Here is a 70,117-nt window from a genome sequence, read left to right on the forward strand (position 1 = left end):
ACTTCTGGCCTCTCTCTCCAAGGAGAGTGGGAGGCTGAAACCACAACAGTATTGAGGTCAGAAGAAGAAAGGGGTGACTTTGAGAGACCTTCATTCTCCCCTAGCCAGCAGCAGCCTCTGCAAGTTCTGCAGCTCAAGGAGCTTCATACCAAGAAACCCTCCACTTCCACTGTTTCCTCCACTGCTCTCTCAGACCCAACCCCTGTAAGAGTTCCTGCCTCATCTCAGGAGGACAGACCCTGTTGGGTATGGAGAAGACCTTTCCTGTTAGCATGTTATTGCAGAAATCACAAGGAGAGAGAAAAAGGGACAAGGTGGTCTAGGACATCACAGCAGCTAAGAAAGGATGAATTTGTCTGCTCTTGACAAACTTCAGTCCTTATCTCCATGCCATCCTAAATCAAAATGTTGTCTCAAGTGGGGAAGAAACTTGTTTTTATGCCCCTCCTCCCAACGATGTTGATGAAGAAGTCAGCTGGCCCATCTCCACTGTGGGTGATAACCACCTGCCTGCCCTGAGGACGGAAACATCACTGCCCAAGTTCTTTGACACCATCTCATGTCCAAGCAGAAATGTCTAGCAGCTCTTTACTGCTTCCAGGCTGGGCCCTAACCAACCCTGGACTTGGGAGTCCTCATGCTCAGACCCCAAAACTCTCTACAAACACATCCACAATCTGACCGCCTTCACCAAAATACCTCTCACAGGCCCCAACCTCCTCCACCAGCTGTATCATCTTAGTGCTTTTGATAAACTGAGGTGGTATCTACCCAGTCTGGCCCCTCTTCTTGAAGACTGGAACACCAGAGCTCAGAGGAGCTAAGTTCTTCATCCATATGCAAACACCCTTGCATGACAGGTCTCTCTAGACAGTACAGTCAGTGCTTTTCAGTCCTGGGTTGGATCTGCTCCCTTTCATGCTCGTGTCCCAGTTTAGACTATACGTGACGTATGCTCACCCTATTTTGTAGAATGTCTATTGTACCAAGTTAAGTGTTGAGTGAGATGGAGTCAGAGATGACACCAGGAGTGACACTGGGCCAGTCCCACAAGTCAAAGGAACCTTGGGGATTTGGTCTGAAGTCCATGTGAGCTGGGCCTCAAACCACAGGCAGAAGTCTAACAGGTTAAGTTAGAAAAAACTTGTGCCAAGAGTTGTGCCAAGAGTAGCACAAGTATAAACAAATCAATGGACAGATGTCTGGTGAAAAGTACCCCATGCCATACCCTGAAAACACCAAGACCTAACCTCTGGTGAGGTCACCACAGGTCACCACAGGACCTGACCAGAGGAGCCTAGGACTATTTCAGAAGAGTAAGGCATGGTGGCAAGAGGACTGGTAAAATGGAGTGCAAGGGGAAGATTCTTACCACCACCTCTCCAGTCTGAGGACAGGGGCTGGTCCAGAGCTTCAGAGAGTAGGTCTCTGCTCAAAGTTCTCTGTTCTCTTTCTTAACTTCCCAGACCTCTCCTTGACTACAGCCCTCTTTATCTATTTGTCTGGGACACCTGGGTGGCTCAGTCAGTTATAGGATGAATGTCAGACTCTTGGTTTCAGCTCAGGTCATGATCTCAGGGTCACAAGATTAGAGCCCCAGGTCGGGCTCCAAGCTCAATGGGAGTGTGCCTGAGATTCTCTCTCTCCCTCTTCCTCTGCCCCTCCCTCTGCTCTCTTTAAATAAATAAATCTTAAAAAATAAGCACCTATTTGTGTACTACCGTGTGTGACCTGTTACCTATATCCACCTGTGTTCCTTAACTGGATGTCTAACCCATGATTATTATACTTTCTGGTATTCCTAACAAGCCCTACCGCAGTGTTTGCAACTCTAAAAGATACTGCTAAATATTTAACAAACTACACACTCTTTTGCCAGTCAGCAAAATGGTCCCCTGGTTCCCTTTAATTCAGGGTACAGTGCTGTATGGCAGCCCAGGGCTCATGGATGGTGGACAAAGGAGAAGCCCAAGGCTTATGAGTTGTAGTAGAGGGAAGCCAAAGGGACTTCCCAAGAGAATAATATGCAAAAAGGTGAAGGAAGGATAGAGGAATAAAGCACTAAGCAGAACAAAGAAGGAGGTGAGTTCTAAGAACAGGACATCAAGAAGCACAGAACATCTGGCCTCAAATGATCTGGTGTCCCCCAACCTGAAGCAGTTTTCACACACACCAGACCATCCCAAGCACATCAGGGATGCAAGATGACCACGTGGGGACAGGCAGGGTTGCACTCTAATGCATACACCCCAACCCCTACCCCCTCCTCCAGGTTCCCAGGACCACCTGCCAAGTGTCAAGGAGGCAAACCTCATAGGACTGCCGGAAAATGAGGACCAGGATCCAGCTGACTTAGATTTCTCTCCATTCACTTATTCACTTTCTGGTGGCTGCTGCCCTCTGCTGACAGAGTGGGACCATGACAAACGACTAAAAGCCCTTCTTTACCGCACAGAAGGTAAGGGGGACTACCAAAACTACAACAGGACAAAGACGTAAACCTGAACTTCATCAGGGCCTTTATTTAAAAAAGAAAGAGGGGGAAGGGGCGAAAAGAGGAGAAAGGAGAGAAGGGAGGTAAGGAGGAAAGGAAAAGGAAAGGGAGAGAGAAAAGCCTCCTTCTCTAGCACTGGACCGAAGGAGGCCTCCTAATGTGAAGCTCATTTCATCTGGAAGCTAATATGGGATCATTGTGGCTGACACCCACCGACCTGGCAGAGGGTTAGGCATACCCAGATTTTCTCATTTTACAGTAAGTTGGAGCTTAGAGAAATTTGAGAACGACCCGTAGGAACATGGAGATATCATCACAGGCCTGTGGATACAATGCTGACTTCCTAGCAACAGTCTAACAAAGTAACCTGGCATAGATCTGAACTGGGGGAAGAGGGAAATGGAAAAGCATGTTTACTGAACATTTAGTGCCAGGCATGTATTATGTGCTGGCAAGACTGAGGCCCAACTGCTCACTTGGGGGAAGACATAATTTAGGAGAAATTATTATTACCAACCATGTTTTGACATGGTACAGGAATGGGGGAAATGAGACAGCCTCTCAGTTTGACCATCTCTTGCTCATTTTGAAACAAAATTCCTCAAGCTTCCTGATACTTCTCGCTTCCCCTCCCCAGTAACACTTCTTGAGGTGATTCTGCCCACGCCACTTTCTCACCTCTGGTCCCTGTGGACTCAAGGCCAAATGCCTCCTTTACCTTCTACAAGGCTGGGGGCAAATTGGGCATCCCCACCTGTACTAGCATCTATGAAAAGACAATCATGGTGCCACCTACCTCCTAAGGTTGTTGTGGAAACAGGTAAATTCATATCCTGGCAAGAGTCACAGTGGATAAGTACAAGACCACTTGGGATAGGGTGGGGGTTGGGGGAGACATATTTGCTGTGGCTATTTTCTTCCACATGGAAGCAGCACCATTGGCTCTTAACTCTCCTACTAGCTCTCCATTCTTATCTGGTAGGTGATTTGGTGAAGAGAAACTGAGTGTGCACAGCCAGCCCTTCTTCTCTGGGTCTCCTCCACACCAAGTGACTTGCGGGGGTGGGTAGGAAGTATGACCCTGGAGTGTCATCTCAGAAAGCCTACTTGCCCAAGGACATAGGCCATGTATTCTCATCACAACTTTTCCAGTAATAAAGGGAATATTTTGGCACCCATCTGCCTCACCACACTTTCTCAATTAGAAAGAGAGGTCAGTTGAACGGCATTCCAATAAGCAAAATAGTAGATTAAATCTAGTGATGTTGTAATGGAAAGACAGGATCAGATACCATTTACATTGTTTATTGTGATGATGTGCTTTTGTGCTGTTATGGACTGAATTGCGTCTCCCTCAGAATTCATATGCTGAAGCTGTAACCTAGTCGGAATGTGACTGTACTTGGAGATAGGGTCCTTGCAGAAGTTATTAAAGTAAAATGAGGTCATTAGGGTGAACCCTGATCCTATATGACTGGTATCGTTTTAAGAGAGAAATCTGAACAGACTCGTACACAGGGAAGATGAAGACCCTGGGAGAAGACAGACCTGCAAGTTAAGGAGAGAGACCTGAAACAGATCCTTCCCTTACAATCCTCAGAAGGAATTAATCCTACTCGTGGCTTGACCTCAGGCTTTTATCCTCTGGAACTATGAGAAAGATAATTTGTTTAAAAAAAAAAAGTCCAGGTTGGGAAAGGTAGTCTCACCTGGACAGTACCTGTCGAAGGGTACACAGCGCATGTTCAAAACACAGTGGCTCCTGATGGCCCATCTGCCATCTGAGATCACCAGGGTCACTGCTCTGCCCTTCCATCCCAACTTCTGCCCTTCACTCTTCCCCTCAAGGGTCTTCAAGACAACCATCTCCCATCAAGTTTCCAGTGGGTCTCCTGCCCTCATCCCTGGCAGTGCCTTCTCTACCCTTTGGATGATGTCCTCCTCACCTGGCCCGAAATGTAGGTGCACCTCTGGGGCTGGGGCTGAGGGCGCTTGATCCAAAGCTTTCACTCTACACATCCATGGCTCCCAAAGTTCTCATCCCGCCCCAACCTGATTCCACTAGATATTTCACAGGCTGTGGGTCCAAACACACTCAAATCCTTTGCACCCCACAACACGTCAAGTCGTGATTTGAGTGTCACCTTTCATCTACATTAAATTTTAGACAGACAACATAAAAACTTAGTATTATGTCCTAAACACTGCAGGAGACAAAAACTCTATCTGAAACTTAAGTCTCCTACAACCCTACTTTTGTCCCTCCCCTTCCTTCATGCTCAACTGCAGACACACCCAGGACTGGCACCTTTGTCTTTTCCGGACCACTAGAACAATGTCCTCTCCACCCTGCCGACCCCTCCTCCCCTGAAAGGTGGGAGGAGGAGGCATCTTCCCTGCCCTGACTCACCCATCAAGAGCCTCCCCACACACACTCTGCCCTTCTCTTCCTCCCTCCCCTGACAGGGACAGCAAACATTACTGATACATAAACTATTTTATTTAAATAAAATCAGGGGCATACCCTTTTCTCTCTCTCTCACACACACACACACACACACACACACACACATACTCCCCCAGCACATGCACACACGCATGCCCACGTCCTCCCTCCCTTTCTTCCCTTCACCCATGGCCACCTCAAACCCAGTGGTTCTCATAGTGACCACCTTAGCACAGGGAGACACCACCCTCCATATGAAAGCCCACTCCTCCCAGGTGACAGCAGCAGCACAAAGGCCTAAGTGCAAGCTGTCCTGCCCAGAGTCCAGCTCTCAGACCTCTTAGGGTGGCAAAGGAAGAAGGACCAGTTCTCCCAAGGCACCCAGATCTACCATGGCTTCCCCACCTTCCCCACCATAGGGCCTGGAACACCACCAAACACCCAGAGCTGCTCCCCATGGAGGGTGGGCACCCTCACCCCAGGACAACCCCTACCTACAACAGAGAAGGCTGTGCAGCCAAACTTGAGCATTTCCCTAAGGGATCCTGGAGTAGGTATTGTTTGGTTTGGGAGAGCAAGAGGGAGAGCAACTGAGCACCAATTTCCCTAACTCCACCCCTCAGGAGGGTGCTGAGATTCAGCTCAACATCCTCTACCCAGAAAAAGTAAACCCAACTCTGCAGCATGAATGGCAAGGGCCTCAACCATCAGGACCTCATTTTCATGTCCACCTGCCAACATGGACCCTTGTTAGAGACCCACTGGCACCTTAGCAATGTTAACAGCCCAGCCCAGCTGCAGAAAACACCATACACATGGGAGCCTATCTGGAGTGGGTGGTGTACTCTGTGTTGACAGTGGGTTTGGGTTTCACCTTCTCTGACACTGGTACCCTTCCAATCCTGCTTTGTGGCACACATAGCAAAGTGGCTTAGGTCATGAGGAGGGAGCACTGTAGGGATCAGTAGTGTCTTCCAGACGTACACAGTCCTACAGTGCATTTCAGGTTCCATATGGGCAGGCCGGGACAGAGGCCTAGGGCACAGGGCTGCCAGAAGAGCTCTGTAGCATCCCTAGACCTTGGGAGATGGGGAGGTGGAAGGAACACCTATTTCCTCGAGCTAGGGGCCAAGATGCCAGGACTTGGGCCCCACACCCACCTTCTCCGATGGGCTTCCCTGTGCCTTCTAGACCAAGTTCCCTGAGGGGAAAGCCAGACAGATGGAAGGAAAGCAGAAAGGGGGCAGCAAAGGGCATCAGACCATGAGGAGCTAGCAGGAGAGGGCAAATGTGAAAGCCAGAGAAAAGCCTTCTGAAAGGGTAAGGCAAAGAGAGCTGCCACCTGTGAAGAGGGAGCTGGGAGGGCAAGGACAGGGAGAAATCCACCAGAGGCAAGGACCAACCTGACCTCTCCAAGGGAAGAAAGGACCTGAGGAAGAGGGAGCACAGAGCCTGTCCAGCCCTACGAGGGCCAGTGGTGATGAAAGGACTAGCCACCTTGAGCATGGACTACAGGCTGATGCTGCGCTGGTGGCGGCCCCCACGGCTCCCGCTCTGGGAACCCAGCTCCTGGCCGTCCAGACTGGTGTGGTCTGAGAGGCCCCGCAGGTGCTCCACAGAGTCACATTTCTGCAGGTCCGAGGCCACCGTGCGCAGGCTCAGCAGGCTAAGCGTGTCTGTGTCAGGGGCAGCCCCAGGACCCAGGCTACTGCCCTCCTCCAGGCCCCCGCCTTCAGCCCCCTCGATGATCCCACTGTCCCCATCCTCCCCACCATCAGGCCCAGCCTCTGCCCCCACAGGGGAGGAACGCCGCTGGCCTGGGGCATGCGGGAGCTGGCCCCGGCGCCGTGCGTGAATCTGCTCGCTGATCTGCTCCAGGTTGCGCAGGGCAACTGAATAGCGAGTCTTGGCCTGGGCCACCTGCTGCTCCAGCTCTGTCACCTTGGCCTTATGCTCCTGAGGAAGGAGGAACAGAATGAGGTGATCAAGCACTCTGAGCCCCCTGAGCACTCTGCACAGTGCCTCCTTTCCCAGACCACCCAACACAAAACCACAGGGCTCTACCCCACTCAGTCCAGCCCCCTTCGGTCCTCCTCTTTGGATTCCTCTTCCCCAGCCTTCCTGCCCAGCTCCTCACCTAAACCTGACCGTCTTAAGACCTTCCCACCAGGTCCTCATTCCCACCTACTCCTCCTCTCCCCACTGTGCCCTTTCCCTTTCTGGCCAGTTCCTGATCCCCATTCTCCCTGGTTTCCCAATTCCCACTTTCTCTCACTTACCTCCTTTCGACTCCATTCTCTGCCAGCACCCATCCTCCAAGCCCAACTCCCACTCCTGTGGGTCATTCTAAGCACCTGTCCTACCACCTGTCCCACCACACTGGTCTAGCAGATGGCCTGGAGAAGCACCAACATCCCCTCTAACTGCCCTCACTCTCCATGCCTATCCCGTTCCTGACTGTTCAGACCCTACCCCTCTCCCACTCCTCCCTTACCTCCAGAATCTGGCTGAACTGGGCCTTGAGCTCGAAGTAAGGGCGGCTCTTGCCAATGGCCCGCCGGAGCGTCTTCTGCAGGGCCTGGACCCGAGCTTCAGCCTGCTGGCACAGCCGGGTCACCCGCTGATGCTCCCGCTCACCACGAAGCCGCTCCTCCTCTGCTTCATTCACCTGGCCCAGATGGGGCAGAGGACATCCGTCACTGACCGAGGACGCATGCTTTTGCCTCTTGAGACATGATCTTCCTTCAGGAGCTGGCATTTGCTGCGAGACTAAATGTTTGTATCCTCCCAAAATTCCTATGTTGAAATCCTAACCCTTAAGTGATGACATTGGATGTGGGCCCTTTGAGAGGTTGGGGGAGTAGTTTAAATGTGATTAGTGCCCTCATAAAAGAGGTCCTGGAGAGCTCCCACTCATCCCTTCCACCTCAGTGAAAGCTTTTTCACCACATTGAAAAGACCCCCAGCTGTCTAGGAATCAGGAAGCAGGCCCTTACCAGATACAAAATTGGCCTGCACCTGAGCTTGGACTTCCGAGCCCACAGAACTGGAAGACATTAACTGTTGCTTAAGCCACCCAGTCTATGTGATTCTGCTGTAACAACTCCAATGGACTAACATCTTCACAAGGTGAAGGTGGCCAACTGGAGCTGATGTTAGGGATCCTCCCATACCACCCTCTCCTTTGAATAGCTGAGAAATGATACATAAACTACACTGCAAAAGGTACACTAGCAAAGCCTAGACAGGACAGAGAGCAAGAAAGAGGTTTGGCTTGAAACAGAATCAAGGCCGAGGAAAGGCCTGAGTGGAGAACACAGAGAGGAGGCAGGAGGGCGATGGGATGAAAGGACAGCAAAGGAAGCAGCTGAACCTGGGAAGACCTGCTGACATGGCCTGGCTCACCTTGCAGGTGGCATGGTTGAGCATCTCCTGCCAGGTGGGGTCTAGCCGGTTCTTATCAGCCATGACACCCTGCTCAGCCACAAACACCATCTCCCGGGCAGCATTGTGCATGCTCACGGCCCGCTCGTACCGCAGCGCTGCCTTCTGGGTCTCTTGCTGGGCCTGGGAAGAGAGGATCATCAGGATGCGGAGCCCCAAGGACCCCCACCCACCCATGGAGACCCCGCTTAGATGAGGACAAGAGAAGGAGGAAGGCCGGTTGCAATGTCGGCTTCACTTCCCAAACTGCACTGAGCGTAAGGGCCAAAAAAGTAATATTTTACCTATAAAGAATATTTTGTAAGGCTATGACTTAAATAAAGAAATGTAGAAACAAAGATTGGAAAATGATACTGCCACTAGAGGGTGAGTGTGTGAAATCAGCATTTGCAAAGGCCACCGGACTTTTCTACCCTGCAGAGAACAAAGAATAATCCCCACCACTTTAGATACAAGGTGGTTATGACACAGACCAAGTCTTAGAGAAAACAAACCCCTGATTTCACCAACTCCAGCCCAGCAGGTAAGCTGAAGGAAGGAAGACAAGCACTCAGAGACAGGCATCACAGCTATGCTTACCACAAAACAATGGAAACCAACCTAAGGTTTCAGTTACAAGGAACTGATTAAATGAAAAATAATAATAAAAAGAGGAAATATTAGGCAGTTCTTAAAAATTACAGCATGGATATATACTTTTTGACATGGTACCATGTCATAATATAAGTAAAATAAAGGAATAAAAATAGCACATACCATGTCATCTCATTTTGGCAAAATATATAACCCTCCAAAAAAATTAAGGGGTTACCTGTACTGTATTATGTTTTTTATTTTCTATATTTTTTGGTGCTTTGAAATCTTGGGGGCCTTGTGGCCCTTCCAGGGCTAGCTAACTCCTAAAAATAGTAAACTCCCCTTTGAGCACACCTCTCAAATGCAAACCAACCAATCCAAATCCCACCACCCCCTTTATCTAACTCTCACACACCAGCCAGTATTTCCCCTGCCCTATGTTACTCCAGGGCCGGCTACCAAAACACAGAGACCACCCCCATAGCCCAGAGCCCACAATTATTCAAGCTATTAAATTCTAAATTTGCTAAAGGTTGCCTACCCTGCCTTACCCGTTCCTTCCCATTGTAAACACAATAAAGGCTCTAAGCCAAGGTTTCCTCTAGTACCTTCCATCCCCTACATGGTGTGGCATGTCCTTTCTTCTTGGAAATGTTAAGTAATAAACTCTCCTTTCAAGGCAGCTGTCTCTGTGTCTGCCACCCTACCATACTTGACTAAAACAAATCCTAGGTACAAAAAACATGAAACATGCACATGGTAGGATTTGGGGTGATTTTGGTTTTCTTCTGGTCTTACAGTTACGGTTACATTGCAGTCTTCCAATAATGAACCCACAGTATTTGTGTAGAAAGAAAGAAAAGAAAGTAAGGGGAGGGATGGGGAAGAGGAATGAAGAGAAAAAGGAAAGGAAAGGAGAGGAGAAAGAAAGAAAAAGAAGGGGAGGAAAAGGGTAAAGGAATGGCGGGGTGAGCAAAGAAAATAGAAATGAACCAAAGGGAAGAAACATAAAAAAGAAATGAGAAAGTGTTCCGTCTCACACCCCAAACAGAGACAGAAGAGTCCAGGGCCAGGCTCTGCACATGGCCCTTCTGGAACATACACCGGCTGGCCATACCTCCTTAGCAAGCCGCCGAGCCTCATAGTAAGGCCGGGCCTTCTCGATGCAGCTCCCCAAGTGGGAGCCCTGCGTGTTGAGCTTCCTTGCTGACTCCTGCAGGATCCTCCGATAGGTGGTCCTGGCCTCCTGGCAAAAGGGATAGGGACACAGGGCAGAGGGAAGGCATATGTGTGGGTCCCAGCCCCTCCAGCTTTTCATACATGCCCCTTCACTGCCGCCATATTGAACAGGGAGAGAAGACACCTCCGGGACCAGCCCAAGGGTGTGAGGAAAAGGAGCAATACTCACATCCAGCTGTAGCTCCACCTGGTTGATCTCTTCGCTGGCCTGGTTCAGATGCTCTAGCTCTTCCTGCCGGAGAGGGGCAAAAAATTAGAGCAGTAGAAAGTAGCCTCATGCGAACCACGTGGGCTGGAAGGGCAGTGCAAGGAGGGAAAGTCCACCTGACCAGAGAAGGGAAGAGATGCAGGAGGCTCTGTGGAATGGCTCCTTGAAGGAGACCTAATAACATAGTCTCCTGCAATCCTCCCCAACTCCATCTCTGCATCCGATCATTAAACCCCCATTTTAACAATGAGGAAATCAACATTCAGCAAATGGAACACGCATGCACCCACAGCAAAATGGCAGCAAGCCTGCCCTCGCTTCATCAGATCGTGCCACCTTCTCTTCACACTCCGGCCAGAGGTCTCTGCAGAGCTAAGTCAGAGAACACTACCCCTAACTACTCACCCATCACAGGTTTTCTACATATGCATCACAGCTCAGCATTGCTGAGACCCCAGCACTCAGAAAACAAAGAGGTGGCCACTCTTGGCCCAGTAAGCAAGCAACAGGGCCTCAGCAGTGTAAGCAGCTATAACAGGTGGGCATGGTGGGGGCAGCAGGGTCATCTGCCTTGGCAGGAAAGGCCAGGGCAGGATGCTCAAAGTCCTTGCTCCTAAGCTGGGCCTTGATGGATACAGAGAAAAGAAAACCACCAGTGACAGGAAGGAGCCAAGAATCAGGAGATCAGGTGCCTGGGGCAGGGAGCTTGTCAAGTAAGAAGCCAGCAAGGCTAGGGCACAGAGAAAGGATACCACAACTTTTCCCAGTGGCAGGGGAAGCCCCTCAGAGTGTGGCACCACCTGGTCTGTGGTTCAGGAAGGCAGATCTGAGCAATACGAGGGACATTTACAAGAGCCAGAGGCAGGCTGTCTGTAGTATTCCAGGTGGGCGAGAACAGGGAGGATACCAGACAAATGCAGGACACAGAATTCTGAGTCTGACAGGTAAGTAAGGTCAAAATTAGGGAGTATCACATGACTCAAGAGGCTTCTAGGCCTGCCTGGGCAGTGGGCTGTCAGAGACCCCAGGTCCTCACATAACAGAGTCTGTAGCAAGGAGGGAGAACCTCAGGGAGAAATCATGAGCCCACCAAGCCAAGGACACTCCTGAGAAAGAGCAATGCCCAGTGAGATTCCTGACACTCAGCTATGGGATCCTCTCCCAGGGGCCTTGCAGCTCCTGGACAGGGTGGTGGAACCCAGCCTGAGTCTGCTTGCTGCCCACGACCCAGACATGACCTGCACTTGGCAATGACTGATGCTGCCATCACTGGCCCCCACACACCTCATCTGGCCCTTCCAACAACCCAGTATATGATCCCCTTTTAGTCTTTTTATTTCTATGCCTTTCCTCAACCCCTAAAAGGTTTAAGTCAGCAATTAAGAATCCAGGAAACCAAATTATATGCCCAAATTACAGTGAAAGGAAGAAACATATAACAGAACCAGGAACAAGGATAGAGAAATATGCACGCCAACAACAATGCACACCCTGCCTCAAAGAAGGCCATAAATTTGGCTCTAAACTTTACAGAGCAGAACAATCCAACAAATATATGTGAGCCTCACATTGAATTTTTAGTTTTCTGGCAACCATTTTTAAAAAAATGCAAAAGCAAACAGGTTAAGTTGTTAACAATACATTCCATTTATCCCAAATACCCAAAATGTTAAAATTTTAACATGTTATCAACATAAATTATAAAATATTTTTACATTCCTTTCAATCTATGCCTTTGAAATCCTTGCACATTTGAGCCTTAGAGCACATCTCAACCTGACCAGTAGCATGTGGCTCCCACCCTGGACACTGTGGGTCCAGAAGCTGGTGCACGTTAGTCACACAACCCAGTGACCATAAGATCACATCAAAATGCTATGAACTACAAGCAGTGACATGACTCAAAGGACCCCTGAAGAGGACCAGAGGCAGAGCCAGCACCTCCCAACACACAGCTCTGAGTTTCACAGAACTTTCCTACCCAGGATACCACCTTCAGTCGATGGAAAGATTCCTCAAAAACCACAGTTCTTGTCAGGATGAGAGACAACCTCTCCCACTGTGAGCCTACTCTCCTCTAGCTTGATTAGGCCCGGAGCGGGTTTCAGGCTATCCGGGAGAGGAGGTAACAGTGCTTTCAGCAGCTCCTGCAAGAATACTCTTTCTCGGCTCATTCAAATTTGCTAGATCGGAAACAATAAAGCAGGGAATTAGGGGTAGAATTGAAAATGGACCTAGGACCTGATGAGGAATCTGGCTTTCCCACTACTGTGACCACCATCCTAGAACGAAGGACATCCATGGATGGATGCCTCAGAGAAGACAGGAGTACAATCACCTAGAAAAACCACAGTCTTGGTAGGAAAAGGACATGCAGGCCTCAGGAGGCAATAAACTGAGCCTAGAGGAGATGAGGAGGTCAGTAAAGGCCATCCTGCAACATTCCCGTGGGCAAACCAAGGTCCGATACTGGATCCCACTCAGTTCCATGGCCCAGCATGCTTCCAGATCCTAACAAGATCATCACAGGAGTGAACGGCTCTCCATAAATCATCCCACTGGGAAAAGGATGTGAAGGGCTCTGGCTACCGGCAAAGGGCAGGAGTGGGCACATCTTCCTATAAGGGAACTTGTGCCCACACAGCACTTCCAGCGACTAAAATATTTTGATGATGAGGTCCACCACTCAGCAGCAAAGCTTCTTCTAACAGGACCAGGAGACCAGGGTACAGAATAGGCTAGAGGGCAGGGTGGACAACCAGGCTGGGGCAGACCCAAGGCAAGGCTTAGTGGAAAGCCAACAAGCACTCAGGGCTCTGTTTAGGGAAGCTGGCAACACATTCCATTTGGCCTGCTCCACCAGGGACTCCTGGCACCCGGATGAAATGGAATTTAAACACGATGAAGTCTGAGTCAGCACACATCATCCATCAGGGAGGGCGCAACCAGCAGGGAGGGTGACCTTCCTGGGGCACACCAGGCACATTCCAAAGATGCCAGGCCACTGTCAAAGGCATGGTTGCTCAGCCGACAGATGCTCCCGCCCACCTTGCGCAGGCCACTGAAACATTTAAGCCCATGGTGATACAGAGCCAGGGTGATGCATGGCCCAAGGATTGAGAAATAGGGGAAATCTGACTGTCCTGTGAGAGCTAAACTGATACTTGGGAGGAGGATGAAGAGGTCACTCTGAAGAGGCTACAGAGGAAGTAAGTGTGTCCATTCACCTGAGGAGGATGAACATGCCCATCACAAACAGAACTAAGAAAGTCGCAGGGGAAGAGACGCAGACCCATCCTAGCACCACCCTCCTTCATTTCTTCCCTCTACTGGGACCCTTGCAGAAAGCCAAGTACCAGACTACAGGCCTTGGAGAACTATGCTGAGGTCAAGGCATGGAGACAAAGCCAGTGGCCTTCCCTGGGGGACAGCACACTCCAGGCAGGCCTAGAGATGGCCTCCAGCTGGCTTCCCTCCAACTTCCAAAGGCATCCCACCAGACAACAGAGACACAAACTGCCTGCCAAGAAACCCTACTCCCGACAGGAGTAAGAGCCTTGCCTTAAGAGTGACCATATCTTGGAGTTTCAGAAAATAACTGAACAGAGTCCCTAGCCTTTGGGATATCCCCTGGCTCAGCAGACGTGTAGGCTGCATGTCCACTTCTCACCCAATCAACACCAGAATTCACATTTCTGGGAATGGCTCAGGAACAGGTCTTTTTAAAACCTGCTGGTAGATTATGACAGGTCTGTTAGTGGAGACCCACAAAATACACTGAGAATCCATTTAAACTACTGAGACAGTTACTCCCGAATAACCTGGTCTTCTGTACTGTCAACACCAAGAGGGAGCTCACATGACACATGTCCTAATGTCTTCCAAACGCAGAAGGGCTGAATGCTACCAGCTTTCTCTGTGAGAGGTGCCCCTCACATCAGGCTACCTCTTCCACATGGCAAGAAGATGCAAAGGCCCTGCTAAGGGCAGAGCACTGGCCCAGCCACAAGTGTGCCACCCAAGGTGGAGGCCCCTACGACAAGACCTTCCCTCCATACCTGACCCACACCACTCCACAATGTGCCTCCTGTTTAGCAAGAGAGACTACAGTCTGCCTGTCCCTCTTGCTCCGGTAACACTGTGAGCTCCCTGGATTCAAGGCAAATCTTATGCCTTCGTGGTACTCTCTGGCCCTCATCCAGGAGGACTCTGATGGTGGAAATTGTTCTACCTCTGCAATACCAAGGGCAGCTGGAAAACTGCAATTCTATTTTTTATTTAATTTTAATTGATCTTACTGAAGTAACCACATGCGGCTAACAGCTACTTTATTGAACAGCACAACATGAGAGTGCCTCTTCGTGCTGTGGCCTTTGCCTGTGTGGGCACTGGAAAAACACACAGGAGCAAGAGAGCCTGAGCAAAGAAACCACCCATAGCAGATTCTTCCCTGGAGCAGAGCAAGGAGCACTGGAAGGAGATGCATGAGGCGCATCACCCAGCCGTCCTCCCCACAGAAAGGAGAGGGGTCTCTTTCCCAAAGTACTACCTACGAACTTTCACGGAGAGATAAGCAGAAGAGTTATGAGAGCCAAGAATCAGGACCCCGGCAGAGCAGAGCAACGAGCTGAGCCAATCAGCTCCACCAAGTCCTAGATGAAGGAGGGGAAGCTCAGAGATTACATAACTCACATGAGAATCACAAAGCAGGGGGCTGGAGGTTGCTCCAATTTCGGCCCAACACGTTTTTCCCTACAACTTACTTCCTCAGTAGATGACGAATCTGTAGAATTAGCAGGAGAAACTAAGCTGTTTTCAATGAGACACCCATGAGACAGGCTCACGCCAGTAAACAAACGGCTCACCACAGCTCCAGTGTAAGTGTGGACACAGCTTCCTGACCCCACGTCCAGAGAACCCCTAGCAAGAGGGCAGGAGGATACTAGGACCAGATTTTATTTCTTCTTGACTCACAGAAACAACCTAACAAAGGCCTATTGGCAGAGAAGCCCAGGAATGCAAGCCCTAAGATGCTCTTCTCATCTACAGGTACCTCTACATCCACATCTTGGAGATGCTGCCAGACCTTACAGCAGACTCAACCCCCAACACACGGGAACCTCCCGCCTTCACCCCACCAAGCAGCTTTCCCCGTCATTGCCCCGAAACACTACAGTCCCACCTCCGCTGACCAAGAATCTCACCAGCACTCATGCCTGTCCTCCTCCCCCACAGCTCGGAGGTCCCCTTCAAAGATCTGCCCATCCTAACAACTGCTAGGCTGTTCATACTCCAAGGTAATAAATCGGCTTCTCTGTTCACCAGTTGTAACCAGCATCCTCAGAACTGGCAATCTGTTATTAAGGACTGACCATGGCTCAGGACCACTCCCTAAACACATCAGGACTTCCCTGGAGGCCTCCCTCTGTGGAGCCACTGCAGGATGTGTCCTGTCCCACCAGGGAGGTGCGACCCTCCCTGGGGAAGCGCTGATGAGGAAAGGAGAGAAGGGAAGATACGAAACTGCCTCCCGATCCCAAAACCACCGTGTTGCACAGCGCGTCTCTGAGGTGAGAGCCCCTTCGCTTGTATGGAAAGGAGAACAAGAGTCCTATTCTCAGCTGACCCAAAGAAGGCTCTGCACCTGAGGCCGGTCTGCGGCTTCACGTGGTCTGGAGGCCTTCGGCTGCGGGCCCTCTCTGACCTGGCATCACACACAGCGCTCTCAGCACCGGCTACGCTGTCCTGCGACGACCTACTGACAAGCCTGCCTCCCTTTCCTGCCCCCATGCACAGGGCACGGGACAGAGGGTCAGTCTGACCCTTCGCTCATCGAATAGCTCCCCCAGAGAGCTGGAATCTGGGCGCCCTGTGTCTTCTCACCTGTATCCGAGGATCCAGCTCTTCCTCTTCCCTGGGAGACAGTTTGGCCTCACTGCCGTGGCTGCCGCCGCCTCTCCCAGGGGGCTCCTCCGCGACCGGGCTTCGCGAGGATTCATCCTCTACCACCTCCGCCCGAAGCTCCCCCTGCGGGGTCTCCCGCCCCCCGGGCACCGGCCTGAATTCAGCCATGCTAACGGGGAGAGGGCACAGCCCTACGCACAAGAGAGGACTGACATGCTGGGACCAGGGCCCCACCTTGGGACCTCCCAGGCTCTGGGCTGCAAGAAGAAGGGATTCTCCTCTCGGCGGGTAGAAGAGGGGAGAGAGGGACACCCCCACACCGGGTTAGAGGCCGAGATTCAAAGCGTCGGAGGCGCTCCTGCAGCGATAGCCTTGTCTGTGGAAAAGTTCTTCCCTGCCCGCCACGAGCAGTCCACCGGGGGAGACCCGGAGCAGAAGCTCCGAGGCAGGGGGCAAAGGAGGTCTGGATCCCGGGCCGAGGCCTGCGAGGAGTAGCACCATTCGGGAGGGCGGAGGCAGGCGCCTCCAGGCTGTGGCGGCAGCTGGAGAGATGAGGCTGGGCCCGAACCGAGGCTGCGGGGTGCCGGTCTCGGGGGAGCTGCGAGGGAAACAAAGGCCAAATGTACGGGCAGCGTAAGAACACACTTGGACCACCATCTCCGTCCGCACCGTCGGCCCCCCGGGAAGCGCACGCTCGTCCTCGCAGACTCCCACATCCTCAGCAGACCCCGGCGCGACTACTTTCCCCCGCCTTCAAGAGCTTGAGGTCCGACACCTCCCCCGTCCCAGCCCCTCCCCGGCTTCCCTCCGAGCTCCCGTCCTCTCTCCACACCCTCTTTCCTTCAGCCCACCCCTACTCCACCCCACCCGGGACCCGGGCTCTGCAATTCCCCCTAGTAACCCTCCCCCAGCCCCGCCCCACCTCCTCTCTTCAAACCTGAGGACAGCCTGAGCCTCCCGCTCCCAACCCCACTCGCTCCCTCAAATCCCGAAGACCCTGCCCCCAGTCCTCCTACGCAGACGGGTGCAAAGCCTCCAGCCCCCGCCACACGCGCGCCGAACCTTACCTCAGTTTACCTTCCCGTACTCCGAGCTCCTCCACTGCAAACAATCTGTCCCCTCCTTCCCCGCAACAAGCCCGTCCAACCAAATACGACTGGGCCGAGAGGAAGCGGAAATACGTCATCCGCTAACCCCGCCCCCTTCCTTTCGCCCCTCCCCACACGCGCTCTGGTTCGTGCGGCCACGTCTGGATACCCCTACGTCGTCCCCCCTCCGCCCCCGGGCCTTTGGTCTCCGTACAAAATGGCGTTCTGCGGCGCTCACCGTCGCCGCCGTACATTGCCTCTAGCCCATCCTGCACCCCGGCTGAATGAAATGGAAACATCAGCGTGTTGTGCTGAGAAACGCCGGATCTGGGATAGCAGTCGAGAGTCCCTGGTGGATGGGGAAGGGGTAGAAATAAAGCGAAGATCGGACAGTCCTTTCGAAGAGAGTGCTGCCATCTTGCTTCAGGCGCGGCGGCGCAGGCGTCCGGAAAGATACTTCCGGCCTCGCCCGTGAAGGCCGCAGCGGCGCTTAAGTGAACATGTCGGCTTCCCGCGCAAAGGCGGTGTGGCGGCCGGAGTGCCGAGACAAGCCCGCTCCGCAGTTAGGACGGAAGGTCGTGGTCCTGAAGTAACTGATCACTCCGGGAAGTCAGCAGTGCCTTAGTAACGATGGCTGAACGGACAGCTGTAATAGGTAAATGTGTCCCCTCGGGGCCGCCGGCCGGCGCCATGACGGTGATCCCGGCGCGGCGCCTCGGCAGCCCCGTGCGCGGCCCGGCCGTCTCCCACGCGAACTCCCGTTAGAACCCTAGGCTACCTGAGCTCAGTGCTTCAGAGCCCGCGAGGAGTTTGTTATCTTGCCTTGCATGTCGGCGAGGGGACCTGACCTGAACGACCCGGGGAGCGGAGCGGGTGGGGGAGGAGAAGGGGGTCACTTCTAGGTACCGGCAGGCGAGGCTTACGGGGAGGACTTGAGGGCTCCGGTCTTATTTTTGCAAAAGACCTAACTTACTGAGAGCCACCTCAGGGGTTGCTCTGATCGCCTCAGGGAAGGCGAGTGAACTGAATGTTCTTCCTCGCCTTTGGATTTCGTTCCTCCGTTCCCTCGCCGCACGAATGACCACATCCAGGAATAAATAAAGAAGAAGCGGTGGAGCCAAATGTATCCTTTTAAAAGTAATTTAAGGATCGCCTGGGTGGTTCAGGTCATGATCTTGGGGTCCCGGGATCGAGCCTGCTTCTCCCTACAGCGCTCCAGTTCTCTCCCTCCAATAAATAAAATCGTTTTGTTCTATTTTTTTAAGATTTTATTTATTTATTTGACAGAGATCACAAGTAGGCAGAAAGGCAGACGGTGGGGGGCTCCCGGGAGCTCCCCGCTGAGCAGAGAGCCGCGATCCCAGGACCCTGGGATCATGACCTCAGCCAAAGGCAGAGGCTTTAACCCACTGAGCCACTTGGGCGCCCCCTAGATAAAATCATTTAAAAAAAAGAAAAAGAAAAGAGGGGCGCCTGAGTGGCTCAGTAGGTTAAAGCTTCTGCCTTCCGCTAAGGTCATGATCCCAGGGTCCTGGGATTGAGCCCGGCATCCGGCTCTCTGCTCTGAGCCTGCTTCCTCCTCTCTCTCTGCCTGCTTCTCTGCCTACTTGTGATCTCTGTCTGTCAAATAAATAAATAAAATCTTAAAAAAGAAAAAGTGATTTAAAACGGATTTTTTTTTCCACAAAATTGGAAATTTTTTTATACTGAGTCAGCGGAAAACTGAGTTAAAGCGTCTAAGTGGACTGATCTCGTGGATAATGATACCTGTCTACCATCACATTCCTTTTTTTTTTTACTAAGGCAGCCAGGAAAGTTATATACCGAAATTAGAAACAATGTATTTCTTTGTCCTCTGCTAGTAACTGATTTTTTAAAACTGGAATTTCACCATAAGGACTCCCACTTTACCCACCGTCTTCTGTCTAACCTGGCCTGAATTCTCCAGACCTTTTCTAGCCAACACTACTGCCATACCTGTCCTCCTTACACCTTGTGCTGCAGGTCCTTTACCCTGTGCACTTGGTCGTTAGCAGTGGTGAGCTCCTTCTAGTTGTCAACTATTTCTGCTGCATCGGGTGGGATAACACCACATGTAACCTAGATCACATCCTCAAGTGCGCTAGTGTCCCTGTTATCTCCACCGGCCTTTCCTAGGGTTAACTCTTACTGAGACCAAATGTAGTATCATTGATTGATTGTCATTTCTCTAGCAGTTTTGGGATTTGGGGGGGAGGGTGTTTTTTGTGTTTTGCTGGATTTGGATAATGTTTCAAGTAGCCGTTTGGGAGCAGTGTACACTGGCTTGTTTTATAGAGGCCAACACAGACATGATGAATTAAAACTTTTCTCCAGAACAGCACTCTCTTACTGCAATGACAAATGTTTCTGTGTCAGCTCTGAGCAGTATAGTAGCCACTAGCCATAGGTGGCCATAGAGCAGTTGAAATGGAGCTAGTATTATTAAAGAACAGCATTTTAAAACTTAATTCTAGGGACATCTGGGTGGCTTAGTCAGTTAAATGTCTGCCTTCAAATCAGGTCATGATCCCAAGGTCCTGGGATCAAGTCCCACGTCAGCTGTCATGCTCAGTGAGGAGCTTGCTTCCTCCCACTGTCTGCTTTGGCTGCCACTCTCCCTGCTTGTGCACGCGCTCTTTCTCTCTATCTCTGACAAACGTTTTTTAAAAAGAAGGTGACATTTCAACTCATCATAGAAAGTTTAGGAAAAAGTTAACTCTAGTTTAAATAGCCACATATGGCTAATGAATGGAATCGTTAGTTCTAGAGCATGTCTTTCCTACATCTCTTCCAGGCACATACTCAGCTTTCACATCTTCAATACAAAACAGCTGTCTCTCCATTGTCATTTTCCTCCTTTCTACTCTCCCATTTACTTCTGCAGTCTAGCTTCTGCTTCTGTCAGTGCACAGAAATTGCAGACATAAGGTCATCACCCATGCTCTGAATATCAGCAAATCACTGACATCTGTTATTAGGTTATTTATTCTCTCTCACCCTTCTTTAGCTTCTGAGTCACCCTTGTCCTGGGTTTCCCCTTCTCTGGCCTGTTGATTATTCCTTCATGTATTGTCTATGAGTGTCCACTCTGCCAGGATTTTATGTAATGAAGAAAAAGTCACTTCTTCCAGTTTGCATGTAGCTTATAGTCTGTGGTACTTGTTTTATAAATCAGTGACATTCAAACTAATGGGACCACAACCCAAAAATATGTTTTACCTTGTAACCCAATATATGTATATTTGTGTAAATATAACAAAAGTTTCAGGAAAAGATCTTTACTCAAATTACCTGCAAAGCTTAAGCTTATTAATATTTTCTGTACTTTTTTGTTTCTGTTTTTGTTTTTGTTTTAAATGATGGTGGAGACCTGTGCCACTGATTCATGACTCACTCATGTTTGAAAACCTTACCCTACATGCCAGGACTTCTCAGGCTCTGATGCTAGCCTACGACCATCTCATGCATCATGCAGCCTGCTTTCTCTGAGACCCCTTGCTAAAGCGCATGGCCCCTACCCATGGCTACTATTCCTTTCTTAGAACACTATCTCCACCCAGACCCCCCCCCCATAGATCACATTTTGAGATCCAGCAGCTTCTTTTCTTTTTTAATTTTCTTTATTTTTTTATTAACATATAGTGTATTATTAGCCTCAGGGGTACAGATCTGTGAATCACCAGGTTTACACAGCACTCACCATAGCATATTCCTTCCCCAATGTCCATAGCCCAACTACCCTCTCCCTCCCACCTCCCCCCAGCAACCCTCAGTTTGTTTTGTGAGATTAAGAGTCTCTTATGGTTTGTCTCCCTCACAAGCCATAATAGGTAAATGGTTTGTCTCCCTCCCGATCCCATCTTGTTTCATTTATTCCTTTCCTACCTTCCAAACCCCCCACGTTGCCCCTCAACTTCCTCATATCAGGGAGGTCATATGATAATTGTCTTTCTCTGATTGACTTATTTCGCTAAGCATAATACTCTCTAGTTCCATCCACGTCATCACAAATGGCAAGATTTCATTTCTTTTGGTGGCTGTATAGTATTCCATTATATGTATATATATGTATCGTATCTCCTTTGTCCATTCATCTGTTGACAGACATCTAGATTCTTTCCACAGTTTGGCTGTTGTGGACATTGCTGCTGTAAACATTCGGGTTCACGTGCGCCCTCAGATCACTACGTTTGTATCTTTAGGGTAAATACCCAGTAGTGTGATTGCTGCTATTTATAAATCAGTGACATAGGTCATAGGGTAGCTCTATTTTCAACTTTTTGAGGAACCTCCATGCTGTTCTCCAGAGTGGTTGCACCAACTTGCATTCCCACCAACAGTGTAGGAGCATTCCCCTTTCTCCACTTCCTCACCAGCGTGAGATCCAGCAGCTTCTCAGACCAGTGGCCTTTGCAAGGATTACCTCTCATTGAGTACAAATCTGTTTTCATCCCCTTTCCCAACTTCTTCTATATTGTGTTGGTGAATGGTTCTACCATCTACCCATTTACCTGGGGAGAAACATAGAATACATTAAGAGACAGACTACTAGTGGGGGTCGAGGGAGTGGGGAGAGGCAAGGAGAGAGGGAGAGAATCTTAAGGAGACTCCACACCCAGCATGGACCCTGATGCAGAGCTCAGTCTCATAATCCTGAGATCATGACCTGAGCTGAAATCAAGAGTAGGACACTTAATTGACAGCCACCCAAGCACCCCATCAGGCTTTCATTGGTAACTTTTATTTTTTTAATTTCTTCACAGAAATACTTTAAATTACCTTCATCTTTAAAAACTCCTTTGTGGTTAACTTCCCTTTTGTGTTCTTTGATATTTTTTCTCTTACCTTGAGTCAGATATTTAATACATACCAGCATCTGCTAATGAAACATAATAGTTTACTAATGGATAGTGACAGAAGACAGATAGTCATGCCAAGGGGAGAAAAAGGAAGGAGTATAAACTGGAACAGAGAAATTTGTGGGTAGTCGATGTGTTCTCTACCTTGACTATAGTGAGAATATGATTTGTATATACATGTCAGGACTTTCCAAATTGCAAATTACTAACCACTGTAGGAACACAGCGAACTACCAGGCACCTACTCAAATTGTACATTTCAGTATGTGAGATTTTATGTCTATTATACTTCAATAGTTTTTTTTTTTAAAATTGGTTGGAAACTTGCTCTAGGAAATATATAATTTAAAATTTGCTAATAAATGTTAATTAAAGGGGCAGCCTATATTACTAAAATCCCTGAATTATTTGAGAAATAAATTATTTTCCCTTTAGCTTGTCATCTCACTGAACAATAAAAACACCAAACACATATGTTGTGTTAACCTCTACAAGGTACTGTTGAGTGGGTTTATTTCTATCATTGTTCCTCACAACAACTAACTGAAGTATATTGTACCTCCATGTTTTAATTGAGGAAATATAAGGACTAAAGGTTAAATAACTTGCCCAAGGTCATACTGCTGGTAAGTGATGGCACTAGTCTTTGAACTAAGTCCATAGACAGTCCAGGCCCTTAGTCACAATGATAAATTGCCTCAATTACAGAAAAGTATTTAATATTACTTAAAATGTTTTTTAGTAATACATCATATTTTAGGTTTAACAGTACCTACTTAAATTTTAAATGCCTCAAAATCTGTGAAGGGAACTGAAATCAAAAGATTTTCTAAAGATACTACAGGTTTGCGTGTGATACTAGCAGTGTTTTACACTTCTGCTCCTAAAGTGCCTTTAAAGTGATTTCAATCATAAAACCTGATTTTATCCTTATCATGTATTTTACTTCAGTTTTCCCCCAGAGTTATGCCTCATAATTTTAAGCTCATTTTCCAAATCTTATTTTGTGAACCAATGATTCTTACATGTGAGTTTTGAATATAATTTTTATCTTACATAACATTTTTATATTTATTTAAATTCAATTTAACATGCACTGTATTAATACCTTCAGGAGTAGAATTTAATAATAAATCAGTTGCATACAACACCCAGTGCTCATTACATCAAGTGTCTTCCTTAATGCCCATCATCCAGTTATCCCTTCCCCCTGCTCACCACCCTCCAGCAAACCAGTTTCCTAGTGTTCAACATCTCTTATGGTTTGCCTCCATATTTTCATCTTACTTTTCCTTCTCTTCCCCTATGTTCACCTGCTTTGTTTCTTAAATTTCACATATGAGTGGAATCATATGCTATTTGTCTTTCTCAGACTGACTTATTTTGCTTAGCATAATACCATCTAGTTCCAATCCATGTTGCAGATGGCAGGATTTCATTCCTTTTTGATGGCTAAGTAATATTCCATCATGTATATAGACCACATCTTTATCCATTCATCTATCAGTGTACATCTGGGCTCTTCCATATTTCATCTACAGTGGACACTGCTGCTATAAACATTGGGGAGCATGTACCCCTTTGAATCACTATGTTGGTATCCTTTGGGTAAATATGTAGTGCAATTGCCTGGTCATATGGTAGCTCTATTTTTAACTTTCAAAGAACCTCCATACCGTCTTCCAAAGTGGCTGCACCAGTTTGCATTCCCTCCAACAGTGTTAAGAGGGTTCCCCTCTCTCCACATCCTCATTAACATCTGATGTTTCCTGAGTTGTTAATTTTAGCCATTCTGGCTCGTGTGAGGTGGTGTCATTGTGGTTTAATTTGTATTTCCCTTATGCCAAGTGATGTTGAGCATTTTTTCATGTTGTCTAGCATAAGCATTTTTTTTTTTTTAAGTTAGCACTAAGGACTAAGAAATTTCAGGTGAAGGGGAAGAAAAGACTAAGAAATTTCATCACTAAGGGTTTAGACATCATCCGTATCTAGTTTACTAGAGCTTTTCACAATTAGTTTACTTACATAAATGTAAAAATAAGTAGCAGTCTCTGAATCAGCAACTGACACTTTTAAGTTGACTGCAGAATTTGAGCTGCTATATTATAAAGCTGTAGTCATCAAGATATTATAGTACTAGCACAAAAACACACACATAGATCAATGGAACAGAATACAAAACCCAGAAATGGGCTCAACAACTACATGGTAAACTAATCTTCAACAAAGCAGGAAAGAATAACCAATAGAAAAAGACAATCTCTTCTACAAATGGTGTTGATAAAACTGGACCACTTTTTTAGACCATACACAAAAATAAACCCAAAATGGATGAAAGACCTAAATGAGGAAATACCAAAATCCTACAGAACATAGGCAGCAATCTCTTTGACCTGAGCCATAGCAACTTCTTACTATTTAAGATTTTCTTTATTTATTTGAGAGAGAGAAAGACAGAGCGCGTGAACTAGCAAGGAAGAGAGTAAGAAGCAGGTTTTCTGCAAGCAGGGAGCCCAATGAAAGGCTGAATCCCAGGACTACGGATCATGACCTGAACTGAAAGCAGATGCTTAAATGGCTGACCCACCCAGGCACTTACGGAATTTCTTACTAGACAGATCTCTGGAGGCAAGGGAAACAAAAGCAAAAATGAACTATCAGGATTTCATCAAGACAAAAAGCTTCTGCACAGTGAAGGAAACAGTAAAGAAAAGAAAACTAAAAGGCAGCCTACAGAATGGGAGAGGCTATTTGCAAATGATATATCTGATAAAGTGTTAGGATCCAAAATCTGGAAAGAACTTAACAAACTCAAAACCCCAAAACCAAATAATCCAGTTAAAAAATGGGCAGAAGGGGCGCCTGGGTGGCTCAGTGGGTTAAGCTGCTGCCTTCGGCTCAGGTCATGATCTCGGGGTCCTGAGATCAAGTCCCGCATCGGGCTCTCTCCTCCGCAGGGAGCCTGCTTCCTCCTCTCTCTCTCTTCCTCTCTCTCTCTCTCTCTGCCTGCCTCTCTGCCTACTTGTAATTTCTCTGTCAAATAAATAAATAAAATCTTTTAAAAAATGAGCAGAAGACATGAACAGACATTTTTCTAAAAACGACATCCAGATGGCCAGCAGACACATGAAAAGATGCTCAACAACACTCATCATCAGGGAAATACAAATCAAAACCACAATGAAATATCATTTCACACCTGTCAGGATGGCTCAAATTGACAACACAGGAAACAAGATGTTGGCAAGGACTGGGAGAAAGGGGAAACCATATTATACTGTAAACTGGTGCAGCCACTCTGGAAAACAGTATGGAGGTTCCTCAACAAGTTAAAAATAGAGCTACTCTATGACCCAGCAATTGCCCTACTAGGTATTTACCCAAAGGATACAAATGTAGTGATTCAAAGGGGCACGTACACCCCCAATGTTTATAGTAGCACTATCCACAATAACCAAAATATGGAAAAAGTTCAAATGTCCAGCAATTGACAAATGGATAAAGAAGATATGGTGTGTGTGTCTGTATACAAAACATATACACACACAAATGGAATATTACAGACATACACAAAATGGAATATTGCTCAGCCATCAGAAAGAATGAAATCTGGCCATTTGCTGTGACACAGGAACCAGGGTGTGTGATGCTTGATGCTAAGTGAAACAAGTCAGAGAAAGACAAATACCATATGATTTCACTCGTGGAATTTAAGAAACAAAACAGATGAGCATAGTGGAAGGAGAAAAAAGGTGGGGGGTGGGGACAAACCATAAGAGACTCTTAACTATAGAGAACAAACAGTGTTGATGGAAGGATGAGGGATGCTAAATTGGTGTTGGGTAGTAAGAAAGCACTTGTTTTTACAAGAACTGGGTATTAGGGGCGCCTGGGTGGCTCAGTGGGTTAAGCCGCTACCTTCGGCTCGGGTCATGATCTCAGGGTCCCGGGATCGAGTCCCGCATCGGGCTCTCTGCTCAGCGGGGAGCCTGCTTCCTTCTCTCTCTCTCTGCCTGCCTCTCAGTGTACTTGTAATTTCTCTCTGTCAAATAAATAAATAAAATCTTTAAAAAAAAAAAAAAAAAGAACTGGGTATTATATGTAAGTGATGAGTCACCTAAATTCTACTCCTGAAACCAATATTACACTATATGTTAACTGGAATTGAAATAAAAATTTGAAAAACTGTATTTAAAAGACATTTAATCCTCTGTGTCACATTATTAAAATTAATATGTGTATTATTGATGCATTTTATAAGTTGTTTCTTACTTCCTGAAAATCAAAATCAAAAATTTTGATTTTGATCAAAATCAGAAATTTTGATTTGGCTTTACAAGTTGCAAATGCAACTTGGAATTAATAAAAAATAAAAATTCTCATTGCTTAAAAAAATAAAATCTGCAATTCAGAATTCTATTAGGCCACCTGTTCTTTCCTGTCTTCATTATAGATTGTTAGATTTCGCTTTTCTGTCCTTGGTTCTTTCTATTGGAAAACTGTCAGTTGACATCTGTGGAATTATCTGGGAAACAAGTTATCATGTTCTAGAGTCCAATGTTTTTATTGTAAATGGGACTAAAATTGGAATCCTTGAAGGATAGAAACACTGTATTTAGTAATACAGGAAGTAAATGAAGTTGAAACTGTTCTCAGTCTTTATATCATTGTAACAGCAAGCCTTCCAAATTTTATTTGATCAGGCTCACATTTCAAATAACAGATTGAAATAGTGGTCTATAACCTTAACTCTGTTTGCTTACCTTTCATTTTCCTCTCAACTGTAATGCAAAGCTTGTGCTGTCTGCCACATGCCCACAATGAATATTTAGTTCTTTTACTCCCCTTTCTGTCTGTCTCTTCTTAAACCACTAACAGTGCCCTCTGGCCAAACCCAATGAACTGATGTTGCCATGACATTACTGCACTTACGCAAGTTTTACACACTGTACTCACATGGGATCCAAAACCTCACCCTGTCTTGGGGTGCCAGGGTAGCTCAGTCAGTTAATTGTCCAAGTCTTGGTTTCAGTTCAGGTCGTGATCTTGGGGGCCTGGGATTGAGCCCTGTGTCAGGCTCCATGCTCAAGGCAGAGTGTGCTTGGGATTCTCTTCCTCTCTCCCTTTACATGCACCCTCTCTCACACACAAATAAATAAATCAAGGAAGTGAACTGAGCATGAGACAAAACAGAAGTTGAGGGGTTTTTTTATTTAAAAAACCAAAAACACCTTAGCCTGTCTTGACCCTTCTTTTTCTCAAAGTCTTTACTGCTTCTACAGCTTCCTCCTTTCAGAAACCAGTGCTAGGGTTCTATCCTCAGTCTTTCTTATCCACAGCCTCTCTGGGAAATGTCATCCATTCTTGTAGTTTCATCTTTTCACTTCTAACTTCTTGGTCCTTACAAAACCTGATGCACCATGGTTCTTCCTCTTGTAGCACATTTCTATATTCCCATTGCCCAGCCAGGTGAAACTGGGTGTGCCCTCAATTAAAGTCTAGTGGCAGGGAGGGATTCTTTGAGTTAGCCCAAGTACTTTGAGTTTACTTTCTCAACACCTCTTTCCCCTCCATTTCCTAGAACTCTTGCTCTGTCCCACTCATCATCCTCCACAGAATTCTGATCTGCATCTGCTTACATTTTGTCCTTACTCTAGAGCAAGAGTATACAGACTCCTTTCCTGCCTTATCCCATCTCTCTGTCCCAACCCAATCCCAGCATCTCTACATTGGCAGAAAGCTCCCCACGGTGTGGAAATCATTATTATCATCATCCCAATACAAAATCTTGGCTAGGTGTTAAATCTATGAAATTTGCCGATGACTTATAGCAGAATTATCGCATTGTTCTAGCTTTATACCACTTTACATAATGGGAAGGCATTAATCATGGAGGTCTGTCTTCCCACACCACTCCTCAAGAGACTCAATTTCTGTTTTGTCTCATACTCAGTTCACTTCCTTGAATGTAAGCAGGCATTCATGAAAGTGCAGTCATTAAGAATGCCTTCAAGCTTACAATGTAGTAGGGGAGATAAGATATGTACATAATTCTAAAGTGTATGGTAAATGATAATAAATTCAGACAGCGTCTTATGCCTCTTATGGCTTGTAAGGACAACAAATACTGTACTGAAAGGCAACCATCTGGGTCAGATATTTTCAAGGTGATAAATATGCACACAAATTCTTGACCTTCTTTCTTTCACTAAACTCAATATTCCTGTTCCAGTTGTTATACCCCTCTGTAATGACTCCCACAGGAAACAAAAATCCACACCCCCACATTTTATCTCCATTGAGTTCTTTCCTCCATAGTTAAAAAAAAGTTATCCAGACCTCTTTCATATGACAGTTTGTCACATTTTGTGTACGGTCATGAACACGTTTCTCCTTTGCAGGTTAAATAGACCCAGACCCTTCAATTATGTAATGTATTTATCACCATCCTAGTCACTCCTCCAGAACTGGTCAGCTCAATCACATGTCATCAGTGCTGAAAAATGAGTCCAGAAATGTCCTAATTAATCCCTTTCTCAGACCTGAAAGTCTTTGGAATTATTCTCAACTAGTCCTCTTCTGCATAACTACCTTACCTGCATATGGCACTTGACAGCAAGCACGTTTTTCTTTTCTACTCTCCCACCTCTATCCCTTCCTGGTTCAGGCCCTCATCACCCCAGGCCTACGTCCTGTGTCCGTTTTTTGCTTCCCTGCCTGCTGGTGCCATCCCTGGACTCCTTAAAAAGCACTATCACATGTGAATCAGCAAAAACTCGTTGAGCTGTGCATCACTAATTGTGATGTGCAGTGCTCATGCTTCAGAGCATCAATTATGAGCAAGACAAGGCCTTTAACTTCCAGAGGTGTCGGCCATCATGTGACTATACCAACGTATAGAGAGGGTTGCATTGTAGCATGGGTGCACACCCAAGACCAAGGGTGGAAAACAGCATTCCAGCATAGATTAGTGGACACGGCATTTGACTAAACTTTTAGAATGGTTGGAATTAAAAGGAGAGCATTCCAGGCTGAACCAAGAGGTGGGGCCGGAGGGGTCTCAAGTACTGTGGTTTACTGGGCTCCTGAGCAGAGCAGATGGATGGAAACTATGGATGTGCAGGAGGAGCAGTACAAAGTGTTCTCGAAAGGAACATTAGGGCAGGTAAAGAATAACCCTGAGTGCCATCCTCGAGAGTCTCTTCTGGATAAGCCTTGAAGAAGGGGCTGTTGGGCTCCCAGTTGCATTTCCATCTCAGTGGAAGACACTGCAGTCTCAACATTTGGACAAGAAGCCCCGCCTAGCAGCTCTTGTAGAGGAGGCTGGGAAGCAGACCAGAGCCTGAAAAGCGGTTTAGGTAAAGAATCCCCAAACCTGGCAGTGCGCCCTGGGCGAGTCGCCAATTCGCGGGAACCTCCAGGGCCGAGCTGCAGGGAGGATCGCACTCTCTGTTAACCTAGTGTGCCCTCACTATAGACAGTCACTGACTTCTACTGGGACGATTTGGGAAGGTGGCCCCCGCGGTCCGTCCACTGCAGGAACCCGTTGGCCCGGAGGCAGCTGCATGACTCCCGTGCGCGTCCCCGCGGGCGTGCGGGAGGAGCGGACTGGGCACGTCGAACTCCGCCACAGCAGTCTGAGACGGTGCGCAGCGCCCTTTCTTCGTATTGGGCGGAATCATGCCCGGAGAAGGCAAAGACTGGTTAACCCTGGGAAGAGGGCGGAGCCTTGTCAGGGAGGGAGGCGGGACTTGGCTCCCAGTGGTAACCCTGCCCCCTTGCGGCCTCTCGGGCGCGGGCTGGCGACGCCGCCAGCAGTCCCGGGAAAGTTTAGGCCTTCTAGTCATCCCAGCAACCGGTGACGCGGCCCTCATGAGGCCCACCACTGGCCAGCCGGGAAAAGCGGGGCCAGAACGTGACTCCCTATCCTGAGGAGCCTCCCAGCTCCCCACTCCGCGGCCGCACGCTCCGCCAGCCCCTTCCTTCAGCGCCCTAGTCCCGAAGTCCGGGAGGCGGGGGTCAGCGAGCCAGCCGAGTAGGAACTGCGCGGTGTACAAGGAGCCTGTCGGCGACCGGTGAGGGGACTGGGGCTGGGAGGGCAGGGTTGGCTCAGGGCAGCGATCCCCAGCTACCGCCCGTCTTCTCCCCTCGGCTCCTGGCGACTAGCGTCTGCGGCAGAGGCGAGCGCCGCTCGGCAACAAGTGACGCTGCGGCGGGGCGGGAGGGGCGATTGGCCAGTTCCCGCTTGCCAACGCCGGCGGCCTGCTCCTCCCAGGCCTTGCCCTCTGCCTGTCCTTCCCCGTCTTCCCCTGCTGACCTTCGGGGCCGGCGCCGGGTTAAGACGGACTAAAAGGGTAGTGTCACCCACCAGGCCCCGTCGACGTTAATCGTCCCGACTTCTCGCTAGCTTTTCGATGGGCGGGCGCCTAGGGAGAGATGCTGGGGTAGGACTGTGGGTGGGAAGTTTCGCCCTTGGAGAATCTGCCTAGCGACTCGTGATGAAAGGTGACTGAGGCGCCCGGATTGGCTGCCCTGCGATCTACTCAAGTGTGGCCTTCCTCTTCCGGTGGATACTTGAGCGCCCTTTCCCGGTCAGAACCCGGTAACAAGCCTTAAGCTAAGTGTCCCGTCTCCCTGATTGCCTCTGAAAGCTCCCGGGGTGTGTTGTGGGGCTACAGTACAGAATGCCCACGCTATTCTAACCATGTGAAGCAGGGTTCTTTGGCGGTCAAGGGAAGGACTTAAAACTTGCAGAACGTTCAGAATCCTTGAAGTAGAGGAAGGAGTCAGCCCCTGTGCTCGGGATCCTCTTCAGAGGAGCTGTCCCGAAGAGAGTAAGACCTAAAAACGCAGCCACCACAGTTCTCAGACTTACACATAACTCAACCATCTTTTCATATGAAATGTGATCGCTTTCTTTACTGAGTTCTCCCAGACAGGAGTGTCCGACACCTGTTGTCCCCTGTCCAAGATTACACAGCTAATAATGGAAGGAGCAGAATTTGGACACTTGCCTACGCATGTTACGGTTCCATTTCAGTAAACCAAAGCAGAGCATTTGCAGCATATGAGGTAGATAGGGCTATGGAGGATAAGCTGACTGGTGAGAGGCCTCCTCCTCCAGTACCCTGCCATTGGGAAGAATTGTATTCCAGATAAACACATCATGTTTAAAAAGCACTGGATGCCCAACTTCTTGCTAGGCCCAGGGAATTGCAGAACACCATTTATCATCCCTTCCCACATCCCGGTTCTGGGATGCTCTGTCCCCTTTTGGGTTGCAGTTTTGCCCATGTGTCAGAGGAAGTAAAGAATAGACTATCCTACTACGTGTGCTCTCTCCCTGCCAAGATTCCGATCTTCTCCACAGTTTTCAGTTCACAGGAAAATCTGTGTGAAGGCAAAACGTCCAAAACAGCGTACTTGGATCATGATCAGGCTTGGGCACTTGGGATGGAAAGCAGCGGTCATTCCTATTTCTAGCAGTTCCTTAAACATGCCAGACTGGATCTGAAGCTGAAATGGGCAACTTCTTTTGAAGTACTGGACCTTGTTTCTGTTAAGTCAGGAGTAGCTATTTTGGTGCTCTAGATTCCACACTCCATCCTTACCTAGAAAAGGGGCTGAAACCTTCCTGGAATGGATGGGACTACTATTCCCTGTTACTTTCATTGATTACTCAGAATAAAGCCAAGTAAGGGGACAGGACTGTGGGGTGTGAAGGTGCTTAGCAGAGCTTCTCTGAGGAGGGGTTATTGGAGCAGAGCCCTGAATAAAGAGGCGAAGGGACTTTACAGCTGGAACTATAAATGGGAAGGCCCCAAAGTAGGCAATTAATTTAAATAATACATTTCATTTAGCCCAATATATCCAGAACATTATTTCAATATATAATCAACATTAAACATTATTGATATTTTGCATTCTTTTTTTCATACTAAATCTTTGAAATTAGGAGTGTATTTGACCCTTACAGCCTATCTCAATTTAGACCAGCCAGCCACATTTCCAGCGTTCAGTCCCATATGGCTCATGGCTACTGTAGTGCACAGCACATCTGGGGACAGCCCTCAGCCCCACTCCTGCACCAGCTTTACCCGGCTGTGGCTTCAAGATGGAGGAATTGCAAGATGATCACTTCTCTCTTCATCCTGCCCCAGAAGTATTGGCCTGACAGAACAGATAGCCAGGAAAGAGAATCTTTGTACTAACTGAAGGACACAACTCAGAAGAAAAAGAACTAAGCTGCTCTCATAGTAGATTGTTAGTTAATGTACTAAATGCTGGTTAATTACCACACTCTTGATCTGTAATATGTTAGATGTGGTTAGATGTGGAATGAAATACCTGCAATATCTATTAAGAAACAAAAATAAAGTGATATATGAAACTCCGTTTATTTTTAATCAATTGTGAATAATTTTTTCATTAGCTTATCTTACTTAGTATCTGTTTTTAGTTACATATATGATATTTTTAAATATTTGTACTTGTAAGTAATATAAATGCTTGATAAATACTAAAATATTTTAAGTATTGAACGATTAGGACTTTTCACCAACTCACACATTATTACCTCCTTCCCTCTTTCCAAGCCCTCCTGTACTTATTTTTTTTTCCTCCTGTACTTACTTTTTTACTTAAAATGAATTTGGTAGTATAACAACTTATAAAACTCTCAGTCGGGGGAAAAAAAAAAAAAAAACTCTCAATTGGGAAACTGGTTAGGATAGTCTAGAAATCATTCTTTTTGTACAATAATGTTTTTTTTTCTTTCAGATTTCTTCCCAAGCATAGATCCCTCTGCTTCCAGGGCAAACTCCAGCATGGGGTGAGGTACAGAAGAAAGACTTCAGGGGTGTACTCTGGCACTCAGTTACCAAACCTGCCCCTTAGATCAGGGTCTGTCTCACCACATCTATAATGGGGGGAAATTTTATCTTTGTTTATATGCCATTTATGTATGCATGTTTGTGCATTCGTCTTACCTTCCTTGGGCCTGTGCCCTGGAAGGCAGAGGGTGGGTTCCCAGAAACTTGGCCTGAGACCAGTGCCATGGTCCCTGGTGTCCCTCAAGTGAGATGGAACGCTCACCAGCATGGTGCATTGCTCTCTTTGGCATTTGGATCAAAACTTTCCTGAGGGAAAGTTTTATTCACATGAGGGCAAACATTCTTTTGAACTGACAATCCAGAATAGACAGCCCAAGTATCCGGGCTGAAAGTTCCCTCTGGAAGAACTGAGACATTCTCTCTGAAGACTGCTTTGAGGTCTGCAGAGGGGGTCCTGTCCCTGCTTTCAGCTTTTGCTTAAACTCATTCTCTATGAATAAGATGTCTGGGATTTAAAATACCACAGGCCAAAAAAAAAGAGAGAGAGAGAGTGTGTGTGTGTGGGGGAAAGGAGTGTGATAGATGAAACAGAATAGCAAAATGTAGATAGATATATGCTAAAGGTGAGGGATTCGTGATATTATTCTTCAGTTCACCTCCAAAAAGTACTCCTCTCTTCTTTCTTTCCCTGCCTCTGTCCCCTTTGCTCATTGTAAATTCATGTTGTCCCTCTTACTTCATCCCTGCAGGGTACAGAATATTCTGCTCCCAAGGCATGAGAAGAGAACATCATATATTGGCCACTACTGCCCAATGTGGAGGGGAGCAGAAACTCCAGAGCCCACCCCTGAAGGTTTGTGGTGGCTTTCAAGGCTTTTTGTCAGTGGATCCCATTTTGGGGTGTTTTAGCCTGAGCTCTGGGTATTTATGTTTCCATCTGCCAATAAGAAAATGACTGCTGATCATTTTGTTTGCTTCCTCTCCCTGACCTATTGACTGACACAGCCTATAACTCATAGCAACTATACCTAATCTCCACTGAATTTAGCTGGGACTAATCCATGAGCCTTGAGGAGGAGAATAGTCGGTGATGAGGCCCACAGGAGGTTCTGTACAGGAAAGCTGATCCTGCTCCCAGACAGCCCCCTGGACCAACTTGTCAAAAGGACTGTTGGATAACATTTGAGATAAAAAGGATAGCAGATCAGAACCCATCCTCATAAAGGGGTTTCTCTGCTACTCTGGGTTCTCAAATCCCTGGAGCTAGGGCAATGAGAAAGGTTTGTGGAATGTTTACAAACAACTTGAATGACCTGAGAATTAGGAAGGAATGTGTCTTCCTTCTCCACAGTTTTCCTGAAAATGTGAAAAGCACTTCTAGGCTAATGCCATTAACTTTCATTATTATTCTTTTTGGATTATTTATGTTCCTTTTTGGCCTTTTCCTTGATCCTGAGTTGCTTTATCAAGGCTAGGCCAGGGAATTTTGAGGCTGTGCACTGGTGTGGAGTGATTATCAGCTACTGTCCAAAGCCAAGGCAATACTTTGCCATTTCTTGGATAACCATCCCTTGCCCAGGCCCCAGCCCTTTCTGAGATTTTTGTCCAAACTGCTACTTTTCTATAGGTTTATGCTTTATCTCATTGCCTTCCTTGTCCTTCCAGCCCAGATTTGGCTGGGTTCACATTGGTGACTTTAGAAATCAAGGTCTCAGAAGAAGGTGTTGATGTAGTTGAGGCCCAGGGGCCCTCTCATTGCCTCTCCCTCCTTGTTGTTTTCTAGTGCATGTCCAGGCCAAGACCTCTGATCTAAGGACAGAAAACAGGCTGCTGGATACTCCTCATTCCCTGCCAAGCAGAGTTTTGTAAGGAAACTCCCTCTCTGAATCCCTCTTGCCCTTCCTGATGGCATGAGGACCACCCCCCAATACTTCTAGGAGTCCTATGGCTTTGCCTCCTCTTGGAGAGTGGAATCTAGGAGATGATCTAGCTGAGGAAGTTACAAGAAATAGGGGCCCTGTGCTTGCCTCTCCATTTCCCCAAGGTGTAGCTGTTGCAGCTGTTACTGTGGCTTACAGTCACTCTCTCCCTGTAGGGTAAAGGGTGAAGGGTGAACCTAGCTGCAGCCCACCTTAGAAAAAGCTGCAGAGCCTGCCCACAATGAAGGAAGCTGACATCTGCAGGCCAGTTTTCCAGGCCTCCCCTTCTTCCCTCTGCTACTCCCTTTGTAGGCCTTCAGGAAACTGAAAATAACATGCAGTTTGAGTCTGTGGACCCCGGCGTGGGAGTGGCACACGTCCCTGCCAGCCTGGCCCCCAGCCTGCGTCCTGAGGGCACCCCAGCCTAGCCTTCACCATGTTCGCTGCATCAGAGGCGGTGGCGGTGGCCACGGCGGCAGCAGGAAGGCCTTACGTGTGCAGCGAGTGTGGCAAGAGCTTCAGCTACAGTTCGGTGCTGCTGCGCCACGAGTGTGCCCATGGCGGCAACAGCCACTACCGCTGCCTCGACTGCGGGGAGCGCTATGCACTGGCCACTGACCTCCGCGCACACCGTCGCGTGCATGCTGGCCAGACACTCTACATCTGCAATGAATGCGGCCAGAGCTTCCATCATAGTGGCCGCCTGGACCTGCACCAGAGCACACACAGACAGCGCGGCCGCTCCTGCCGCTGCCGCACATGCGGCCGCAGCTTTCCACACCTCTCAGCTCTGCTGCTGCACCGGCGCCGCCGGCACCCCCCTGAGCGGCCCTGCCGCTGCCCCCTGTGTGCGCGTGCCTTCCGTCAGAGTGCGCTCCGCTTCCACCAGGCGCGGGCACACCCGTGGGGGACAGCCATCGCGCCTCTCGACCCCCTCCACCGCTGCGCACAGTGCCCACGGGCCTTCCGCAGCTCTGCAGGGCTGCAGAGCCACACTCGCGTCCACGCGAGCCAGCGTCCAGCTCCTAAGCCGCACGCGCCGGGTGTGCACCAGTGCAGTGTGTGCGGGAAGAGCTTCGGCAAGAGCTCCACGCTAACACGACACCTACAAACGCACTCAGGTGAGAAGCCCTTCAAGTGCCCGGAGTGTGGGAAGGGATTCTTGGAGAGCGCCACGCTAGTGCGCCACCAGCGGACGCACACGGGGGAGAAGCCATACACATGCGGGGACTGCGGGCGCCGCTTCAGGGAAAGTTCCACCCTTCTGCGCCACAGGCGCAGCCATCAGGGAGAGCGGCCGCACGCATGCACCACGTGCGGCAAGGGCTTTGGGCAGCGCTCAGACCTGGTGGTGCACCAGCGCATCCACACCGGCGAGAGGCCCTTCCCATGCACCGAGTGCGGCCGCCGCTTCAGTGACCGCTCTGACCTCACCAAGCACCGGCGCACGCACACCGGCGAGAAGCCCTACCGCTGTGAGCTGTGCGGCAAACGCTTCACATGCGTTTCCAACTTCAACGTGCACCGGCGCAACCACGCCGGCCACAAGCCCCACAAGTGCCCCGAGTGCGGCAGGGCCTTCAGCGTGGCCTCCAAGCTGGCGCTGCACCGCAAGACCCACCTGGGCGAGCGGCCGGCACAGTGCGCCGAGTGCGGCAAGTGTTTCAGTCACAGCCGCTCGCTCTCCCAGCACCAGCGGGCGCACACGCGCGCTCGAGCCGCTGCCGCCCAAGCCACCGAAGGAGCTGCACTCATCCTCGCTGGGCGGGCAGAAAAGGAAAAGCCGGACTTCTTGTGTCGCAGCTGAGGGACACTTGCTGAGAAGCTTTTCTGTAGTAGGCTGGGCACGTACGGATGCCACTGCCACAGGGAGGTTTGTGTAAAGACAGCACGGCCGGCTGTCACCTTTTCCCATCTTCCGTGGTAGCCCTTCACCTGGACTGTGGCCGGGCCTCTACATCTACTTCCCTGGTCAGCTCTTCCTGTCCTCCCCCTGGGGTGTAGGGAAGCAGGAAAACCTCCTAGACAGGAAAGAGCCCAGGTATGGGTATATTCCCACTGCTGCTGTTGTGCCCCCCAAGATTTCTTTTCTGCTTTCCCACCTGGGTTCGAACTTCTCTTGTCCCATCCCCTTTTCCAGCCCGAGTCTCCTCTAGCTCCTCAGGTAATGATCACAGATGTGGCCACAGGGACAACCCACCCACCTTATGGTCTTCTTGACTCTTGGTTCTACTTGAGTCTCTGCTGCTTTCTCCCTAGGCTCAGAGATGGGAAATTTGTAGGCAGAGAGATGATGGGAAGTGAAAGACATTATGCCAGAAGCCACCAGCCTGCTTCCTGGCAGAGAAGGCCAACCACAGTGAAGCTGGGCAGGAGCCCTCAGCAGAGCAGCCACCAGTCCCATGGAGCACACCTAATGGTATCCACATCAAAGTGCCTCTCAGGGCAATATTCTCCAGCTAGGTGGGGGGACATTAACTTTCAGACCTAGACCAAGACCCTGTGGGGTCTATAAAGCAGAGTACTGCCAAGGGGAGCATCAGAATACTATTTCCAAATCAAGCCTGGAGCCATGGGCAAATGGAGCTCCACAGAGTCAATAGTGCAGGGCAGAAAATCTGGAATTGGCCGGTGGTTGTTTTGCTTACGACTGGTAAAATAAAGCTTGGTGTTTTGCGGGGTGTTCCAGAAGCCAAGAGCCTCCTTTGTCATACCAGAGGCTACCATCTTTGCAGAATTCAGGAGTGATCCAAGAGCCAAGCCTTTCTGAAGTTCTAAGATGTCCCCTCCCAAGGTAGCTCAGGGATCTTGCATGCAACGCCCGCTTGATTTTACACTGGAAGGCAAGACTCTTCAAGCATGTATGTTTGGTTCTCTTGGTCAATGCAGAGTACGAATGTGGCTCAGGCTCACATACCTCCATTCCTGCTCCAGCTAATCCACTGGATTGACCCAGTGCTCTGGGTCACTGAAATGACCCAGTGCTCTCCATATGTCGCAGCCTACCCTTCTTGAGTGCAAGAACAGGTATGACACTCCACAGAAAAGGACTGCAAAGTGCCAAAGCAAACTGAGAAAGAAAGCTGGGTCCTTGAGGTAGGGGCCTGCAGAGAGAGTCATACAGCCCACACCCATGGTAAACTCAGGCATATTCTGGTAGCGCCTGCTTCTAGAGAAATCAGGATTCCTGCACTTCAGGTGCCAAAATAGTCACTCTGCCCACGTACGTCCATGTGAAATACTGGGTTTATTCTGTCCTTTAGGAAGACTAAAAGCCTGGCTTGTTTTTCTGCCTCCACCCTAAACTCCCTGATACCCAGTTTCTGGGGACCAGGCACCTGGCACTTCTCTTCCTTGCTCCTCTTCAGTCTCCAAGGTCTGGTTCCTCAGAGCTCAGGAATGCTCACTGCTGAGGGAGCACGGTCAGAGCCTGAGGAACCACAGAGGGCCTGGACTCATCACCAGACCCCAGGATCAGAGAGGCTGAGATGCTGGGACAGGGCTCCGATGGGCCGGGTGACTCTTGTGGGGCTGGGAGCAGGGCTGGATGGCTTTTGCTGCAGTGAGCTGCAACGCTGTCTGGCTTCTCAAAACGCTTGCCACAAAACTCACAGGGGAAGCGCAGAGTAGCGGCTGTCTCCGCGTGCTTGCGCCGGTGCCAGTTCAGGGAAGCCTTCTGGCGGCAGGTGAACCCGCAGATCTCACACCTGAGCCAGGGACAGCGGAGGGAAGGACAGGGCTTCAGCCCATCGTGACTTCCCCAGGGGCTCCCCCTCCTTCAGCTCTGTCTTGCTTGCCCACCCGCAGCCCAACCTTCCCACCCTCCTCCCTGCACACTCACTGCAGGGGTTTCTCTCCAGTGTGGATGCGCCGGTGGATGACGAGGTTGCTGCTGGTGCGGAAAGACCGGGCGCAGAACTCACAGATGTAGTCCCGGGTGTCTGCGGGTTCACAGGGCTCACCCCAGCAACCATCCCCAGGCCATGGCCCCTCCTCAGCCCAGCCCACCTGCCAACCCTCACAGGAGTACTGGCTCCAATCAACCAGCTTATGCACCGCCCCTCAGGCCCCCAACAGTGCCCCTTGGCTGTCAGCTGCCAATCTGTTCCATTTTCCCTGAACCTGCCTCTCTACCAGCACTGACCACCTGCCCTCTGTGCTTCTCCAGCATTTCTCTCAGTCCCGCTGTGGTTTTTCTCCTATACCTCCCAAGTCTCTGGGCAGGCTCTACAGGAGGTATCCCTGCTTCTTGGGGCATTCTTTAGACCTCTGTCTCACCACCACGTGTATAACCCCACATGTACCCCTGCAGCCTTCTTCCCCATTACTTCATCACATTTCCCAAACCTCCGGCCCCAGGCCCTCTCCTCAGCCATTACTCATGTTATTGCTTTGCCTTCTACACGTCCAGCACTCCACATTTCTGTTCCCGGACCTGCACTGACCTGGTCTCCCCCCACTCTCAGCCACCACTCCCAGAGCACTGCACCTCCTTGAAATCTCCATTTCAAGCATCCCAGCTCCAGCAACGGCCTTCTACTTTGTCCTGCTACAATAAGCCTGTGACTGCAGGCTGCCAGTCCAGCAGCCTGTTGCCTTCCCACTGTCCCCCTCCACACTCCTTAACCAGATCCCTTTTCTTGGGGTATCTTTGTAGCCTCCTTTGCTCACACTATGAACTCACTAGCTGCTCTCTACCTTAGTTGCATCAAGGTAAACACAACCCTTGGCCTGTTCCAGGAATACACAGGTGTGGTATGGGGAGCAGAAACACAACCCACAATCCATTCACCTATGCCTCAGTCTTTCCTTTTCATTCACAACCACAAGTCCCAAGGGCCCATGCATTTCATGGCCAGTTCACTCTGCCGCTCTCAAGAGTCCAGAAGGCCATTTTCCATACCACCTCCTCTCTCTGCTAGCTCATTCAGCAGTGGTCTCATTCTTCAAGTCACCAGGGAGAAAGAGAACCCAGAAAGAATATAGTCCCCTGACCTGATCCATCCACCAGTTCGCCTCTGCCCATATACGTGACTATCCCTTTCTCCGCCCACTGCAGTCGCCCTCCAACTGTGCAGAGACCCACTACTTCTCCCTGACCAGAGGTTCCCCCATTACCCCTCAAACCCAGACATCAGTAAGCCTTTTCTCTCAGTGGGATCATTTCCATCTCTGTACCCGCAAACTCACAGCCTCCAGCTAAGACCCCATTTCTCTACTTGTCTTCACAGCAACACTCCAGAGAGTGGCCCATACTTGCTACCTATACTTCCCCAGCTGCTCCCTGCCTTGAACTCACTTCGTTCTGGCTGTCCTCCCTTGTCACACACTACCTTGTCATCTAGTCAAAGGTGGCGTCCCACCACCACATCCGGTGGCCTGTCCTCATCTTAGTCTCGTAGCACTGGCACAACCTACCCCCCACCCCACAGAACACTCTCTCCACTTGGGTCCTCAAATACTGTTCTTTTCATCTGCTTCATCAGGTGCTTGGGAGCTGCCCTTCCCACCTGCACCGCTCAGAACTCTCTTCTACCTAAGCTCACTCCATGTAAGTACCCTCTACCCTCAACCCCAAAGACCACCCACTTGCTTGTGATGAACACATTTTTCCTCCATCATCTCTAAACTCCAGACTCACATCTTCTGGGATGTCTAAATTAGCATGTCCCAAATAAAATGTCCCTTTCCTAAAGCCTGCCTCTCCCTTATTTCCAGGAAATTTCATCACCTCTGCCCAGTTGCTCAGGCTGGAATCCTTCAAGTCAGCCTTGATGCCCTCTTGCCAATCCACCTGTAGCCAGTGTGTCCTTCTCACAGTGGCCATTGGGCTCTACCTTCACACTCCCATCAGCCTCCAGCCACATCCCCCTACCAACCCAACTGAACCTGCTGTCACTGTGCACTGTGTGTTCCTACAGTCCCATTTCTCCACATGGCAGTCACTTTGCTCCTCTTAAAGTCAATTGTGTCCTTCTACCATACACGACCTTATCTCGTTTGGCCAGAAGCCAAGCCATGCTGATGGTAGCCTTGGAGACCCCAACCACCTGTCTGATCTCTTTTCCTTCCTTTCTAACTTCCTGGCCTCCTCTCCCTTTCCGGAACACACCAAACAGAAGCCAGGTCAGGGCCTTCCTAGTGCTGCCCATAGACATGGACAAGCCTCAATTTCTCCTTTCACTTAGGTCTTTGCTCAAAGCATCTTCCCTTTCTACCAGAGAGACTCCTCCCTTGTGCTCTCCTTCGCCTTCCGGGCTTTTACATCTCTTTGTAGCCCTCTTATCACTAGAGTGGACATCTTATGAAGTAAGGATTTCCTTCTTTGTTCACTTTTGTATCTCAGCACCTAGAACAATCTCAGGCAGGTGGGTGCTCACCACACAGAGAACTGAGTATGAGAGTCATCCCATGGAGGGGTGATGGGACATGCAGATAGGAGGTGACAGGCCCCACAGGAAAGTGAAGGGACCCATAAGGGCAGGGGACAGCACCCACAGGAAGAAAATGAGGAGGCATTTCTACCACTCACCACTGTGCAGTTTAACATGCTCCTTCAAGTGTTTCTTAAAGTTGAAGGACTTCCCACAGGCTGGCTCTGGGCAGGAAAAGGACTTCTGGTGGATGTGCTGGTACTTCTTGTGGTGCTAGGAAAGGAAACAGGTAATGTCAGGGAGGCCACGAGAGCTGGCCCAGCAGGCTGGCTCCTCTGCCCGCCCCCTTTCCCCAATAGTTCTGTCACCACCAGCTCCCATCATCCTGGCCAGTCCTCATCCGACTGCGAGCACCCCATCCCATCCTGACACTAAACACTGCCCTTATCCTATCCCATCCTTGACTTGCATTATCTCACATTTCTGCCACAACCCTCCTTACAAAGCCCAGTTCTCTGAACAAAGGGCCATTCTGGTGAAGCTCTTGGTTCCCTAATCATGAAGTTGCTGTCTGCTGGGAATGAGAACACAATCTACATAGGTATGACTACCTTCTTCAGTATCAGTGTACGACAATGTTGCCCAGACTGCCTACTTTATTAATAGCTCATCATGAGTATTTATTATATGACGTTTTCCTAAATCTGCTTTGGAAACACACATATACACACACACACACATATGCATGCTCTCAACCTGGAACACTTTAAGGGCAGCGTGTTCTTTAACTCCCTGAGTATGTCTGGGAAATTGTTCTCCTGTCTGACCGAATTTTACATCCTGGCTCCATAAACTGCATGGGCTGTCCTCTTTTCTATAATCCCACTTCCCCGTAGTTAAACTGCTGCTTGAGGCTGCTTCAGTCTTCTTCATCAAGAGCCTCCTATGTTTGACTGGCCCCACTAAAGTCCTTATCCCAGAGCTTTCCTATCACAGGGGGTTGACGTACCCGTTTCCTCTCCCAAATCCCATCCACCATTGCTTCACCATCCCTCTGGTCTGGGCTCTCCCTCAGTTTCAGGACATCATCTGGGAGGGCTCTGGGTTAGGTGTGGGTCTGTGGCCCTTCCCTCTTTGTGCCTCAAACCTCTCCTGCAGTTAGGCTGCATCTTCTCGTCCTCTGGCACTAGAACTACCCACTCCAACCAGCAGGGCCCAGTGGCTGAGTGCGGACTCTGGAACCCCAGCGCAACCACGCACTAGCTTTCAGTGTGCCTCAGTTGCCTCACCTGTAGGAGGAAAAGTCTTGGCACCTACTCCCTAGGGATGTTTTGGAGACCAGAAGTTGATGATCCACATCAACTGCTTAGAAAGATGCTAGCACTCCAAGACCCTGAGGAATGCCACTGTCATCCCAATGTGACCCTTGGAGGGCAGACACAACCAGCAGTGACAAGCAGCAGCTGTGCACCTGACGCTTAGTTTTCTTCCTTATCTACAGCTGTTTGTTTAGTGATTAACTCTAGGTGAGCTCTGCAGGTCCAGCTCTTCTTTTCCTATCTCCAAATCCACCCACACCCCGAGCTTCTTCTTCAGCTTCTCCTTCACCTCCGCATTTCCTTAAGCCCTTCTCATATACCTCTGAGGCCACATAGAGCCCAGTCTGTGACCCTCATGTCCTCACATTCAAATACTGCCGGTTGGAGAAGATCCTTCCACAGCCAGGGAAGTCACAAGGCAGCAGCTCTCTTTTGGCAGCTTTCCTGGGGGGGAAATATAGGCAGGAGCATAAAGACTCCCACAGGCTCTCCTCAGCCCCCTCTTCTCACTCCCCTCCCCAAGGCCCCCTCCCCGAGGCCTACCTAATTCTTTTGGGGCCGATCTGTGTTGTGTCCTCCTCCCAGGCCAAGGTCAGAGCAGACTGGGCCTGACTCCCAGGGCTATGGGCAGCAAAGAGGGAGCAGAGGGCCTCGAGGGAGGGCCATGTCCCAGGATGCCCCTGCCCTCTGTCTCAGCCATCAGGTTACCTGGCCAGGGGCTCAGTCTGCTGGGCTGCTTGAGGGGTCCCTCTGAGTTCTGGCTGTACCCCAACTTCCATAGGCAGAAGAGCTCCAGAACCCGATGAGGATGTTGATGAAGATGGTACAGCAAGTGGATTGAGGGGAGCTGCTGGGGCCGGGGGTGTCTCCCCATCCTTAAGTGCATGGGTGACAGGGGAAAGAAGTACTCTGGGGGCATCTGGATCACTGCTGAAAAGAGAAGGAAAAGAAGGGCATTATCTCCCTGGGCTCTTAGCTAGCTTTCAACCCAACCCCAGCCCCTAAATTGCCAAGATCCCAATCTCAGAACAATGCTACCATTACCCTAGGATCTATGTTCACAACTACTTTCATCTTTCATTTTCCTCTGAGCCTACCTTCATCCCCTTTCCCCAATTCAGAGCCTCCAATTCTTTCTGCCTTCCCCACCAATAAGCCTTTCCCTTGAGTCTGGAAAGCCTGGGATCCCTGACCAGCTGTTCCCTCCCTGCTGCTCTGTTCAACATCTTTCCACAGCCCCAACTTGCTCGTCTGGGGAGGAGCTGTAGGTCCATGGGCTGGCATCACTGAGCATCTCCTCTTCATCCTCATCTTCCTCCTCCCCGTCTTCTCCTGGGGTTGGGAAGGTCTCCAGTAGGGGTCTCACTTCCCTGCTGGACCAAGAAAGGGAAGCCTCAGGCTCTGCTCACTCACCCTTGAAATTCACCCAAGTCTAGCCTTTCCCTCCCACCACCCCTCACCGACTGCCCCCCCACCCCCACCTCACCTGGGCAGCTTGGCCTCTGGAGTCCTCTCATCATGCTCAGCTGCCAAACCTGTTGACAAAGGTAGGGTTAGAGGGGAAGGAACTCTGGGCTGGGGGCATGAGGACACATACATTTCTAAGGTTTGAAGTGGTGGGAGGACTCTTGGGAAGGAGAAGGGTGCAGAGGCTACAGGGATCGGAAGGGGTATTTTCTTTGAAGATGATGCATTCACATGGTTCAAAAAATAAAAGTATAAAAAGATACACTTTGAAAAATCTCTTTTCTGATATTGTCCCCCAATCACCTAGTTCTTCCCACAGAAAACCTGGCTTCCTACATGCCCTTCCAGAGAAATTTTATATACATTCATAATATACATATATTCATTCTCCTCTTATTTTTCCACCAATGGTAACACAACATAAATCTTATTCTGTATTTTGCTTTTTATACTTAAAAATATATTTGAGGATAGACTTGTCAGCCTAGTTTCTCCACTGAGAAAGGATCATTTTTAGAAAATGGGGCTCTAAGCCACAGAGATGGGAACCATTCTCCCTCGCTTTTCTTCATAACTCTTCTTGTCCTGAAGCCTACCTGCAGGCTCCTGGCCGCTCCTGGCCTCCAGACACCAGCTTCTCCGGGCAGTATTTGGACAGGAAGCTGGCTTGGGCTCCTCTGGAGATAGGGAGCCTGAAGAGGGGCCCCAGGAGAAGGTGTGGCCTGCAGAGCACTCCCACACAAGCCCCCCATCTTGGCCCCCGGGCCCCCGAAGGCCTGGCACCAGGCTGCACTCTCGGCTGTGGGCATGGGACAAGAGCACCAGATACTGCAGACCCTTGGGAGGCAAAGGCTCAGGACCTGAAGTGGTGAAGGCAACAGTCAGGGCAAGCTGGGAAGCCTCCCACTCTCACCCTCGGACACGCCCTCACAGCCCTGTCCCCCAACGCCCTGGGCAAGGCCAGTCCCTAGTTCAGTTAACCATTCTTCAGAGCCCAGAATCCCCAAGGTCCTGAGACGTTGCTGTCTTCTCCGCAGGCTGCCCCCCTCAAACTACCCTGGGCTCCCCAACTCCCCCACCTTTTCCCAAACTCACTCAGGGTCCCCTCTGCTCCAGTCCTTCCTAAGGCTGCTTCTGGGTCCTGTTGCCCCTCTCCCCTCCCTGGCTCCAGACCCCCTACCTCTAGTGATCTCCGCCCTACCTGCACAGAGCACACAGCCTGAAGAAGTGTACCTGCGAGGGGAAGGGGGCGGAGGGGAGAAGACAGGCAGCTTAGGGAGGGATCCCAGCCAGCAGGTGCCTTCAGCTCTCAGCACGCACACACTTTCGGGCGCCCTATTCGCCGGGGACCAAGAGGACGGCAAGGGACCCACAGAAGCCACCAATCGCACAGGCCGTTCGGCCAAACCGAGGCCCGTGCAGGTGGGGAGAAGCAGAGGGTAGGCCCCGGACCAGGGGAGGGGACTGGGCGTGGCGACCTGGGTGCCCTCCCCCGCAGGCCCGAGCCGGCCCCTAACCGGTCCAACAGGAACTTAGCGAGTTGCGAGTGCAGGGAGAAGCCCAGCCGCTCCTTGAGGAGGCACCACTGCTCCATGTGGCCGCCCAGGCGAATGCGGCACTTGCTGCGGCGCGCGTCCAGCTGCCGCCGCTTCTCCTGCCGCCTGCGGGACGCGTCCACCGGCGAGGAAGCCATGGGCACCGGGACCTACGGGGCGGAGGAGACGCGCGTGTGGGCGGGCCCGAGGCCCCGGCTCCGCCTGCCGCGGGGGCCGCGGTTGGCTCGTCGGCCACCTGGGAGCCGGATCGAGTCATTCCGGCGGCGTCCGCGGCCCCGGCGCCCTCACCGCCCCGGCTGACGTTACGGCGCGTGGACCGCCGGGCGGCGGGCGGCAGCGAGACGGGGTCGAGGCCGAACAATGGCCGGACCTGAGACGCCGAAGCGCTGGCACGGGGCTGAGGGCCTCGGAGGACTTTCAACTGGGGTTGCTCAGGGGGCAGGGGCAGTTTCCCCTGAGGAGAGCACGGGCCTTTACTGGCGGGCGGGGGACGGAGCTGGCGCCGCCGGGGGGGCGCTCTTCGTGGCGGGGCGACCGTGGCTGGGACCGGGTCTGGACGGCGTCCCCACCCCGGCTCGGGCCGCCCCACTTAACGCTCGCTGTTAGGACACGCCGATTCCGAAGGCAGCGCCCAGGCCACCGAGAGCGCCCTCCGCGGTCCACCCCCACCTGGCCTTACCTGCGAGCCCTCACCCGCCCTCAGCCTAACTGCGCCTGCGCCTCCCCCGCCTCGCTCGCAGGCCTGGAGAGCCAAGGGAGAACGAGGGCCCACCTCGCGCGCACCGCCGCCGTTTCTCTTTTAAGAGGAACCCGTCCCCCTCCGCGTCGGTGGCTGCAGCCGGGAACTGGGGCCGGGGCGGCTGGGAAGGGACGAGCCAATGCCGTGGCATGCGCCTGCGCATTGGCCACGACGCGCACTGCCTGCCGGGAGGCGTAGTTCCCGCAGGGATGGCTCCAGCTTGCTGCGGAGGTGGCTTCTGTCCCGAGTATCTGCTCTTGATGCGGGAAATGTATAGAGCCAGGTCCTGCCCCTGGGTGCCAGCCCCAGCCCCTCCAGCCGGCTCAGGGATGTCGCCTCCACAGCTGTTCCTGTTTTGTACCTCACCAACAATTTCTCCCTCTTAGTTGCCACCAACATGCAAACACGTGCCACAGAATCAGCCACCCTGAAAACCGCCTAGACGCCACTCTAGAACCGAAGGGCCCATCCAGCTACGGACCCTTCCCTCTGGGGCATCAAAAGTCTTCTGAAAAGTGGCCCAGATTCACTGCGGACTCTTTTTCACTTCCCATTCTCTCTTCAGATGACTCTGGGGGGAGTTCCTCCCCATCAAGCCGTTGGAATGGTTCTCAAAGTCACTTGGGGCGGCCTCTCCACAATGCAGATGTTTCCTTCCATACTCCTCTGCCCCAAACCCCAATGGCTTCTGGAACTTCACACTTTTCCTGGTTTTCTACCTTCCTCATTTGCTCCTCCTTTCCTTTGCTGGACCCTCCACCACTGTACCACCAAAATACTCTGTCCCCATGGATTGGAACCAAGATCAAATATTCTCTTGGATCTTTTCTTGATTGATCTACTTGTCCCATGGATTTTTTTTTTTCTTCTAAGTTTTTTTTAACTTGCAGTTAGTTAACATACAGAGTAATATTGGTTTCAGGTGTGGGATTTAGTGATTTCTCACATATAACACACAGTGCTCATCACAACCTGTGCCCTGCTTCATAACCATCACTTATTTCACCCATCTCCCACACCCAACTACCCTCGAGCAACCCTTAGTTAGTTCTGTATAGTTAAGAGTTAGCTTTCTGGCGCCTGGGTGGCTCTGGTCATGATCTCAGGGTCCTAGGATTGAGCCCGCACCCTGACCTGCCCTCACCCCCCTTGCTCGTGTGTGCTTTCTCAAATAAACAAGTAACTTTAAAAAAAAAAAAAAAGGAGTCTGTTTTTCCTCCTTTTTTTCTTGTTTTCTTTGGAAAAAAATGTCTGAATAGACATGAATATGTCTTCCACCCTATTATTTAAGTGGATTATTTGTTTTGGGGGGTGTTTAGTTTAATAAGTTCTTTATATATTTTGGACAGTAACCCTTTATCAGATTTATCATTTGCAATTATCTCCTCCCATTCCATAGGCTGTCTTTTAGTTTTGTTACTTGTTTCTTCCACTGTGCAGAAGCTTTTTATTGATAAAGTCCCAACAGTTCATTTTTGCTTTTGTTTCTCTTGCCTCTGAAGATGTGTCTATTAAGAACCTACTGCCTAGGTCAAAGGGAGTGTTCCCAGTGTTCTTCTCTAAGATTCTGGGGGTTTCCTGTCTCACATTTAGGTCTTCCATCCATTTTGAGCTTATTTTTGCATATAGTGTAAAAAAGTGATCCAGTTTCATTCTTCTGCATGTGGCTGTCCAATTTTCCCAGCACCATTTGTTGAAGAGACTGTCTTTTTTCCATCAGATATACTTTCCTCCTTTGTCAAAGATTAGTTGATCATATAGTTTTGGGTCCATTTCTGAGCTGTCTATTCTCTTCCATTGATCAATGTGTCCATTTTGCAGCCAGTACCATTCTGTTTTGAGACTACATTTTTGTAATACAGCTTGAATTCAGAATCCTCATGCATCCAGCTTTGGTTTCCTTTTTTGAGATTGCTTTGTTATTTGGGGACTTTTGTGGTTCCGTACAAATTTTAGGATTGTTTGTTCTAGCTATGTGAAAAATGCTCCTGGTATTTTGATAGGGATTGCCTTAAATGTATAGATTGCTTTGAAAAGTATAGACATTTTAGTTTTGTTTAGTTTAGTTTCTAGATATGCAATTAGCCATTACTAGCTTTTGATGTAGTGTTCAATGATTCATTAGTTGTGCATAACACCCAGTGCTCATCATATCACATGCCCTCTTTAATGCCCATATCTCAGTTACCCCATCCCCTCACCCGCCTTCCCTCTGAAACCCTCAGTTTGTTTCCTGGAGTTAAGAGCCTTTCAGGGTTTGTCTCACTTGCTGATTTCTTCCCATTCAGTTTTCCCTCCCTTCCTCTATGATACAGAGTGCTATTTCCTATATTCCACATATGACTGAAACTATATAATAATTGTCTTTCTCTGCTTGACTTATTTCACTTAATATAATCCCTTCCAGTTCCATCCATGTCGATGCAAATGATGGGTATTTATCCTTTCTGATGGCTGAGTAATATTCCATTGCATATATGAACCACATCTTCTTTATCCTTACATCTGTTGAAGAACATCTGGGCTCCTTCCACCGTTTGGCTATTGTGGACATTGCTGCTATGAACATTGGGGTGCATGTGCCCCTTCTTTTTCTACATCTGTATCTTTGGGCTAAATACCCAGTAGTGCAGTTGCTGGGTCGTTGGGTAGCTCTATTTTTAAAGTCTTGAGGAACTTCCATACTGTTTTCCAGAATGGCTGCACTAGCTTGCAGCCACTCTTACTACCAATAGTGTAAGAGAGTTCCCCTTTCTCCACAGCCTCACCAACATTTGTTGTTTCTTGTCTTGTTAATTTTCGCCATTTTGACTGGTAGAAGTTGGTATCTCATTGTGGTTTTGATTTGGATTTCCATGATGACAAGTGATGTGGAGTGTTTTTTCATGTGTCTGTTAGCCATTTATATGTCTTCTTTGGAGAAGTGCCTATTCATGTCTTCTGCCCATTTCTGGACTGGATCATTTGTTTTGTGGGTATTGAGTTTGATAATTTCTTTATACATCTTGATATCAGCCCTTTATCTGTAACATCATTTGCAAATATCTTCTCCCATTCCGTGGGTTGCCTCTTAGTTTTTGTGATGTTTCCTTTGCTGTGCAAAAGCTTTTTATTTTGGTGAAGTCCCAAAGTTCATTTTTGCTCTTTTAGGATGGAATGTTCTACATTATCGCCCTTGACCCGCAAGGATGACAAGAAGCCTGCTTCGGTGTTAATGCTTCATTCCCCGTTTATTTAATGCTTCATCCCGTTTATTTGGTCAACTTCCTTAGCTTATATGCAGCAGGGTGACCAATAAGGGGCCAAGCAATGGGGAGAGCCAATGAGAGTCTTGTTACTATGCTGATTAAATTTGAAACAGCCAATGACTATGTCCTCTTTTAGGTGGGCTTCACCAGAAAGTTCGTTGTTTACTTGCAGCGTATTCTGCTGGCAGTGAGCCAAGCGCCATCTTGTAATGGCGGGGACTTTCCAGGCCAGAGGCAGTCCCCGACACTACATAGTTCTGTTAAATCTTTCCACAGAGTCCTTGTATTTATAGTGGGGGATGGGGGTGGAAAATGGCACCTGCCAGCTCCCTTGTTTTCAGAGAAGTCCTGTAACATGTTCCAAAATCATTACAAATAGGTCTGTCTCCCATTTGCCCCCCCCCCCCCCGGCATTGTGTGAACTGCCATTTTCATGTTGCCTTCCACGTGGACTCCTGTCTCTTGAAGGGATGCAACCCAGCTATCACTCACACTCCTGGCCAACCCTGTGGTGAGTCAGCATATTTTTTAAGTTCCAGACTCCAAGTCCCAACTGTTTTTACAAACTCATGGATTTCAGTCCCTCTGGTTTTTAAAGACAAATGTTATGTGGTTTTGTATTACCCCTCTGAGCTCAGGATGGGAAAGACCATTTCTCTGCCCTCTCCATGTATGTCATCCTTGGGGCAGTCTTCCTCCACCTTTCTGACCTTCCTAACCTATGAGATGCAGCTTCTTCACTGTATTTAGTGGTGGAGTTTGTTCTGTCAGTCTTTGGATCACTTCCTACTTTATTGACTTGGATATTGACTTAGTGTCAAACATGGGATGTGCTGAGCTCAGGATCCTCCTACTGGATCATATTCTTGATTTGTAACTTGTGTGAAAACATATGTAGCCCTGCCTCAAATGTTTTTTCCCAGAGTACTCCCTTCTTTGTGATGATTATGTATACTAAGTTGCTGTCCTTGGATACAATTTGAGTCCTTGGGCTCAAATAAACGTCTCTTCCTTTTTTTTTTTTTTTAAGGTTTTATTTATTTGTCAGAGAGAGAGAGAGAGAGAGCAAAAGCAGGGGGAGCAATGGGCAGAGGGAGGAGCTCTGCTGAGCAAGGAGCCCGATGTGGGACTGGACTTGAGGACCCTGTGATCATAACGTGAGCTGAAGGCAGATGCTTAACCAACTGAGCCACCCAGGCATCCCTCTTCCCTGTTTTGTTTGTTTGTTTGTTTTTGTTTTGTTTTTGTTGTTGTTGTTTTTTAAATCCTACAAGGTTTGTTCATTTGTGTTGGCAACAATGACTCCCAGCTATATCCAGAATTCAACTCTCTCTCACTGCTTGGCTTGCTGCCACCTAGTTTAGTCAGAGGACCTTTTAGTAGCCTGTCAGTTGCTATCTCTGCTTCACTCTTGCACTCTAGTGTCTAATCGCCACATGACAGCCAGGACATCCTGGGACAGCAGACCATACCTTACCACACCTCAGCTCAAAGCTGTCCTCTTCACTCCGTGTCTTGCACAGACTGGCATCAGTCCCTCTCACTCAGTTTCAACCATACTGTTTTTTGGCTTTCTTTTTTGGCCTTTGTATTTTCTCTTCCCTCTACCTGAAGCCCTCTGTCCCCAGATACTTTACCTGGTTGCTCCCTGACTCCACAAATTTCTGCTCAAAAGGCACTTCCTGAGAGGTCTTTCTCATCACCTGCCTCTCTCTACCTTTCTTTCTCTGCTTTATTTTTTGTCACAATACTTATCACTCCCAACATATAATAATTTTGTTTATTCTGGGTCTTTCTCACTGGAATATAAGCTTCTTAAGAACAGATACTTTGTTTTCTTCTCTGCTGCCTCCAGGGTCTTAGGTAGAGTAGGGCCTTCTCTGGGCATGGCAGTGGGGGTGAAGGCAGACCAAGCAAGCTGAGGAAAGGAAGCTAGCTCACTGGGGCACATGGGAGACCGTGAAGTGGGGTCAAGCTGGCCAAAAGGTCACGAAGACCAAGTAAGCTACCAGAGAACTTGAATATTATCACTAACAGTATAGAAAACACCATCTCCAAATGCTCATGTCCTCCCTTCAGTCAGGAGCACAATGTGGTAAGAAACGATTATCCGGGGCGCCTGGGTGGCTCAGTGGGTTAAAGCCTCTGCCTTCAGCTCAGGTCATGATCCCAGGGTCATGGGATCGAGCCCCGCATCGGGCTCTCTGCTCAGCGGGTAGCCTGCTTCCTCCTCTCTCTCTGCCTGCCTCTCTGCCTACTTGTGATCTCTGTCTGTCAAATAAATAAATAAAATCTTTAAAAAAAAAAAAAAAAGAAACGATTATCCAAAAGTTGTAAATAGACAACACAGATAGTGACAAACATTCTCCCTGCCTCAACTTTACTTAGGCTCCTCTTATCACTGGCCTGACGCCCTGAACTCAGGAAATTTCTAGTAGACGCTTCTGTGTAACTGTCAATCTTTCTTGTAGAAACAACTCCTAGAAGCTTCTGTGTAGCTGTTAGTCTTAACTTTTAGAAACAAGCTAACAAACTACTAGAACAGAAAAAGAAATATTTGAGGAAAAGCCTGCCCAGATGAATCAGAAAGTGCCAGGAGTGACCAATAGTGACTTCAGCCTCATTATATTGTTAAAATCCCTTTCTGAATATTCATCCTGCACCCTAAAAGATCCAGAGTTTCCTCCTTTGCGGAGACACACCTTTGGAAATTACTCCCTGTCATCTCCTTATTTATACAAATAAAGATGGCCTTGTAAGGCAACTCCACCTGGTGTAATCTCTGTCTGTAACTCACTGGAGAGCAGGCACACTTTGGTCCAATAACTCTTTGAGCCCTTTTTCCAACGAGGCCTCAACCTTGGGTTTCCAAGTTCATCCTTGCACTTTTTTTTTTTTTAAGGTAAAGTGGTATTTACCCCAAAGATACAGATGTAGTAAAAAGACATCGAAGCCTTCAGTTTAGGTCATAATCCCGGGATCCAGGGATCCAGTCCAGGGATCAGGTCCAGGGATGGGGCCCTGGATAGGGCCCTGGATCTGGCTCCCTGCTCCTTGCTCTCTCCTCCCTTCTTGGCAGGGAGCCTGCCTCTCCCTCTGCTTCTACCCCCTGCTCATGCTCTCTCTCACACTCTCCCCCTCTTTCAAACAAATAAGTAAAATCTTAAATAAAATACAAAACCTCTTTCTATAAATAGTAGAATAAGGAACAAATTAGGAGTTGTAGTAAAACAGCACAAGGGGCAGAAGAAATCAGAGAAGCGTATCATAGTTTAACTCTTTACTGTAACACCTGAGGTTGTCAAAAAGTAAAACCTCTCAATCTTAGAAAATACGGGTAATCCTTCATCACACATCTCTGTATTTTTACTTCCTATTTTATTTTTGTTTTTAATTTATGTTAGTTAACATATAGTTAAGGAGTAGAATTCAGAGATCCATCACTTCCTATTCTTGAGGTTAGATTCTAGAACCTAAAAATATTCAAATTAGTATTATATCTAGTTATCTACTGCCAGAAACATCTTTTGTTATGTTGTCCACAGCAGCTAATGCTACTGAAACCTCTTTGATTAGACTCCAGTCATGCCCCCTCAACTGCTTAAAGAGAAACAATATCAAGGCAAAGGTATGGGACCCTAACAGACAAATCCTAGAAGAAGTAATACAGCCACTACCCAAACTGAGATTGAATAATATGCTCATTGTCACACATCTCCAGGCTGTATGCTCACAGAGTACTTCGGGGAAAAAATCCATTATTTGCTGGGTACTAAAATCCTGGGCAGTTTGCTCTTTTACACTATGGCTTTTCCCAGCAGTTTTGAAGATGGACCGCAAATCATTGACAGAACTTTGCTGGAATTGAATCTGGGGCTACAGAGATTCCTCTCCACAGCTGTTTGTTCCATGCCTGGTTGTTCCAGGCTTGGGGCCACCGGGTCTGACTATTCCAGGAACAGTTGCTCCAAGACTGGCTTTTCCAGGTCTAATTGCTCCAATGTGGGTTATACCAGGTCTGGCTGCTCCATGTTGGAAGGTTCCCAAAAGCATTCATCAGGAATCCCTGGGAGTAGGCATATAAGCCTAGGTATTCTATAGTTGCTGAGCTATTCTGAGTCACACTTTTGCTATTCATTGGCCAGTTGTTTTCCTGCTGCCTCTTACATTTCATTCTCTGGTTCTGGAACCAGGTCTTCACCTGCTTATAGCAAAAGTTAAGAAAGTTAGAAAGTTCTTGCATCTGCTGGAAACAGGTATTTCTGTCTCTGAGATCTGTCACTAAGTACATATAGCTGGATCCGAGAGAATATGGTTCTGGTCTTCTGTTTCTTGCTCTGGACTGTATCTTCCTTCTTCACTGTGCTCTCCTCTATGGAAGTGGGTAGAACTCTACGGAAGTGGGTGGAAGTTTTACTCTAGGGCTGGTGAAAAAATCAGGGTGTCCTGAATAGGCAGATCCATGGAGGAGGAAAGAGGAGAGAGACGGTCTCCATCTGGGTGTCTCTGTAGATGACATTTGCAAGGATGCATAATTTTCTTCAGGCCCATAAGTCTCAGGCATTGAAGAGTCCCTAGAATTGGGTGGTTCAGGATAAGGTGGGCACTGGGACTGAGCTGTATCCACACTTATTGCAAGGCCATTGTGATGCAAAAGGTAGCTGCCAAGTTGTCCAGACTGGGTAGGGAACTACCCAGTAGTTTCCTAGGGCCTGAGAGCCTTAGTTTGCCCAGAGCTATGGAGTCTAACTTTAATAATCCTAATAATAATAATAAATGGGTACTTTCAATAATCCTGATAGTTCATCCAGAATCCTTTCCCCTTGATATCTAATTGCTCTCCATATCTAATCATATACCTCATCTCCCACAATCCTCCAGGTGGTATCTCATGACTGGCCTGCCTTTAGCAGAAATCCTGTTAGCAAGAATCTCCCTACTCTCTCTTCTCAATCATTTTTCATCCACTGACTCTCATCCCTCTCCTTGACTACAAATTCTGGCTTGTCCTTGCTATATTTAGAATTGAGCCCATTTCTATATGAGATTTCATATTCCCTACTACAGCAGTTCCTGAATAAAATGTTATTACTACTTAACTACTGTACAGTTCTTGTCCTCTTGCATGCTAGGTGTCGTAAGAGTGGAGTACTTAGCCTTGTGTAGGCAGACCTTTTGGGGATTAACTGATTCCATGGGCACCTTTGATTAACTTGGCTATTTTATAATTTTGCAGGTATAGAGGTTAACTTGGAGAAAAATGATAGCAATACAAAACGGTTTCTGTTTGAGAGCAAGGCCAGAGATTCCTACTTAAGCAATACAAGTAACATTTGTCAAGAGATGCCCCTGAATTCTCTCTGGTAAAAAACAAACAAACAAAAACAAAAACAAAAACAAAACCCAAAAAACCCAAACCCAAGTAGAAATCACAACTTTAAGCACCATAGTTTATTACTGATCCTTGGGATCTTAACCTCCCTTCCATCTGTTAGCAATCTTTTTTCAACATTCCTTTGACTCATTATTAAAAAAAAAAAAATCTTCAAAGCTCCCTTCAAATTGGTCTTAGCACCATTTGTGTCCCTCATTAATAAACTGAATAAATCTTGTCATGTGTGGATCACATATTGCATGAGAATCATGTGTTTTACTTCTCAAAATTATTTTTGCAAATGTCACTTCAGCAGGCCTTACTGATCATCCTAGTCTAAAGATAGAATTGCCACTTCACTGCCCTACTTTTGTTCCCACATCCCGTGTATTCATTGTGCAGATTGTTTCCCTCACTAGCAGTCAGTTTTCTGGGGCGGGGGCTTCTGAGTTTGCTCATTGCTGTATTTTCAGTGAAGTCTCAATACTCAATGAATGAATGAACCAGTGAGGGTCTGGAGCTCAATGAATGAATGAACCAGTGAGGGTCTGGAGCAGAGGAGCTGGGCCTTCCCACTGGTTGCGAAAACACACTAGCTGTTTTTGCACTCTTTCGTTAATCGTCCCCCTAAATTATTTTCCGGCTAGGCCTGACTTTTGGACTTCCCTGTCTGTCTCTGCACTGTCCAGTCTTAGCAAGATTCCTGCTGGATCAGGTTAGCCGGAATCTCCATCCTTGATATCTGATCATCCTGGATATCTAATGGGGGTTCCTCATCCTCGACCACCCCCCAAGGTGGTATCTTAACACCCTGTCTGGCCGTTTAAGATAGAATTCCCCCCCTTACCTTTGATGTTATCTCTTACTAATTTTCCATCTACTGACCGCCCCCCCCCAAAATCTGGCTCCTTAGCTACAAAACTTCAAAATTTCACTTTTCACTTTTCTTTGTTGTCTTCCGAATGGAGTCCAATCTCTCCCCCAGCCCCCAATGCAAGACCCCACTGCAGTGGTCCCTACACCTACACCGCCCTTAAGCAGTCTTCTTTATTGTACTTCAACAAGTGTCGCGAATGAATATTTTTTTAATAGTTAGCATAATCGTTTTCTTTAGCACTGTTTCTCCGTTATCTCCAACCACGAGTGTGCGACTTAGCAGAGGAGAGGCGGATCTTGAAGGACGGCTGGGCAGGGACAGGAAGGCAGAAATACAGAATCACAGTGAAAACTCGCCACTTGCTCTGAGGCGAGTATATTTTCACGTGTTCTCCCTGGATTAACTGGCCGGGATTTCACCAGCGAAGGCCAGGGACAAGCGGCGGAGCCAGGCGTCTGGACGCAGAAAGTAGCCGCGCCCTGCAGGAGCCGGTATTTCTCCTTGCCTTTGCCGCTGCACGGCTGCGCCTGCGCAGGGTCCGGCGCCTGCGCAGGGTCCGACGCCTGCGCAGTGGTCACCAACCCTTTCCGTTTTTCGAGGGGATTGGGTCCGACGCCTGCGCAGTGATCGCCAACCCTTTTGGTTTTTCCAAGAGGTTTGAATCCGACGCCTGCGCAGTGGTCCCCAGCCCGTTTAGTTTTCCAAGGGGTTTGGGTCCGACGCCTGCGCAGTGGTCACCAACCCGTTCGGTTTTCCAAGGGGTTTGGGTCCGACGCCTGCGCAGTGATCACCAACCTTTTCAGTTTTCCAAGGGTTTTGCGCTTGCCTCTGTTTTGGCTAGTTCGAGTCCCTGCGCGGGAGACAAAGGTTGGACGGTTCCGGGTGCATCACAGACCCGCACTCTTCGGAATTCTAGGCGAGCTGCAAGCGGGAGAGCGAGAGTCAGCCCGCGCGGCGGGGGCGGGGCGGGGCGGGGGCGGGGCGGCTACTCGCACAGGAAGCGGGTTTGGCACAGCCAATCCTCGCTCCGGGTGTCAGGATGGCCGAGTGGTCTAAGGCGCCAGACTCAAGGTGCTCACCTTCCCTGCGGGTGTTCTGGTCTCTGAATAGAGGCGTGGGTTCGAATCCCACTTCTGACACATACCTTTTTTTCCTTCCCCTAAAGGACCCCAAAATCATCCAGTGGCTGCTGACGCTTTCTTTTTTCTTTTCTTTTCATTTCATTTCTTTTTTTTTTTTTTTCTCATAGAGGGCAGCCATTCTCAGAATATAATGCCGCCGCAGCCCTCCGTTACCTGCCTTTCCAGATCTGCGGGGCGGAGGGACTGCTACTAGGAGGAGGAGGAAGTTCAGGCACCTAAAATTTAGCCAATCATGTTTATGCCCTCAATTTGTGTCATATACCATATATTTAGTCTAGCTTAACAGAGAAGGTGCAAATAGATCTTCCCTGGTGGTCTAGTGGTTAGGATTCGGCGCTCTCACCGCCGCGGCCCGGGTTCGATTCCCGGTCAGGGAATGGGTTTTCTTTTCTTTTTCCCCCTTTTCTTTTCACTGCAAAACCTCTAACTATATCGGGTAACTTTCACTTTTGGGAAAAAGTAACGATCAGAGGACGGTACTACGGTTAGTGAGCGCTGGCTGTGTATCTGGCATTGTCGTATACCCCGACGCAGGCCCCACCAAATGATGCGAAAAGATGTCCCTGGGGTTAAGAAGTCTCTCCAGGTGTCCAAAAGAAATTTAGAACGGAACCTGTCACCTAGAGGGGCTTCTCAGGGTGTCTTAGCTTCTCACAAGGACTCAGGTGTTGCTGGAAAACAGTCTGGTCATTCTCCCCCATACAACATCTACCTTTTTATTCTGAAGATATGTTGAATAGTTAAAATACTGATAAAATACACAAACAAACAACCGTGTTCTCGCTACCTAGATACGACCATTGGTTAATATTTTTGCTGAATTTCTCTCTTTCTTTTACTTGCATCCCCAGCTTAGCACCCATGTGAAAATTGCAGACATCATTAAGCTATTCAACATTAACTGACCATCATGTGCCAGTTCATATTCAAATTTCTCCCAATTGTTCCCAAAATATCTTTTGTATCTTCCCCCATCTTCAAAACCAATTGGAAGGGAGCCAAACATATATAAAAACAAAGGAAAAAGAAATTTGAAAGGACAAACATCTAAATTTAACTTACTTTTTTTATGATTTTCTATAAGTGGTACGATTATGAAAAGTCTTAATTTTCTTTGTTGTAATCTTATGCATATGCTAATTTTTCAACCATGGGTATATAACATTTATTTGCAGATGAATCACTTTATTTGAAAAACTGCTTACATTTTACACAAAAATCAGCTCAAAATGAATTACATATTTAAATATTACATATAAAACTATAAAAATTTGGGGAGAAAATCGTCAGGACTTAGGGCTTAGTGAAGAGCTCTTAGATAACAACAAAAGTATAATCCATAAAAGAAAACATCATTAAATCAGACCTTGTAAAAATTAAAAATTTATTCTAAAGAAGACCTCATTAAGAGGATGATAAGACAAGGTACAGATAGAAAAAATATTTGTAAACCACATATCTGATAAAGGACTCATACGTAGGATACATAGAGAACTCTCAAAACAGTGGTAAAAAAGTAAAACAATCCAATTTTTAAAAATGAGCCAAAGACATGAAAAGGCATTAATATATATTTTATTAAAGTATAAATTAAAATCACAATGAGATACCACCACTCCCTTTGCAGAATGGCTAAAATAAAAAGTAGTGATAACACCAAATAGTAGTGAGGATGAAGAGAAACTGGATCACTTATTGTTAGTCAGAAGGTAAATGGTACTGCCACTCTGGAAGGAGTCTGGCAATTTTTTACAATATTAAACATGTATTTACATTACAACTCAACAATTACATTCTTAGGCATTTATCTCAGGATTGGTAGAGAAACAGAAATGAAAAACTTACATTCACAAAAAAACCTTTACACAAATGTTCATAGTATATTTATTTGTAACAACCAAAACCAGGAACAGCTGAAATGCCAGTCAGTGGGTGAATAGTTAAACAAACTGTAGAATAGGATTCCATAGACTAACACCATAGAATACCATAGAATGCTACTTAGCAAAAACAACACATGAATTATTGATATAGGAAACAGCTTTGATAGAGAGCTCAGGTAATTATGCAGAGCGAAAGACACAATCTCAATTTCAGAAGGTCAAGTACTTTTATAACATTGTGGGTAGTAGAGAGTTAGGGCCTCCCTGCCCAGATAAGTGCTGGGAGGAGAGAACTTCGGAGGAAGAGATGAGACACTGACTCACGCTCTTCAGGGTTATTAGGCAGACAGCTTCCCATTTCTCCATCTCTGCTGACTCAGTCTGACCTCAGAAGCCCTCTTCTGAAGCACGTAATGGACTGGTTAAAATAGGAAAGACAGGAAAATTACTCATCTGTCTGAATGGTGGGCTGGAAACTGACTTGAAGGAGGCTTTGTCATCTTCCCTGGACCTTCCTTTTTCCTTCCCTCATTCCTTCATTCCCAGTTAAAGACTGATTGAGGAAATCATCAACAAAGTGCCAGGCTCTGTGTTACCTTAAATGTCTGTTGGAACAAGAGACAATTGAATGAAGAAAGGAGAGAAGAAGGAAAGAAAAAAGACTGGGAGGAAGGGAAAAGGAAGGAAACGGACAGGGAAGGAGGAACGAGAGGGAAGGAGGGTAAAAATGGCCAAATGGACATGCAGAGTCAATTAAAGAATAGACACGTAATAGTGTTTATTAAGTCACTGAAAAGAATAAGAAAAAGCCCCTACCTTCAAGACCTTCTTATTTGCATAAGTAAATAGCTGTACTGAAAAACAGCTCAACTACTCAATCCATCCTTCATTCAAATCTCTTCATTTAGTTACTCTGAAATCTGCCTGAATACCTGCAGAGCACAGGGACTCTCTTCCAGAAGGAGGTTGCACTGCAGTTGCTCCATCTCTGACCAGGCTTCTAGTGGCCCCCTGGAATTCCCAGAACAGTAGGAACTCAGCAGGCAAGGTCCTCCTTCCCCCTTTCAAGGCTCCTTCCTCAGGCCTAGGCACCAGAGTACCTCTGATTCTCCATCAGCAGCTTGGTTTGGGTGGATGTGGGTGGCGAGATGATTACATGGATCTCTGGGGTGAGCAGGGGTAGCGTTATGGGCTTGGTGTGGACGTAAGTCTACATTACTAGAGGTAATTATCATGTATTTTGTGTTGAATAGAGAGATGGTGGGTAGACGCAGCCACCTGTCTGTGTGAGGGTGTGTATGTGCATCTCTGGAACCATCTCTGGAGGTGAATATATGGGTTTATGTCTCATAGCCTATGCCTTTCTTTAATCTCTCAGTTGGAATATGGGTAATGCAACATACATTGTATATGGGTACTGCAACATTCCCAACATACATCTGCTGTGTGTACCCAGAGCTCCAGAAATCATCCCCTAGTCCACAGAGAACTATAGGCAAAGGAGAGTCTCTCACCCACTGCCCCTCTCTTTTATCATATAACATGCAGGTATATTATATTTAAAATTGATACACTAAGATAAAAAGGTGAAAACTACATAATTTGTTTATTGTCTCTTGGACAAAATTATTTATTTATCTTTAAAGATTTTATTTATTTGTTTGAAAGAAAAAGAATGCACAAGTAGAGGGAGCAACAGGCAGAGGGAGAAACAGGCTCCTTGCTGAGCGGGGAGCCCGTGGTGAGGCTCAGTTTCCAAGCCTGGAGGATCATGACCTGAGCGAAAGGCAGACGCTTACCTACGGAGCCACCCAGGCGACCCCAAACAATGTAGTTTAGACTGACACTCACAAAACATTGCAACAATACTGTTCAGTTTTGAAATCAATCTGAAGGGTCACGATTTACCAGTTATTTTATTTTATTGATTTAATTAATTATTTAATTTGTCTCATCCAGAAACACTCTCACAGACACGCTCATAATGTTTTTTTTTTAAATTGAGATATAATTGACATATAACATTGTATTCGTTTCAGCTGTGCAAAATAATGATTTGATATATGTATACATTGCAAAATGATCAGCACAATAAATCTAATTCACATCCAGCACCTCACAGAGTTACATTTTTTTCCTTGTGATAAGAACTTTTAAGATCTACTCTTTAGTAACTTTCAAATATACTCTTGTATATTGTATTACATTATTAAAAATAGTCACCATGCTATATAATAAATCCCCATGACTTATTTATTTATTTAATTTGTTTAAATTTTACTTAGTTAACATACGGTGCAATATTGGTTTCTGCAGTAGAATTTAGTGATTCATCACTTACGTACAACACTCCCTGCTCATAACAAGTGGCCTCCTCAGTATTCATCACCCATGTAGCCCATCCCCTATGCACCTCCCTCCATCAACCTTTAGTTTGTTCTCTATAGCTACAAGTCTCTTATGATTTGTTTCCCCCTCTCCTTTCCCCCCCTTCCCTTATGTTTATCTGTATTATTTCTTAAATTTCACATGTGAATGACATCACATATGAGTGACATCATATGGTATTTGCCTTTCTCTGCCTGACTTATTTGGCTTAGCATAATACTCTCTACCTCCATCCATGTCGTTGCAAATGGCAAAAGACTTATTTATTTTATAACTGGAAGTTTCTACCTCTTAACCGTCTTCATTTCACCCACCCCCACCTCCCACCTCATTTAAACTCAACTGCCTCCAAAGGCCCCATCTCCAAACACCATCACTTTGTGAATCAGGGCTTCCACATATACATTTGGGAAAGATGGATGACATTCAGTGTATAACACCTTTCACCCCTCTAGTTCTCCTTGAAGGTAAGTGCATTGCCCCTTCTGTGTGTTGGGAGCCTCATGGGGGCAGAACTTGCAGGCTTAGCTGCCAGGGTGGGGTGGTGCTCGGGGGTAAAAGAGGGGAGAGGAGGGGCAGAGTCCCAGCTCACAGCTGTGTAGGGAACAAGCGAATTGAATCACTCTGGCCACAGTGTCCCCAGGGTAGAAGAGTCTCTTGGTTGAGACTTCTTCTGAGCCAGGTCTGTACTTTGATACTGTAATTTATTTAACAGGACAGCACTATTGCCTCAAAAGCAACAGTGTGCCTTGTACGAAAGCAAGACTCAAAGACACTAAGAAAGCAAGACTCAAAGACACTAAGTAACTTGAAAGATCACACCACATATCCAGAAATGGTAGAAACAGCAAAGCCTGGCTCCTGGTCGCTCTGTGTCTTCTGACTCCCCTCAGCAGTGGAGTGGGTGAGGGAAGAGATGGCCCCCCGGGGCCCATGGTGCAGAGGCAGCCTGAGTGCTCAGGGAGCAACATAATTCCATCGGTCAAGCATGCATGGGGTCCCTAAATGTCCTGTACATTTTCCCCCCTGCTAGAAATCCCTTTAATGGGCATCAGACTAATCTTTCCAAAGTTGGGCAGACAAGAGCACAGTACTGTTTGCATTGAAGCTTTTGGAAACTAACTCTTCAGGGTGAGTCAAGGAGTTTCTGGGATTTCCTTGGCTCTGCAAGAAGGGGGTGAAGGACAGAGGACCTGGAGAGGTGGAGAGCTGGGATACTAACATGTTTACTGATGAGGCAACATCAGCAGAAGCTCCCAAACCCTGACAATTCCAGCTGCTGTGTGATCCTTGACTGGGTCCTTCTGTAGCTTCACTGATTTCTTGTTTGGCCAGTGCTGCTTATCTTCAGGCCTCAGAGGCCATTTTGTTACCAGGTGTCTTCCTAGGTGGCACTCAGGGCTTGGGAGGGCCCTCCCTACCTCCCTGCCCTCCCTACCTCCCTGCCCCCTTCTTCCTCCCTCCCTGTATGTTAAATAACTAAAATTTAAATAAAACTTTTAATTTTATTTATATATGTTTATTTATTATTATTTTATTTTTAAATTTTTAAAAGTGCAAAAAATTAAAACTTTTAAAAGAGAGATATTAGCTAATACCTGTTAGAATGGCTAAAATCAACAACACAAGAAACAAGAGATGTTAGATAGGATATAGAGCAACAGGAACCCTCCTGCAGTGTTTGTGGAATGCAAACTGGTGCACAGCCACTCCATATTGTAAAACAATACGGAGTTTCTTCAATTAGTTAAAAAATAGAGCTACAATTGTGCAACAATTGCACTACATTTGGAGAATAATATAGGACAGATTTATCATCTTGGAAAGGAATTAAAGAGGAAAATCAGGTATTTACCCTGCCTTTCTTGTGTAGTTTTAAACAATGGGTAAACAAAAAGGAAAGAGGGAGAAATAGTCTTCATAAAAGTACTCTCACTAAAAAGAAAAAAAGAATAGTTTTCAGAAAATCATATTTTTAGTCTCCAATAAAACAGTGGATTTAATGGATTTAAGCACTGAGCATCAACAGCTGCTAATATCATAAAAGATAAATTAGGCATGAGGAGCCTGATGAAGAAACACAACAGTATCCTCCATACTCCTGCCAACTTGCAACCAAACTTACATCTGATTGAACCTCTGAACCAGTCTGCAGGAAACTCTGAGGACAGAGAAGCAAGCGGAACAGCACAATGAATCCACAAACAGCAACATCCACACTGGGAGAAACTGCAGGTCCAATGACAGAGACCTTTTAACAGATAAAGGAAAGAAGAGGTGGAGGAGGAACTTGCAAATTAAAAGAGACTTAAGACATTTTGAATTCTGAAAAGCGTGAAGGATGGGACTTAATCATCATGTCCAGGCATGTTCTTTGGGTGATATAAAGCCATAAAGAAACGCATAGATGGGAGTGAAGATGGCAGAGGGTTAGTCTCCTCCTTGAATACAGCTAGATAGTCATCAAATTATTCTGAACCCCTGAGCAGTAAGTAAGAGGTCTGATGGAAGAAAACTGCAAGTCTACAAGTGAAAAACTGACCACTGTTTGGAAGGGAGGAGGTGCAGGGACTTGCATTTGGGGAGATGGAGCTGTGGATAGGGTGGCGGGGAGAGAGCCTTCTTGCATAGGGTATACTAAGTACGACTGCAAGTAGCTGAGTGCAAAATCTGAACTTTCAGAAGTCTGCTACAGTGGGGGATGGGCCTGACCTACAGGTGCTCAGGTGGTGAAGCAGGGTAGAATCTCAGGGGATGGTGGGGTCTGAGGATCCCCTGGGTCACAGGAAGAACTGGTGATGCCCAGGTGCTGGATGGTTCCCAGGTGTGGGAGCCTGGTGGTGGAGATGCTGGCTTTCTGCTCTATATGGTCATAAACTGGGAACTGCTTTGTGGTCCTGCGACCGCTTTCCTAGGATGGCCCAGCAAACAGCAGAGCGCTGGTGAGACACCCTTCCTGGGAGGAACAGCATGGGTCCAGGCCTGGAGGGAGTCCCGGGCCTTGGAGGTTTGAAACTCGGTCGCAAACCTGAGACCAAAAAATGCTCAGGCACAGGCAGGGTAAGCACAGGATTCTGACGAAAACCCGCAAGACCAGAGCGACTGAGTGTTTTTCTGTGAAGGCTCACTGTGGAGTAGGGGAGACTGCATTTTCAGCTCAGGGACTGGACAGCAAGGCACTGCCATATTCTTGGGTGCCCATCAGTGCTGAAAACCTTCAGGGAGCAAAACACCACCGCCCAGTGGAGACAAGATCTACACTCCCCAAGCTGGGCCTCCTTGTGCTCTGGAGGTGTATTTTTCTTTTCTTTTTTTTTTAAGATTATTTATTTATCTGACAGAGAGAGATCACAAGTAGGCAGAGAGAGAGAAGAGGAAGCAGGCCTCCTGCTGAGCAGAGAGCCCAATGCAGGACTTGATCCCAGGACCCTGAGATCATGACCTGAGCCAAAGGCAGCGGCTTAACCCACTGAGCCACCCAGGCACCCTGGAGGTGTATTTCCATCAGGGCAAGTCCACCAGAGATTCAGGACAGCAGGCCCCTCCCCACAAAGCCAGAGGAACTACTCCCTCCCACTGAGTGTACTGATCATAAAGGGCCACCCAGCTTCAGCTCTAGGGGAAAATAGTATTTCGCCTCCTTTGTACTTTTTAAATTTTTATTTATTTTTATTTTTGTATTACTTAAATTTTAGGTAGTTAACATACAGTGCATTATTGGTTTTGGGAATAGAAGCCAGTGATTCATCACTTACATATAACACCCAGCACTCATCATAACCAGTGCCCTCCTTAAATCCCCATTACCCATCTCTCCCACCCCCTACCCACCTTCCCCTGACGACTTTGTTCTCTATAGTTAAGAGTCTCGTGATTTGTTTCCCTCTCTTTTTCTCCCTCTCCCATATGTTCAACAATTTGTTTCTTAAATTCCACACAGGAATGAAATCATGTGGTGTTTGTCTTTGTCTGACTGACTTTGTTTCACTTAGTATCACACACTCTAGCTCCACCCATGTCATTGCAAATGGCAACATTTCATTCTTTTTGATGGCCAAGTAATATTCCATTGCATACACACACACAAAATAAAATAAAAAAAATAAGAATATATATATTTCTATATCTGATATCTATACATACATATCTATACATACCACATCTTCCTTATGCTTTATCCATATATATAATAGATATAATAATAGATATGAATGTATCTATTCACATCTGCTGCCCATTACTTATTTGAATTATTCTGTTTTTTGGGTATTGACAGTGATAAGTTATTGCTAGATTTTGAAAATTAGCCATATACCAGAAATGTCATTTGTAAATATGTTCTCCCATACTGAAGTTTACCTTTTAGTTTTCTTGATTGTTTCCTTTGATGTGAAGTTTTTTTTATAGATGAAATCTCAATAATTCATTAAAAAAATTTTTTTTTAATTCAATTACCCGGGGCACCTGGGTGCTTCAGGCAGACTTCAGCTGGGGTCATGATCCCAAGGTCCTGGGCTCTCTGCTCAGCAGGAGGTCTGCTTCTTCCTCCTCCTCTCTCTCTCTCTCTCTGCCTACCTTTCTGCCTACTAGTGATCTCTGTCTGTCAAATAAATAAGTAAAATCTTTTAAAAAATAAATAATTTCAATTACCCGACATACAATACATCATTACTTTCAGATGTAGTGTTCAATAATTTATCAGTTGCATGGAACATCATGTACCCTGCCAATGCCCATCACCCAATTATCCCATTCCTGTACCCACCTCTCCTCCAGCAACCCTCAGTTTGTTTTCAATAGTTAAGAGTCTCTCATGATTTGTCACCCACTCTGATGACTTCCATTTAGTTTTCCTTCCCTTCCCTTCCCTTATGATCCTCTGCACTATTTCTTCTTTCCACATTTGACTTATTTCACTCAGCATAATACCCTCCAGTTCCATCCACATCAACGTAAATGGTAAGTATTCATCCTTTCTGATGGCTGACTAATACTCCACTGTATACCACATCATCTTTATCCATTCATCTGTCGATAGACATCTCTGCTCTTTCCACAGTTTGGTTATTGTCAACATTGCTGCTATAAACATTGGGGTGCAGGTGTCTCTTCAGATCACTGCATTTGTATCTTTGGGGTAAGTACTCAGTATTGCAAATGTGGGTCATTGGGTAGCTCTATTTTTAACTTCTTGAGGACTCCATACTGTTTTCCAGAGTGGCTGCACTATCTTGCATTTCCACCAACAATGGAAGAGGGCTCCCCTTTGTCCACATCTTCACCAACATTTGTTATTTCATGTCTGGTTAATTTTAGTTATTCTGACTCACGTGAGGTGGTATCTCATTGTGGTTTTGATTTGTATTGCCCTGGTGACAATTGATGTGGAGCACTTTTTCATGTGTCTGTTGGCCTTTGGATGTCTTCTTTGGAGAAATGTCCATTTACGTATTCTGCCCATTTCTTTCTTTCCTTTTTTTTTTTTTTTTTTTTTAAGATTCTATTTATTTATTTGACAGAGAGAAATCACAAGTAGGCAGAGAGGCAGGCAGAGAGAGAGGGGGAAGAAGGCTCCCCACTGAGCAGAGAGCCCGATGCGGGACTCAATCCCAGGACCCTGAGATCATGACCTGAGCTGAAGGCAGAGGCTTAACCCACTGAGTCACCCGGGCACCCCTCCGCCCATTTCTTGACCATATTTTTTTGGGGTTGAGTTTGAGAAGTTCTTTATAGATTTTGGATACTAGCTCTTTATCTGATAGGTCATTTGCCAATATCTTCTTCCATTTGGTCTGTTGTCTTTTGGTTTTGTCAACCGTTTCCTTTGCTGTGCAAAAGCTTTTAATATTGATGAAGTCCCAATAGTTCATTTTGCCTCTGTTTCCCTTGTCTTTGGAGATGTGTTTAGCAAGAAGTTGCTATGGTCAAGGTCAAAAGGTTGCTGCCTGTGTTCTCTAGGATTTTGAGGGACTCCAGTCCCACTTTTAGGTCTTTTCTTCATTTTCAGTTTATCTTTGTGTATGGTATAAGAAAAAGGGCCAGTGTCATTCTTCTGCATGTGTCTGTCCAATTTTCCCAACACCATTTGTTGAGGATACTGTCCTTTTCCATTGGATGTTTTTTCCTGCTTTGCCAAAGATCAGTTGACCATAGAGTTGAGGGTTCATTTCTGGGGTCTCTGTTCTGTTCCACTGATATATGTGTCTGTTTTTGTCCCAATACCATACTGTCTTGATGATTACAGATTTGTAATATAACTTGAAGTCTGGTCTTGTGATGTCACCAGCATTGGTATATTTTTCAACATTCCTCTGGCCATTTGGGATATTTTCTGGCTCCATACAAATTTTAGGATCATTTGTTCTAGCTCTGTGAAAATGTCTATGGTATTTTGATAGGGATTGCATTAAATGTGCAGATTGCTCTAGGTAGCATAGACATTTTAACAATATTGGTTCTTCCAATCCATGAGCATGGAATGTTTTTCCATTTCATTGTGTCTTCCTCATTTTCTTTCATGAGTGTTCTATGGTTTTGTGAATACAGATTCTTTGCCTCTTTGGTTAGGTTTATTCCTAGGTGTCTTATGGAGAAAAGAAAATTTTTAAACTGAAATATAAATGAATCATGAGGTAAAAAATCTTGAGTTCTATAAACTATTTTCCCCCAGAACTGTAGTTTTGAAGTGCTGTGTGCTCTGTAAACTTGATGTTCCCCATTCTTCCAGTTAATCTGGGGGAGGGTTCTACTGCATTGATTCTCAGGAGTCTTTGCCTGGGAGGAGTTGTACTGCCTTTTACCAGAGGGCTGGGCTCAGTGTAAGCTGTTTTTGATTTTTCTATGTGGCTTTTGTTCCCTGAAGGCTTTCTGGAAGTCTGTAGAGAATGAAAATAAAAATGGGTGACCCAGATCTCCATCCCCGGAGCTGAAGGGACCACTCCACCCTGGACTACTCATATGGTCCCTTCTGTTCAGTAAAACTCAGGGATAAGCAGTCTTTACTTTTGTGTGTGCCACACTCTGCAGATTCTTGTGGTGTCTGTCTGCACTGATCCTTCTGGGGGAAGGCAGTTATCTGGTTGTGTCTTAACCCGTGGTGTCCCTGCCTGGGGAAGGAAGAGGGCTGCTACTTTTTTGTCCTTTGCAAATGCCCCTCCCCAGATGATGACTGAGCAGAAGGCTAGCTGAAGACAAGGCCTAAGCTGACACACTGTAACCTCCCCCACACCCCACTCCTGGGTGGGACATGGGTGACATTCTTCCAGGAATCTCCCAACTATCTTAATGTTAATGCTTTGCTAAAGGGGAAAAGAACCTGAACTTGACAATGGCAAGGCCTCTGGTATCGTGTAGGTATCTTGTAGGTTGGTAGCATATGAAAGTTTTTTTGAAACCTCCTTTTTCCTTACTTCCCCCAACTCCCACTCCTCAAGACTCCAGAGCAGCAGCTCTTTCTGCCCATGGGTCCTCTTAAAACCACCATTTTGCACCAAAGATGTCTCAGGAATTCTTTCTTGGTCATCCCCTCCAGACCTCACCCCACTGGACCTCACCTATATCCTAAACACCACATCAGACTCACCGAGAGCTGTCACTGGATTGTGCAGTACAAATTGTGTACTGTTGGGGAAGTATATTTTCAGCTTATGGCAAACTGAGCTGACAGCCCCCTCCTGGGCTCACAGACTGTGACTGGTTTCCCCACCCCAATATTTGGGAAATCTGCCACACTCAGGCACCCCGTTCTCTCCGTGGCCCCAGGGTCCTGCAAGTTATGCAGCCCATGTGGGTGTTGCGCTGCTTCCTGCAGATGGCTCTGTGTTCATGCTGAGGGGTGGCAGAGTAGAAGATGCTGGCCAGCTCCTTTGTTCCTGGAAAGGCCTCTCTGTGGATGCTGCCTCTCAGGGATGTGCTCCAAGAAGAGTGACTAATTTCCCTGCTGTGTGTCCCAGGTGTCCTTCCAATCATGCTGTCTGTCTCTGGGTTGTTTACCTGCCTTCTCTCCAAGAGCTGGGCAGTGCCCTTTAGGGAAGAGCTGTTTTAGAACTCTATCCCCATCAAGTCTACAGACCTTTAAAACTCCAGGCTTACGACCTACTGGCTACAAAAGCACAAAAACCTGCTCTTCCCAGCCAGTGGTTTTGGAGAAGTATTCTTGTCCTTTCCTCCGTGTGCTCTACTCTCTCTCACCCTTCTTTGCAACCACAGCTCCCTCCCCTTCAGAGCACCTGTGACCTCTTCCCTACCATGTCTCCCCACTTCCTACCTTCTTTGATGTGCCCTCTTCTTTCCCTATAGTTATGGAGTTTTTCTGTCAGTCTTCAGATCAATTTCTGTGGTATTTAGCATGATCTGATATTTGTCTAGTTGTGTTTCTGGGACAAGGTGAGCCTAGAGTTCTCCTACTCTGCTGCCATCTTCTATCCTCTCGACCCAAGCTTCTGTTCTTAGCCCATCTTGGAATAAATCTCTTCCCGACAAGCTTTCCTATCCTGTATGTGCACTTCTATGTGCAACATGTCCCTTTAATAATCTGTCTTAATGTATTTTGTGCAAAACTATTGTTGCTAAACGGCTTGCTGAATTCACCTGCAGTTTTCACCAACTTGCTCCACACCCAGACTGGCTGAGTAATGAAGACAGAGCTCTCTCAGTGGCTGCTACACATCAGGTTTCTTAAGGAATGCTTATTTTATTAGCATAAAGATAGAGGACAGAAT

General features: G+C 47.6%; 3 protein-coding genes, 1 long non-coding RNA gene and 1 pseudogene across 27 annotated transcripts; 2 read left to right on the forward strand and 3 right to left on the reverse strand.

The window, feature by feature from the left end:
* Window positions 1–4,972: 4,972 nt before the first annotated feature.
* Window positions 4,973–17,514, reverse strand: SH3BP5L (SH3 binding domain protein 5 like). The gene is made up of 7 exons (XM_082723485.1): window positions 17,379–17,514; window positions 16,291–16,909; window positions 10,369–10,431; window positions 10,078–10,206; window positions 8,346–8,507; window positions 7,435–7,608; window positions 4,973–6,896 (listed from the first exon to the last, which is right to left on the reverse strand). Exons 2-7 carry the CDS (start codon window positions 16,477–16,479, stop codon window positions 6,450–6,452), a joined length of 1,164 nt encoding a protein of 387 aa, XP_082579611.1. The 5' UTR covers window positions 16,480–16,909; window positions 17,379–17,514; the 3' UTR covers window positions 4,973–6,449.
* A 59-nt stretch (window positions 17,515–17,573) lies between these two features.
* Window positions 17,574–32,685, forward strand: LOC309861061. 5 transcript variants are annotated; one of them, XR_014309750.1, is made up of 3 exons: window positions 17,574–18,054; window positions 18,409–18,522; window positions 31,215–32,685. It is a non-coding gene; the product is annotated as an uncharacterized lncRNA (long non-coding RNA). The 5 variants fall into 5 exon arrangements; XR_014309748.1 differs by having other exon boundaries at window positions 17,574–18,522; window positions 32,256–32,685; XR_014309749.1 differs by having other exon boundaries at window positions 17,574–18,522; window positions 32,271–32,685.
* Window positions 32,686–35,466: 2,781 nt separating this feature from the next.
* Window positions 35,467–37,711, forward strand: ZNF672 (zinc finger protein 672; the record flags this gene model as incomplete). The annotated part of the gene is made up of 1 exon (XM_082723477.1): window positions 35,467–37,711. The coding sequence occupies one exon, from the start codon at window positions 35,467–35,469 to the stop codon at window positions 36,835–36,837; it is 1,371 nt and encodes a 456-aa protein (XP_082579603.1). The 3' UTR covers window positions 36,838–37,711.
* Window positions 37,712–38,258: 547 nt separating this feature from the next.
* On the reverse strand, window positions 38,259–46,734 carry ZNF692 (zinc finger protein 692). 19 transcript variants are annotated; one of them, XM_082723472.1, is made up of 12 exons: window positions 46,519–46,623; window positions 45,708–45,895; window positions 45,392–45,423; window positions 44,787–45,050; window positions 44,210–44,258; window positions 43,971–44,096; window positions 43,432–43,650; window positions 43,267–43,344; window positions 43,089–43,167; window positions 41,563–41,677; window positions 38,872–38,971; window positions 38,259–38,737 (listed from the first exon to the last, which is right to left on the reverse strand). In XM_082723472.1, the coding sequence occupies exons 2-12, from the start codon at window positions 45,881–45,883 to the stop codon at window positions 38,434–38,436; spliced, it is 1,542 nt and encodes a 513-aa protein (XP_082579598.1). In that variant the 5' UTR covers window positions 45,884–45,895; window positions 46,519–46,623; the 3' UTR covers window positions 38,259–38,433. The 19 variants fall into 19 exon arrangements, with proteins under 19 accessions (XP_082579598.1, XP_082579584.1, XP_082579588.1 ...); XM_082723458.1 differs by having other exon boundaries at window positions 43,432–43,653; XM_082723462.1 differs by having other exon boundaries at window positions 43,432–43,653; window positions 44,787–44,882; window positions 46,519–46,607.
* A 6,272-nt stretch (window positions 46,735–53,006) lies between these two features.
* On the reverse strand, window positions 53,007–55,065 carry LOC309861054 (homeobox protein NANOG pseudogene; annotated as a pseudogene). Its single transcript has one exon. The product of its transcript is annotated as a homeobox protein NANOG pseudogene (transcript).
* Between the last annotated feature and the right edge of the window lie 15,052 nt (window positions 55,066–70,117).

The sequence above is a fragment of the Mustela nivalis genome, assembly GCF_964662115.1.
Source record: "Mustela nivalis genome assembly, chromosome: 3".
Taxonomy (NCBI): domain Eukaryota; kingdom Metazoa; phylum Chordata; class Mammalia; order Carnivora; family Mustelidae; genus Mustela; species Mustela nivalis.

Bases quoted from the DNA above. Each gene is read 5' to 3' on its own strand.
- ZNF692 (XM_082723458.1), bottom strand. From the start codon at position 45,883: ATGGCTTCCTCGCCGGTGGACGCGTCCCGCAGGCGGCAGGAGAAGCGG. The intron at 43,654-43,970 runs GCAAGTTGGGGC...TTCTCTTTTCAG, and splicing joins TACAGCTCCTCCCCAGACGA to CAGTGATCCAGATGCCCCCA. The intron at 43,345-43,431 runs GTAACCTGATGG...TGCTGCCCATAG, and splicing joins CAGACTGAGCCCCTGGCCAG to CCCTGGGAGTCAGGCCCAGT.
- SH3BP5L (XM_082723485.1), bottom strand. From the start codon at position 16,479: ATGGCTGAATTCAGGCCGGTGCCCGGGGGGCGGGAGACCCCGCAGGGG. The intron at 8,508-10,077 runs GTATGGCCAGCC...CTCTCTTCCCAG, and splicing joins CTCGGCGGCTTGCTAAGGAG to GCCCAGCAAGAGACCCAGAA. The intron at 7,609-8,345 runs GTGAGCCAGGCC...CATCTGGGCCAG, and splicing joins TCAACCATGCCACCTGCAAG to GTGAATGAAGCAGAGGAGGA.